Here is a 70097-nt window from a genome sequence, read left to right as displayed (position 1 = left end):
CAAATAAAATCAATCAATCAAGGGATACTACAGTGTGGAGTATTCTACACTATACTACACATTTATATAATCTCAGCAAAAAATGAAACGTCCTCTCACTGTCAACTGCATTTATTTTCAGCAAATTTAACATGTGTGAATATTTGTATGAACATAAGATTCAACAACTGAGACATAAACTGAACAAGTTCCACAGACATGTGACTAACAGAAATGGAATAATGTGTCCCTGAACAAAGGGGGGGTCAAAATCAAAAGTAACAGTCAGTATCTGGTGTGGCCACCAGCTGCATTAAATACTGCAGTGCATCTCTTCCTCATGGACTGCACCAGATTTGCCAGTTCTTGCTGTGAGATGTTACCCTACTCTTCTACCAAGGCACCTGCAAGTTCCCGGACATTTCTAGCGGGAATGGCTCTAGCCCTCACCCTCCGATCCAACAGGTCCCAGACGTGCTCAATGGGATTGAGATCCGGGCTCTTCACTGGCCATGGCAGAACACTGACATTCCTGTCTTGCAGGAAATCACGCACAGAACGAGCAGTATGGCTGGTGGCATTGTCATGCTGGAGGGTCATGTCAGAATGAGCCTGCAGGAAGGGTACCACATGAGGGAGGAGGATGTCTTCTCTATAACGCACAGCATTGAGATTGCCTGCAATGACAACAAGCTCAGTCCGATGATGCTGTGACACCGCCCCAGACCATGACGGACCCTCCACCTCCAAATCGATCCCGCTCCAGAGTACAGGCCTCGGTGTAACACTCATTCCTTCGATGATACACGCAAATCCGACCATCACCCCTGGTGAGACAAAACCGTGACTCGTCAGTGAAGAGGACTTTTTGCCAGTCCTGTCTGGTCCAGCAAAGGTGGGTTTGTGCCCATAGGCAACGTAGTTGCTGGTGATGTCTGGTGAGGACCTGCCTTACAACAGGCCTACCTCAGTCCAGCCTCTAAGCCTATTGCAGACAGTCTGAGCACTGATGGAGGGATTGTGCGTTCCTGGTGTAACTCGGGCAGTTGTTGTTGCCATCCTGTACCTGTCCCGCAGGTGTGATGTTCGTGATGTTCCTATGCAGGTGTTGTTACACGTGGCCTGCCACTGCAAGGACGATCAGCTGTCCGTCTGTCTCCCTGTAGCGCTGTCTTAGGCGTCTCACAGTACAGACATTGCAATCTATTGCCCTGGCCACATCTGCAGTACCTCATGCCTCCTTGCAGCATGCCTAAGGCACGTTCACGCAGATGAGCAGGGACCCTGTGCATCTTTCTTTTGGTGTTTTTCAGAGTCAGTAGAAAGGCCTCTAGTGTCCTAAGTTTTCATAACTGTGACCTTAATTGCCTACCTTCTGTAAGCTGTTAGTGTCTTAACGACCGTTCCACAGGTGCATGTTCATGAATTGTTTATGGTTCATTGAACATGCATGGGAAACAGTGTTTAAACACTTTACAATGAAGATCTGTGAAGTTATTCGGATTTTTACGAATTATCTTTGAAAGACAGGGTTCTGAAAAAGGGACGTTTCTTTTCTTTCCTGAGTTTACGAAGCACTACACGATCGAGGGGGAACCTCAGAGGAAATCCCTGCCATGAGGTCCCCAAGGACAGCACGTTAAAATAAAAACAAAGTTGACAAAGCTAACAGCTACCCGTAAACCTAGCTAGGAGTACAATTGATAAAAAAATCTAAAGTCAGCACTACTTGATCGAGGGATACTACAGTGTGATGTATATTATTCTACACAGTATACTACAAAATGCTATAGTAAGCACTACACGATCGAAGGTGTCAGAGAAAGCCCCTAAAAATTGTCAAGACTCCAGCCATCCAAGTCATAGACTGTTCTCTCTGCTACTGCACGGCAAGCAGTACTGGAGCACCAAGTCTAGGTCCAAAAGGCTCCTTAACAGCTTCTACCCCCAAGCCATAAGACTCCTGAACAGTTCATCAAAATGCTATTTGGACTATTTGCATTGACCCTCATTTGTACGCTGCTGCTACTCTCTGTTTATTATCTATGCATAGTCACTTTACCTCTACCTACATGTACATATTACCTCGACTAACCTGTACCCCTGCACATTGACTCTGTACCTGTACCCCTTGTATATTGCCTTGTTAGGGTAGGAACATGCACTGTATATATATAATACAGTATAATACAAAATTTAAAGTCACCACTAAACGAGCGAGGGATACTAAAATGTGTAGTACAGTATACTAGAACATTCTATAGTAAGTACTACATGATCGAGAGATACTACAGTGTGGAGTATGCGATTCTACAGTATACTACAGTTTACTGCAGAATTCTATAGTAGGTACTATAGTGTTCTATAGTAAACTGTAGTATTTTTTTATTTGGGCTGTATTGTTGTTCTGTTTGGATTACAATATTCACTCCCTCTCTTTCTCTCTCTAGCTGGTAGATCTGTCTCTGTTAGTGAAACAGGATATGACTCCAAAGACAGACCCCTTCAGCCATGTTGTGTCTGCCAGCTTCATACACTACCACAGCAATACAGAGGTAAGTTAACACACACGCTCCTCTGTTAGCCAGCTAACAGGAGTAGCAGCTAGCTAACTTGCTATTCCTACTGGCCGCTCAGTTAAAACATGTTTTCTCCCTTCCATCTCTCTACCTTCCCCCTCTCTCTGTCGCTATCTCTCTCCCAGGTAAAGAGAGATCCAGAATCTCCAGAGACCACGCCCCCCTCCACTCCTGGCTCATCCCACTCCTCTAAGCCCTCAAATGGAGGCTTGGGATTGGACAGTAAGACCAGGCAAAGGAAACGCAAGAAGGTCTGTTAAAATAGTTATTTTGTTTGTGTTGCACAGCTTGTGTATACCGTGTGTTAAAGTGTGTGTGTTTCAGAGCTCAGCAGTGAGTGGTGTGGAGCCTCCCAGTGGAGCCATTCAGCCCTGCCACATCAGAGAGGCCATCAGACGCTACAGTTACAGACACACGGTACACTCATCTCCCTTTCATTCCTCTTCCCTCCCCAACTTCCTATATGCACTGTAGGACTGTCCTCTCACAAAACAAACTGGTTGGAAGTAATCAATATAACAAACATGGTCCCTCTCTCCTCTTCCAGAGTGCTAATAGGGGGAATGGGATGGCGTTCCTGGCCTGCTAAAGGCAGAAGAGAAATGGTTCGACAGGCTGTTTTTTTATGATTTGAGATTCTTACCATAAAGACAGACAGCAAGTTATCTATTTCTGTTGAAGCCCAGACAACTTCCTGTCATGTGTCACTTACTCTGCGTTTACACAGGCAGCCCAATTCAGATATTTTTCAGATCTGGTTGGTTAGACCAATTAGTGAAAAAAATCTGAATTGGGCTGCCTTTGTAAATGCAGCCTTAGTGTCCGGTTCATTTTTTTTTTTGTTGTCCACATTCACTCACAATGATTATGCATCACTGGTTTATATAAAAAGTTGTCTTTAATAAAGCTATTTGATTAGACTGACTCGGTTATTCAACACCAACCACATTTCCATCCAGTTATGATGCCATACTGAATAAAAATAATCTTCATGACAGCTGTGATGGAAATACAGTCTGTTACAATTTTATAAATGCCGACAGAATTTGTTCGTTCAACATGGTGGGATCTTTTTGTCAGTACAATGATTTATGCGAGATATGGTGGCAAATAATATTAAAACCATAATGAAGTCATGTGAACAACATGGTGTGTGGTCCTCCCACTATGACTTGGGAAACCTTGCAGTTTATTAAGCTACAGCTGAAATAAGTTATGAACTTCACAGGGTGGTGAAAGTGCAGTGATCTTGATGCTCCATTCCAATAAATATTTAGGGTCTTATTCTGGTGACGATCGATGCTTGACTGCCGTTTCACAAATTAAAATATTCTCGTTCTTATCCACAACAATCTCATGTAGACTAGTGAGCTGTTGGCTAGAGCACACGTGTCAAGACCAGAGTAGGTACATTTGGTATTTAATGCAACAGTTTGTGACAAAACTATCAGAGTTGAAAATGCAATGGAAACATTAAAAAAATTCTGTACATGAAAACTTAAACAAAAAAAGTACATTGTGTGCACTGTCATCAAGCACTCTTTTTTTTATCCGCAACAAGTCCATTTGGGGGAAGAATTTGCATGAAAATCTCACCAATTGGATGGAAAGCTAGCTTTCTGTCAATATGGCATCTTCCAACACATATGTGAACTGTAGGAAAACAGATTATCATCCAATAGCCCTGAAAACACTGCTAAGAACAAGTTTCTCTGTACATTTCATAGGCCATGCTTTTTGAGGCACTTTGCTTTTACTGGTATTTCCAGAATTATCCACTAGGTTTGCTGCAGGTAGAAAATCCTAGGGGCAGACAAACACCACATACAGCAAACAGGTCTTAGGGAGAAATCAGATTTGTATTGATAATTTATTCCAATGAAAAGACACATTCACCAGAGGAAAGACCAACACGAGGCAACTACTGGGCATGCTCTAAGCACTGGACCATGACATCAATATGACATGAAGAGGCAGAGCTCCAATAGATCATTCACTTGTAAATATGTTTACCTATCAACACACAATTAGACAGCGAGACGAGGGTCACTATGATCCTGTGTTTGAGCAGACACTTTCTCCAGTATGTGTGCATTTGCTTAACATGTTTTTTAATATGTGTTAGTGATTTGTGTGTGTGTATAGAAAGCATGTATGGGGTTTCTAGTAGGGGTGTGTGTTAGTATTTAGCAGACAGCAGAGCTTCTTTCTCCAGCAGCAAGTCTCCATATCTCTGCTGAAGCTCCTTTTCTCTCTCCTGCTGTCTCTCCACGTCCTCCCTTAGAGCCTAAAGAGAAAATGAAGTCCAATAAACAGGCCGCAGTTTGTGTCAGCTGATAGTGTGTGTAAATATCTGGTGTTTGTGTGATATGGCGGGGTGTGTGAAAGTATGTGTACCTCTTGTCTGCGGGGTATCGCTGTGTCTTCTTGTTTCTTCAGCTCAGTGAAGGTGTGGAGCTCCGTAGCTGCCTGCTCAACCTGCTCCCACAGTTCACCATGCTGCTTCAGTAGACCTACAGCACGGGACTGGTACCCTCCTAGTAACACCTACACACATACAGACATATCCCTGCTAACACAATTCTTCACCATGCTGCTTCAGTAGGTCTACAGCACAGCAATGGTACCGTCTAGAAACATTTTGAGAGACATACAGAAAGAGTATAGGTCAGTGCTTATAGTCACCTTGAGACGACGCTCCAGACGAGCAGCGCGACGGGCCTCACACGTCATGTGGCCTCGGTTGATCTAGGAATACACACATCATAAACATGTGGTATACATCATGAGTTACCTATGGCCCAGCAGCTTCTAGTGTAAAAAGGACATGATAGCGTGTGTATGTGGTCTCACCTCTAGTTTCTTCTCCAGGGAGTCTATGCGGTCCTTCTTGGAGGCCAGGTTGGCCCTGGTGTAGCGGCTCTGGGCGGAGAGGTACAGCACCTGGCCGTAACACTCCTCCCACACCTGGCTGTAGGCCTCCATGGACAGGTCCCCATGACCCATACCTGCCTTCACCACCTCCATCTCCTGGCTCAGCAACTCACTGGCCTGCGGGGAGGGGAGAAGTCACAAGCACTATTATTTACACATCTCACACAAATGTCCACATTGCGTGGACAAAGTTACTCTACTCTGTAGGGATTTTATTTTATATAATATATATTTTTTAAACGTGTATCTGGATAGTCGAAAGGTCAATGCAATCCGGGGATGTCCCTACCCTATACCCAACCTTAACCGTACCATTTTAAATGTCAACTTCAATGGGGTAGGGATGGTCTCTAGGATCCCAGATAGCATGGACCATAGTGGAAATGCTATTCATTTTTACACTCTTGACCAATCAAAATGACCAAAAATGCACATGGCAGAGGTAAAATGCAGACAGACTGCTTTTCTCTGTAGTTTTGGCGAACAGCAACAGTGAAAGAAAATTATGAATTTAGAACAGATTCTGATCCAACAATGTTTTCTGGTGAGTATTTTGCATTGATCTCAGGTCTTGTAACTCTACCTACATGTACATATTACCTCAACTAACCGGTGCCCCCGCACATTGACTCTGTACCGGTACCCCCCTGTATATAGTTTGCTATTTTACTGCTGCTCTTTAGTTACTTGTTACTTTTATTTATTTTTCTTATCTGTATTTTTTTTAAACTGCATTGTTGGTTAGGGACTCGTAAGTAAGCATTTCACTGTAAGGTCTACAACTGTTGTATTCAGCGCATGTGACTAATCAAATTTGATTTGTAGAAACTCCATTATGTGGACGCCTGTAATTGCCATTCGAAGTGGGAAAAACAGCATACTGATGTCTGGGCAGACTGGAGGGCCAAATGGGCAGCTGTAACTCAATGCACCATTATAAAACCTACATTGATAACAAAGATATAAACACAACATGTAAAGTGTTGGTCCAATGTTTTGCTGAATTAAACATCCCAGAAATGTTCCATACACACAAAAAGCTTTATTTCTATGAAGCATATGAAGAAGCTGATTAAGCATGATCATTACATAGCTGCACCTTATGCTGGGGACAATAAAAGGTCACTTTCACACAATGCCACAGATGTCTCAAGTTTTGAGGGACTGTGCAATTGGCATGCTGACTGCAGAAATGTACAACAGAGCTGTTGCCAGATAATTTCATGTTCATTTCTCTACCATAAGCTGCCTCCAACATCATTTTAGATAATTTGACAACCGGCCTCACAACCGCAGACCACGTGTATGGCGCCGTGTGGGCAAGCGGTTTGCCGATGTCAACGTTGTGAACAGAGTGCCCCATGCTGGCGGTGGGGTTATGGTATGGGCAGGAATAAGCTACGAACAAAATTGCATTTTATCAATGGCAATTTGAATGCACAGCGATACCGTGACGAGATCCCAAGGCCCATTGTGGTGCCATTCTCCACCCCCCATCACCTCATGTTTCAGCATGATAATGCGTTGCTTCATGTCGCTAGGATTTTTATGCAATTGCTGGAAGCTGAAAATGCCCCAGTTCTTCCATGGCCTGCATTCTCACCAGACATGTCATCCATTGAGGATGTTTGGGATGCTCTGGATCGACAGCATGTTCCAGTTCCCGCCAATATCCAGCAACTCCATTGAAGAGGAGTGGCACAATATTCCACAGGCCACAATCAACAGCCTGATCAACTCTGTGAAGGAGAGTTGCATCACGCTGAATGAGGCAAACGGTGGTCACACCAGATACTGACCGGAGTCACAACCCTACCTTTTTTTCCCTTAAGGTATCTGTGACTAACAGATGCATATCTGTATTCCCAGTCATGTGAAATCCATAGAGTCGGGGCCAAATTTATTTATTTCAATTTACTGATTTCCTTACATGAAGAGTAACTCAGTAAAATCTTTGAAATTGTTGCATGTTGCATTTATATTTTTGTTCAGTATACATTCAAAAGATAGTGGTTTTATTATATTAAGAATTTCTAATGTCATGGTATATCCTTGTAGGTAACAATATCACAAGGATCATTTCAAATGTAATTTAGACAAATCTTTGTCATTGTTTTTTTTTAGGCCTTTTTAAAACAAATCTGAAAATGAACTCAAGTAAGTCAATACTAACGTCCGTTCGGATATTCGATTAACCGTACCCATCCCTAGTACTCCATCTAGACAGTGTCCATCTTTCCTATTCCTAGACAGTTTTCCTATTCATTTTAGGATTGAGGCATACTAAAACAAGACTAAAACACAGCAGATGGAGACCATGACATTGCAGGGGAAACAGGTTGGGAAACACTGGATAGTAGGGGTGTGTGTGTGTGTGTGTTTTACATGTGCCAGCTCCTCATTGCTGATTGGCTTGTAGGGGTGTCTGTCCAGGTGGGCGATGTGTTCTGCGTTGTTGGAGGTGGAGGCAGGCCCTCGTTGTTTGCTGCGCTGTGGTTGGATAAACAAAGTACTTTAGTTCTGCTCCAAACGCAGCCCTGTGTGTGTTTATGTATGTGTATACACCTACCTGTTGGTTGGCTGGTGGGTGGTGTAGACAGTCAAAGTGCAGCATAGTGATCATCTCCTTCTTGAGCATCTCCTCAGCCTGCTGCAGTTCTGACAGAGGATCTGTTCCCAACGGACGCAGGATAGACTCATTCACCTACACACACACACAATTCTGCATTAGTTTTGTCACTAATGCTGTAGCCGGGAAGGGGAGGTGATGCAGCACTTGAACTCTTGTGTGTGAGAGAGTCACACTGTGTGTGCTTACCTCTGATGGTCTAGGTAGAATCCTCTGTACAGCAGTGTGTCTCAGCTTCAGCTCTTTCTCCTGCTCTGCATCCCGGGCAGCCTGCAACACACACACAAAAGGGGATAGTTACAAAAGGGGATAGTCAAGAGTAGAGCTTTATATGAGTTGTATGCATGTGGGTCTGTGTGACCGAGTGTTACCTGTTTGCGTAGCTCTATCTCTGAGGCATCCTCCATGTATCCAGTCTCCGTCTCCATTTCCTCCAGTTCAGTCTCTGCGTTTTCTGGTAGAACGATCTCAAAGTCGTTCTTGGGGATCGGCAGCGACATCAGACCCAGCTTCAGCTGCTCCCTCGACTCTCGTTGCTACGCACATACACACAAAATAAAGTTACACACACAGAAAATAACGTTATACATACACAAAAACGAATTCGAAACAGTAGCCATTTCAATAGTAGTTTGTGTTACCAGATGTCTAGCGTAGGCAGGGTCTGCTAGTTGTTCCTCAGTATTGATGTTGAGTTTGTCTCGTAGAGGGGTGCGCCCAGGGGTTAATCCAGGGGTCACAGTACCCGGTCCTTTAGGGGTTAACGCTCCCTGGGGGGTCATACCGCCCTCAGACCCTGGACCCGGGGTTCTACAACAGCAATAGTGTGTGCCACTAGTCAGTACAGAATTAGGTGTGTGGGAGAATGGATGGCATGTTAATTTATTTTACCAGGTAAATTGACTGAGAACACATTCTCATTTACAGCAACGACCTGGGGAATAGTTACAGGGGAGAGAAGGGGGGATGAATGAACCAATTGGAAGCTGGGGATGATTAGGTGGCCATGAAGATATGAGGGCTAGATTGGGAATTTAAACAGGACACCATGGTTAACAACCCGACTCTTGTGATAAGTGCCATGGAATCTTTAGTGACCACAGGGAGTCAGGACACCCGTTTAACGTCCCATCCAAAAGACGGCACCCTACACAAGGCAATGTCCCATATCACTGCCCTGGAGCATTGAGATATTATTTTTAGACCAGAGGAAAGAGTGCCTCCTACTGGCCCTCCAACATCCAGGGACCGACCAGGACCAACCCTGCTTAGCTTCAGCGGCAAGCCACCAGTGGGATGCAAGGTGGTATGCTGCTGGCGTGTGTGTACCTGAAAGGTGTGGTCAGTACAGTATTCGGTGTCTGTACTGCCTGTCTTTGGGGTGTGACTCCTGAGAAGTCACTCTGGTGGAGAGGAGTGTTCAGACCTCCTTTCAGAGGAGTGTCTACGTTAGTTAGAGCCATCAGGTTCTGGGCCTCCTGCAGAGAGAGAGAGATGTTGTCAGAGGTATTGTATTGGCATTAATTTGATGTTATGATTCACATTGAATGGTAATATGTACCGTGGACAGCTTTCTTCATATACCCTGAGACAGAGAAAAAGGGAGAGTGACTGTGTGTACCTGTAGTATCTTGTCCTGCGCAGCAGGGGTCTTGGGGGTGCGTAGCCCAGTTGCCATGGCGCTGTTGGAAAGGCTGTATTCTGACAGTAGGGCTGAGGAGGCGGAGTTAGTGATCCCAGATTCCTCAGCGGTCTGACGAGCCACTTCACTGGCCTGACCCAGCTTAACCACCTCCTCCAGCTCCGCATCAGAGATCTACACACGCCAGACAGCGTCAGCCAGACAACATCAGACACGCAGTCAAACTTCACTGGCCTGACAAAACTTCAATACTTCCTGTAGCTATGCATCACTTTATCTTGGCCAGGTCGCAGTTGCAAATGAGAACTTGTTCTCAACTAGCCTACCTGGTTAAATAAAGGTGAAATAAAATAAATAAATAAAAATCAGAGATGCACACACACAGTCAGCGTTGTTACCTGTGGTGCAGGCAGCACCAGTTTGCTGCGTTTCTTGGTGAACTCCGCTACTCCGCTGGTCTGGAGGATGGCTGACGGAAGATCACTTTCCTTCTTCTTCTTGATCTTCTGTCTATCCCTCTTCCTCTCCCTCTCCTCCTTCTCACTGAGGACACACAAAGTCAGGCACACAGCTCTCTCCTCCTCACATTCAAACTGTCAAATTATCCCATCTATAAACGGCCCAATCAGATCATACTTGTGGCATTCGTCAAGTTGGGTGTGTGTGTGTGACTGACTTGCGTAGCTCTCCGTCCAGGTGTTGTTGTCGCAGGCGTTTGAAGTTTGGTTCCAGACCTTCGTAGAGCTCCATGCTGGTGTCATAGAAACCCTAGAATCATAATATAATAACACTTAGCCCCAATAATACACACCTCACACACACGTTGATGTATGTGTATGTAATGTGTTACCTGAGAAGGTTTCTTCTCAAAGGGAATCTCAGCATTGTAGTCCACTCCTCTCTTCTTCTTCCTCTTCTTCTGAGCGTCGATGCCTGCTGCCCTCAACTCCCTGCGCTTCTGTAGAGCAGCCAGTCGTCTGGGAGTGAGGAGAAAGAGAGGGCGTGTATGTTTGTCAGGGTTGAAAGTTTTCTTGATTTGGTGGTAGGCATTGAGGGGATTCGATTAAGATGGACCGGGTTGCAACGGGCTATGAACATGCAAAACCGGTGATGGACACACGTCCTGCTCAAATTGAACAGTAATCTGCGCCACTCGGTCATGTTGTCAACAAGGCAGAATGATGCATTGTTCAGAAACATATATCTCTATATATATAAATGTTTGAATTCTCAAACTATTTTTCATTGGGAAGGCAAAATAGTGTTATGAAAATAAATCACTTTGCATGTGAAAACAGAATCCTACTCATTACTCCACGTGCTTAACCTACATCACTTTTGTTTTGAGACAACGCTGCCACCAGCCAGAACGGGGCGCGGGGCTCACGCCTGAAGGCAGCCCAGTTCCAAAATGAATGCAATCACTTTTCACCCGGTGTAAACTACACCCACGAGGCACCAGGCCAGCTTAATCGAGTACCCTCACTCTGAGAGCAAATTCAGAAATGTCTGTCTGAAAGTTATGCTGAACGTTATGCAGTTCACAAATGACAAATCCTGCATTTGTTGTATTTACATGACACAGCTCTTATTTGAAACACACATTTGTGCTGGTGTGTAAAAGGTGTGTGCCTGTATATACCTGGCCTCCTCCAGCTGTTTCTCTCTGGCCTTCCTCTTGGCTTTCTTGCCCTGAGTGTTGGCCAGACGAGCTCTGGCCTCGGACAGCATCTCCAGCTCATCTATACACACAAACAGAAACACACAGTCAGGAATAGCTGGTTTGGTCTTATTTATTTAATTTTAATAAACCATGCAAGTTGACTGAACAGCAACGAGCCGAAGAAGCATTGCACCAATTCTTCCTTTGGCCGCCTCTCCTTCCAGTTCTCTGCTGCCAATGACTGGAACGAACTGCACAAATATCTGAAGCTGGAGACTCCTACCTCCCTCACTAACTTTAAGCACAAGCTGTCAGAGCAGCTCACAGATCACTGCACCTGTGCATAGCTCATCTGTAAATAGCCCATCCAATCTACCTCATCCCCATACTGTATTTATTTATCTTGGTCCTTTGCACCCCAGTATCTCAACTTGCACATTCATCTTCTGCACATCCTACCATTCCAGTGTTTAATTGCTATATTGTAATTACTTTGCCACCATGGCCTATTTATTTCCTTACCTCTCTTATCCTACCTCATTTGCACATGCTGTATATAGATTTTTCTACTGTATTATTGATTGTATGTTTGTTTGTCCCATGTGTAACTCTGTGTTGTTGTATGTGTCAAACTGCTTTGCTTTATCTTGGCCAGGTCGCAGTTGCAAATGAGAACTTGTTCTCAACTAGCCTACCTGGTTAAATAAAGGTTAAATAATAAATAAATAAACGTACCTTCGTCCATGTCCACAGGGTCAGGCCTAGCGGGCTTGGTTTCAGGGTTGGGGTCGATCTCTCCAGGCTTCAGTTTCCTGGGATCATCAGCTGTATCCTCCTCATTGTCCCTCTGGGCTGCTTTGTCTCTATACACATACACACACCAAGAAAATGCATAAGAACATGGACGCCAAGAGGTCTTCTCTGAACACAGAGAGAAAGTGTTTTTGCGTGGGTCTTACAGTAGAAACTCGTAGTGCTCCAGACACTGGGCAGCGGTGCGTCCTATGATAGGAGCAATGGTCCTCCACTGGGTGGGCATAAGCTTGGCCAGGTGGAGCAGCTTCTCCTCTTCTTCTCTGGACCACTCAGTTTTCTTAATGCTGGGATCCAGCCACTCATACCTACACACAAAAACAACACATTAGATACACACAGAACTGTATCCACACACACTCACAGACCCCACTCAGTCTTATTTGGGGCTCAGCTTATCATGCATGCCACACACACCGGTTTTAACGTCAGAGAGAGAGAGAGAAAGAGACAGACACACACACACACACACCAGCGGGCTTTGCACTGTTTGGCAGACTTGCGGTGCAGCAGGGAGGCAATACGAGACCACTGGTTCTTCCCATATTTCATCACCGCTGCCTTCAGTATCTCATCCTGGGAGAAAGAGGGAGGATGTAATATTTTATTGATTAATTAATTGTTCACTGATCCCCGAGTAAAATTCAGTTTCAACTGCAGACAACTATAATTTAAAGACGGCGTTAACTAGTAGATATTACTAGTTAGTTAATGCCAACTAGCTAACGTTACATTGAAGTTCAGCTAGTGAGCTATTACGACTAAGGTTAATGTTGTTAGCTAACTAGCTGACTAGCCAGCTAATGTTAGCTAAAGTGATGCAGTGAATTACATGCTGTCGAGTAGCTAATTCAGTGAATGCATTTACATGGTAGATCATTAACCTGGAGTTGACTTAGTTAACTAAAAAAAATAGTATTTTAGTTGGAAGCTAGTTAGCAGCAGACGTAAGTTACTAGCGTTAGCTACGCCAATTTACCTCGGTGTTTCGCCATACACCCCCCTTGATCATGATACGCGGCATCTTGGCTGTTGTGTTGCTACCCTTCAGGTAGTAACTATAAACAAATAACCAGATACCACAATTTAAAACAATAATACGAAAAGTTAGACATAAAATTGAACAAGGATTTAAAAACGTGTGTTTTCAACATCGACAAAAAATCAATATGGCGACCACCGGAAGTGCGCAAAGTATAGTCAAAGACTTGTATAACTTAACCAAGATAGACCACTGCCCGTCGTTTCACATGCAAACAAATTAGTATATTTTTTTTTTTAACAAGTCAGTCAAGCTAATTAAGAACAAATTAAGAACAAATTCTTATTTACAATGACGACCTACCTAAAGGGGGACGGAGGCTGGGATTAAAAATCAAAATACAGGACAAAACACATCATGACAAGAGACACCACAACACTACATAAGAGAGACATAAGACAACAACATAGCATGGCAGCAACGCATGACAACACAGCATAGTAGCAACACCACATGACAATAACATAGTAGCACAACAACATGGTGGCAGCACAAAACATGGTACAAACATTATTTGGCACTGACAACAGCACAAAGGCAAGAAGGTAGAGACTACAAAACAGTTGAAGTCGGAAGTTTACACACACTTAGGTTGGAGTCATTAAAACTCGTTTTTCAACCACTCCACAAATTTCTTGTTAACAAACTATAGTTTTGGCTTGTCGGTTAGGACATCTACTTTGTGCATGACACAAGTCATTTTTCCAACAATTGTTTACAGATTATTTCACTTATATTTCACTGTATCACAATTCCAGTGGGTGAGAAGTTTACATACACTAAGTTGCCTGTGCCTTTAAACAGCTTGGAAAATTCCAGAAAAGTATGTCATGGCTTCAGAAGCTTCTGATAGGCTAAATGACATCATTTGAGTCAATTGGAGGTGTACCCGTGGATGTATTTCAAGGCCGAACTTCAAACTCAGTGCTTCATCATGGGAAAATCAAAAGAAATCAGCCAAGACCTCAGAAAAGAATTGTAGACCTCCACAAGTCTGGTTTATCCTTGGGAGCAATTTCCAAATGCCAGAAGGTACCATGTTCATATGTACAAACAATAGTACACAATTATAAACACCATGGGACCGAGACCACACAGCTGTCATACCGCTCAGGAAAGAGGCGCGTTCTGTCTCCTAGAGAGGAATTTACTATGGTGCAAAAAGTGCAACACAATCCCAGAACAACAGCAAATGACCTTGTGAAGATGCTGGAGGAAACGAGTCCTATATCGACATAACCTGAAAGGCCGCTCAGCAAGGAAGAAGCCACTGCTCCAAAACCGTATAAAAAAAGCCAGACTCCAGTTTGCAACTGCACATGGGGACAAAGATTGTAATTTTTGTATTAATGTCCTCTGGTCTGATGAAACAAATAGAACTGTTTGTCCATAATGACCATCGTTATGTTTGGAGGAAAAAGGGGGATACCATCCCAACCGTGAACCACGGGGGTGGCAGCATCATGTTGTGGGGTGCTTTGCTGCAGGAGGGACTGGTGCACTTCACAAAATAGATGGCATCATGAGGGAGGAAAAGTATGTGGATATATTGAAGCAACATCTCAAGACATCAGTCAGGAAGTTAAAGCTTGGTTGCAAATGGGTCTTCCAAATGGACAATGACCCCAAGCATACTTCCAAAGTTGTGGGAAAATGGCTTAAGGACAACAAAGTCAAGGTATTGGAGAGGCCATCGCAAAGCCCTGACCTCAATCCTATAGAAAACTTGTGGGCAGAACTGAAAAAGTGTGTGTGAGCAAGGAGGCCTACAAACCTGACTCAGTTACACCAGCTCTGTCAGGAGGAATGGGCCAAAATTCACCCAACTTATTGTGGGAAGTTTGTGGAAGGATACTTGAACATTTGACCCAAGTTAAACAATTTAAAGGCAATGCTACCAAATACTAATTGAGTGTATGTATACTTCTGACCCACTGGGAATGTGATGAAAGAAATAAAAGCTGAAATAAAAAATAAATCATTCTCCTATTATTGTGACATTTCACATTCTTAAAATAAAGTGGTGATCCTAACTGACCTAAGACAGGAATTTTTACTCTGATTAAATGCCAGGAATTGTGAAAAACTGAGTTTAAATGTATTTGGCTGAGGCGTATGTAAACTTTCGACTTCAGCTGTACATCACGTGAAGCAGCCACAAAAGTCAGTAAGAGTGTCCATGATTTAGTCTTTGAATGAAGAGGTGGAGATAAAACTGTCCAGTTTTAGTGTTTTTTGCAGCTTGTTCCAGTCGCAGTGAAATGAAAAGAGTGACCCAGGGATATGTATGCTTTGGAGACCTTTAACAGAATGTGAATGGCAGAACGGGTGTTGTAACCATTTATTATTCTAATCTCTTTTCTGATATTTTCTTAAAACTGCATTGTTGGTTAAGGGCTTTTAATTAAGCATTTCACTATAAGGTCTACTACACCTGCTGTGTTCGGTGCATGTGACAAATACAATTTGATTTGTATGTGGAGGATGAGGGCTGCGGTAGGTATCTCAGATAGGGGGGAGTGAGGCCTAGGAGGGTGTTATAAATAAGCATCAAATAGTAGGTATTGCGACGATTATACAAAGATGACCAGTTTACACAGGAGTATAGAGTGCAGTGATGTGCCCTATAAGGAGCATTGGTAGAAAATCTGATGGCCGAATGGTAAATGGACTCCCGAGTGGCGCAGCGGTCTAAGGCACTGCATCTCAGTGCTATAGGCGTCACTACAGACCCTGATTCGATTCCAGGCTGTATCACAACCGGCCGTGATTGGGAGTCCCATAGTGTGGCGCACAACTGGCCCAGCATCATCCAGGTTAGGCCATCGTTGCATTTCGCTACTGTAACGAGTATTACCGAAGGTGGCCTTCCTTCCTGTTCGAGTGGCGCTCGGCGGTCGTCGTCGCCGGTCTACTAGCTGCCACCGATCCTTTTTTCCTTTTCGTTTGGTTTTGTCTAATTGATTTCACCTGTTTATTGTTTGGTTGTTAGGGTGGTGTTATTTAAGTTCGTTTAGCCCGTTTATGTTTGTGCGGGCTTGTTTCTCTGTTTGTATCTGAGGTTGCTATTTTCATTGGGGTTTTTCCACAGACTGGATTTATTTTCCAGTTTTGGACTTTATTCAAGTTGGAGTTTTACGCCAATGTTTTTGACGTTACCAGTTGTATTTCTGGTTGGACATTAAAAAGTGGTTTTCCCCGTTACCTTTGCTCTCTGCGCCTGACTCCTTACCTTTGTCCTCATCGAGTGTAACAGAAGCCCGCACCCTAAAATGGAGCCAGCAGGAGCAGCGACCACCCCTCTCCCCACGATGGAGGAGAGAGTCCTTCATCACACGTCCATCCTTCATCGCATCGGATCAGCTATGGATCTTATGATGGAGAGGATGGATCGTTGGGAGAGGAGTGGTCTCCCTACTAACCCACCTACCCTCCCTCCAGCAACTATACCATCTCCTCCAGCGGGACCCGGTACCAGCGCGTTGCGTATTACGCCTCCAAGCCAGTACGATGGAGCGGCGGCGGGGTGCCAGGGATTCCTGCTACAATTAGACCTGTACCTGGCCACCGTCCGACCAGCTCCCTCGGATGAGGAGAGCGTGAGTGTCCTCGTCTCCTGCCTGACGGGTAGAGCCCTAGAGTGGGCCAATGCGGTCTGGAACGGGGCCGACTCAGCGAGGGGCCACTACCCGGAGTTCACCCGCCGTTTTCGGGCCGTGTTCGATCACCCTCCAGATGGCCGAGCGGCGGGTGAGAGATTGTTCTATCTACGACAGGGGACGAGGAGCGCGCAGGACTTCGCGCTGGATTTCCGGACCTTGGCTGCTGGAGCAGGGTGGAACGACAGGGCCCTGATAGACCATTACAGGTGTAGCCTGAGAGAGGACGTCCGCAGAGAGCTGGCTTGTCGGGACACTACGCTAAGTTTGGATGAACTAATAGACATGTCTATCCGGTTAGACCATCTGCTAGCTGCTCGCGGACGTTCTGAAAGGGTCCTGTCCGTTCCATCTCCTGACCCTCCTGCTCCCATCCCGATGGAGCTAGGAGGGGCAGCATCTAGGGAGATCGGAGGAGGCTCCTCCTGTACTAGTTGTGGCCGAAGAGGGCACACTTCCGGTCGGTGCTGGAGGAGTTCATCTGGGAATCGAGAGGGCAGGCAGAACACTCCTCGGTCACCTCAGGTGAGTCAGCACCACACTCTCCCAGAGCTTCCTGTTGGTCACATGTTTTTGTTAATATGTTTCCTTAAATTTTTTCCCTCTCTCCAGCATAAGGCGCTAGTCGATTCAGGCGCAGCTGGGAATTTTATAGATCGCGGACTCGCTCAGAGGTTGAGGATTCCGTTAGTTAAGGTAGACCCCCCTTTTCCTGTGCACTCTTTAGATAGTCGACCGTTAGGGTCAGGGCTGGTCAGGGAGTCCACAATTCCTTTGGAGATGATTACGCAGGGGAATCATAAGGAACGGATTAGTCTGTTTCTTATCGATTCACCTGCGTTTCCGGTGGTGCTGGGGATTCCTTGGCTGGCTATTCACAATCCGACGATTTCGTGGAAACAGGGAGCTCTACAGGGGTGGTCTGATGAGTGTTCAGGCAGGTGTGTAGGAGTTTCCATCGGTGCGACCACGGTGGAGAGTCCAGACCAGGTTTCCACCGTGCGCATTCCCGCTGAGTATGCCGATTTGGCTATCGCTTTCAGTAAAAAGAAGGCGACCCAATTACCTCCCCATCGACAGGGGGATTGCGTGATAAACCTCCAGGTAAACGCTGCACTTCCCAGGAGTCATGTGTATCCTTTGTCCCAGGAGGAGACGTTGGCTATGGAGACATATGTTACGGAAGCTCTGGGACAGGGATTCATTCGGCCCTCCATGTCACCCGTCTCCTCGAGTTTCTTTTTTGTGAAGAAAAAGGATGGTGGGTTGCGTCCGTGTATTGATTATCGAGGTCTAAATTCCATCACGGTGGGTTTTAGTTACCCACTACCTCTCATCGCTACGGCGATGGAATCATTCCACGGAGCACGGTTCTTCACGAAACTGGATCTTAGGAGCGCGTATAATCTGGTGCGTATTCGGGAGGGAGATGAGTGGAAAACCGCGTTTAGTACTACATCGGGCCATTATGAGTACCTCGTCATGCCGTACGGGTTAAAGAATGCTCCAGCTGTCTTTCAATCCTTTGTTGACGAGATTCTCAGAGACCTGCACGGACAGGGTGTGGTGGTGTATATTGACGATATTTTGATCTACTCCGCTACACGCGCCGCGCATGTGTCTCTGGTGCGCAAGGTTCTTGGGCGACTGCTGGAGCATGACTTGTACGTGAAGGCGGAGAAATGTGAGTTTTCTAAACAAGCCGTTTCCTTCCTGGGTTACCGCATTTCCAGCTCGGGGGTGGATATAGGGGGTGACCGCGTAAAAGCCGTGCGTAATTGGCCGACTCCGACCACGGTAAAAGAGGTGCAGCGGTTCTTAGGGTTTGCCAATTACTACCGGAGGTTTATCCGGGGTTTTGGTCAGGTAGCAGCCCCTATTACCTCACTCCTGAAGGGGGGGCCGGTGCGTTTGCAGTGGTCGGCAGAGGCAGACAGGGCCTTCTGTAGGTTGAAGGTGCTGTTTACCGAGGCGCCAGTGTTGGCGCATCCGGACCCTTCTTTGGCGTTTATAGTAGAGGTGGACGCATCCGAGGCTGGGGTTGGAGCGGTGCTCTCACAGCGCTCGGGTGTGCCACCAAAACTCCGCCCTTGTGCTTTTTTTTCGAAAAAACTTGGGCCAGCGGAGCGGAATTATGATGTGGGGGATAGGGAGTTGTTGGCTATGGTTAAGGCCTTGAAGGTGTGGAGACACTGGCTTGAGGGGGCTAAGCACCCTTTCCTCATCTGGACTGACCACCGTAACCTGGAGTATATCCGATCAGCTAAGAGACTGAATCCGCGTCAGGCAAGGTGGGCCATGTATTTCACCAGATTTCGTTTTACTATCTCGTATCGACCAGGTTCCCTTAATACTAAGGCCGACGCGCTGTCTCGCCTCTATGACTCAGAGGAGCGGTCCATCGATCCTACTCCCATCATTCCGGCGGCCAAGTTGGTGGCACCGATAGTATGGGAGGTGGACGCGGACATCGAGCGGGCGTTAAGGGAGGAACCTGCGCCTCCACAGTGCCCGGAGGGGCGTAGGTATGTACCGCTCGCTGTTCGTGATCAATTGATTCGATGGGCTCATGGTATACTCTCGTCGGGTCACCCGGGTATTTCGAGGACAGTGCGAGGTCTTAGGGGGAAGTACTGGTGGCCCACCTTGGAGAGGGATGTGCGATTCTATGTCTCTTCCTGTTCGGTGTGCGCTCAGAGTAAGGCTCCTAGGCACCTGCCTCGAGGGAAGTTACAACCCCTCCCCGTTCCACAACGGCCGTGGTCCCATCTTTCGGTAGATTTTCTGACTGACTTACCTCCATCTCAGGGGAACACTACGATCCTGGTCGTTGTGGATCGGTTCTCTAAGTCCTGCCGTCTTATCCCGTTGCCCGGTCTCCCTACGGCCCTGCAGACTGCGGAGGCATTATTTACCCATGTCTTCCGGCACTACGGGGTGCCCGAGGATATTGTTTCTGATCGGGGTCCCCAGTTCACTTCCAGAGTATGGAAGGCGTTTATGGAGCATTTGGGGGTCTCGGTCAGCCTTACATCGGGGTATCACCCGGAGAGTAATGGGCAGGTGGAGAGAGTGAACCAGGAGGTGGGTAGGTTTCTGCGGTCGTATTGCCAGGACCGGCCAGGGGAGTGGTCAAGATACATCCCTTGGGCAGAAATTGCTCAGAACTCACTAAGCCACTCCTCTACCAACATGTCACCATTTGAGTGTGTGTTGGGGTATCAGCCGGTTCTGGCACCATGGCATCAGAGTCAGACCGAGGCTCCTGCGGTGGAGGAGTGGGTACAGCGCTCTAAGGAGACTTGGAGAGCCGTCCAGGAGTCTCTGCGTCAGGCGAGTAGACGGCAGAAGAAGAGCGCTGACCGTCACCGCAGTGAGGCCCCCGTGTTTGCACCGGGGGATAGGGTCTGGCTCTCGACCCGAAACCTGCCCCTCCGCTTGCCCTGCCGGAAGCTGGGTCCGCAGTGTGTAGGGCCATTTAAAGTCCTGAGGAGAATAAATGAGGTGTGTTACCGATTGTTACTTCCTTCTTATTATCGTATTAACCCCTCATTTCATGTGTCTCTCCTCAGGCCGGTGGTAGCTGGTCCCATGCAGGAAGGTGAGGTGCCGGAGGTCCCTCCACCCCCTCTGGATATAGAGGGGTCCCCGGCGTACAGGATAAGGTCTATTCTGGATTCCAGACGTCGGGTGGGGGGCCTGCAGTACCTCGTGGACTGGGAGGGGTACGGTCCGGAGGAGAGGTGCTGGGTCCCGGTGGGGGATATATTGGATCCATCTATGCTGAGAGAGTTCCATCGCCTCCATCCGGATCGCCCTGCGCCTCGGCCCCCGGGTCGTCCTCGAGGCCGGCGTCGGCGCGCTGCGGGAGCTGCGCGTCAGGAGGGGGGTACTGTAACGAGTATTACCGAAGGTGGCCTTCCTTCCTGTTCGAGTGGCGCTCGGCGGTCGTCGTCGCCGGTCTACTAGCTGCCACCGATCCTTTTTTCCTTTTCGTTTGGTTTTGTCTAATTGATTTCACCTGTTTATTGTTTGGTTGTTAGGGTGGTGTTATTTAAGTTCGTTTAGCCCGTTTATGTTTGTGCGGGCTTGTTTCTCTGTTTGTATCTGAGGTTGCTATTTTCATTGGGGTTTTTCCACAGACTGGATTTATTTTCCAGTTTTGGACTTTATTCAAGTTGGAGTTTTACGCCAATGTTTTTGACGTTACCAGTTGTATTTCTGGTTGGACATTAAAAAGTGGTTTTCCCCGTTACCTTTGCTCTCTGCGCCTGACTCCTTACCTTTGTCCTCATCGAGTGTAACAGCTACACTCGCAATAACATCTGCTAACCATGTAATAGAGAACAAACAGATTTGACTTGCCTAGTTAAAAAGGTTACATTTAAAAATACATTTAAAAAAAGTAAAGAACATCTTGCCACTCCAGAGTACCCTTACCTGCCGATCTATAAATTGTGTCTTGACAATTTCCTGTATTACCAAATGAGGAGAGTTACAAACCACACACCAGTCAGAGTTATACTTAAACTTCATCTTTAATTATATGAGCTTCACCATAGCCCTTTGACTCTCAGATCAATTCAGTGTCTATAATGAATTCTGAGAGTGCCTACAAAAGAATACCAAGATATTTTATAGCCAAGATACACTCCTCTCAATTTACATGACGAACCACAGATCTTAGGAAAACTTCACAAAGGGCCTTTTACTTGAGAAAGGAGTATCCCATAGCCAGATAGCATTAGCTATAAATTATCGTTCAGTTTGTTCTCTAAGACGAGGTTCTAATCTCGTTCCTGGTACTTCATAGTACCAAAACATTACTTCATCCAAGGCATAACTCAATTGTCAACTCTATATTCTCCCATCTCAAGTAAACCCCCTCTTCTCTCCACTCCTGGACAAGCTCACTGAGGGGAGTGACTTGCGCACAGACATTGTGGAGCCAAGAGATGATTGGTTCCCCCTTAATCACGCAATCCCTTCACATGGTTTAACAGATACCTTCACATATGAAGACAATGTTGCATTCTGACCTCTCCCATTCTGATATTCTGCATATTACCAGATCTGTAAAAGACAAGCCTGACCTCTCCCATCTCTGGGCCCCAAGTGACTTTTCCCTAGCTGAGAAGGGAAAAGTGCAACTGCCAACAGTATAGTCCAAAGGGAGACATTCTAATGACAAGTATCTCACATAAGCATATTATGTAAATAAAACATCTTATTTATCTATGTTACCCAACTAATTCTGATTCATCCTCCACAATAGTCATAGTGGGCAGAGTCAAGCACAAGATAGCAAGATCCTATTGGCGCATTCTAGCAGACATTTGCATATTTCCATTATGGATGCCTACTCTGAAGTGCGCATTAACTCAATTCGACATTGTATTGTCACAAATAGAACAATAAAATACACAGAACGAGACAGATATTTCACCGGATGTATGAATGTGAAGGTTGGCGCACTCGCAAACGCTTCACAATGTATTTCTTTGTAGGCTATAAGCCTCAATATAATTAAGCAATAAGGCAGGAGGGGGTGTGGTATATGGCCAATATACCACGGCTAAGGGCTGTTCTTAGGCACAAGGTATTGCCTGGACATAGCCCTTAGCCGTGGTATATTAACCATATACCACAAACCCCAGAGGTGCCTTATTGCCATTATAAACTGGTTACCAATGTAATTAGAGCAGTAAAAATAAATGTTTTGTCGTACCGTGGTATACATATACCACAGCTGTCAGCCGATCAGCATTCAGGGCTTGAACCACCCAGTTTAAAATTGAAATAATATAACCAAAATAAATGTATTTTGGCTCCCTGTCTGGCTCCTGACCTCTTTAGTGTTTATATGCTGTTTAATATGACATTTAGCTTATTTAAAATGATGACCACTTCATACATTCACCTTTTCATGTTTATTAAAATACTTAATTCAAATCCCATGGTTTGGTTTGAATAATTCAAAACCAAAAAGTAGGTCCAGGTAGTCACAAAAATAGATGGGTATTGGTTAAATTGGGGGGTTTCAATTCATTTGGAACGGCCGTTCTTTTCTCCTGTGAGTGCGGAGCGGTTTTTAACAGAGCGTTTGGAAAGGACATGGTGCAGTGCTCCATGAGCGGGATTTCCGACCGCTCAACTCCGCTCACATACTCTGTAACCAACTATAGACAATTTATACACATTCATCATTACTACCAACACACCAAGAGTGAGTTAGCTATATCGACAATTCTATTTTTAGTAACAGAGTGTTTTCCATACAAGGGTAGAATAGATGGATACTAGATTGAGTTATTCTTATTTGCTAACGTTAGTCAAAACTAGAGTGAAAAGACAAACACGTTTACTCTGCTGAAGGTAACTAACGTTACCAGTTTAGCAGTGACTACCAGGACTGTAAATTAGCTAACGTATGTTATTTACCTAGTCCAGCTAACATTACGTTACTTCTAATCAAGAATATTCTGCTTTGTTGTGAAGGTATCACATCACTTCTCATCTGTCGTCTAAAATCCGTTCAGCCTGAAAATCCTTCTAATAATCTTTGGTCACCATATACATCATTCTTGATAGCCGCAGACCACGGGCAGCATCTGGATAAAACCCTGGTAGGTAGAATGGTGAAAAATAACTAAATTTCGCGCTTGTTTGTAATTAACACCGCGAGACAGAACACCACACGGGCATGATAACAAACGTTAGTGGAAAAACAAACGTTTAAAAAAATGTGCAAGATAACATTTCTCAGATTACTATGTGTTGGTCGTTTGAAGTAAACAATGCCATGAACCAAATTCATGGGTACGCCCCATCTACCTGGTGAGTTCATGGGCACGTTCCATCTACCTACTGGAGGGGTTTCTGCATTCGCTGTGAATGCTGGCCTTTGTGGTTCACTATGAGCAGACGAATACACAGGAAGTTGAACTGGCCAGATTGGACCAGTTGGCCAGATAGGACCTTGTGCAGGTTGGAAACAGATGGTGGACAACGGGCCAAAAGTGCCAAGTTTGGGCGGCAGACATGAAGGAAAAAACATAACTGTTACCAACTTAAATGTAAATACTTATTGAAAATATCTGCAATCAGTCTTTAAACTGTCACAACAAATACTTCTCTTGCATTTTGTATCTTAGGTTTCTGGCTGTAATGGGTGCCAAGGACCTGAAGTCGACAGTGTGGCAGATGCTACCTTGCATTCTATCAAACAGTCTTGCCATCATTGCCGCCTGTGCAGGGGATGAGGCCTGTTTCAGGAACTTGTTTCTGATGACCATTCTTCACAGTAAGATTTGATATTAAATGTGTTACATTTGTTTTGTGTACTTTTAAGTAAATTCTTAAACGTGTTTAAGACCATGTGGAATTCAACTGTAACTCCATGTTCTTTCTTTGTGTATAGGAGCCATTCGGAAGAACCCTGCAACCCGGGATGCCACGGATGAAGGCGTCCAGATTCAGATCAGCCGTTACCTGAAAGGGGACTATGATTGTGTTGGCAGTGGACAGGGGAGAGGGATCCACTGCAGTGAAGGTCAACATCAAGTCTCGGACCACCCTGTGTCAAAGCCAGCCCCTTTCCCCAAGCCACAAGACTACTCCAACAACTGAACCCTGGACTGACTACTGCACCACACACTTACCATTTATTCATATTCTGTACACATCAAGAATGGTCCACCACCCAAAAGACATCCAGCCAACTTGACTTAACTGTGGGAAGTATTAGCATCAACATGGGCCAGTATCCCTGTGGAATGCTTTCGACACCTTGTAGAGTCCATGCCCCGACGAATTGAAGCTGCAACTCAATATTAGGAAGGTGTTCTTAATGTTTTGTACTCTACGTATATACTTTCATATAATAATTATATGCTGTAACTGCACTGTACTTATTCCACTCACTATACAAATGGGCAAACAATGTCCATAGCCTACTATGTCCCTATAGGCTTTAAAAAAAAATCTTATTTTCATTTACATATTTTGTTTTATCTGCATGCTTCTTGTACTTGATTTAGTATTTTCATTAGCATATATTTACAATGTTACTTATTTTATTACTATGACACCTGTGTCACCATTGCACTATGTGAGAAGCCTGCAAGTACATGACAAAAAAAATTAGATTTGACTGGATTTGATTTGTAGTTATTAGTGGATCCAGGCGACCAGGACTGCACTCGTTATCTGATATCCAGTATTTTGCACACATTTTATTTTACAGTAATTTTCCAAATGAACATGGCATCCAATGTACCTTGAATAATAAAAAGCAATAAATATTTATAAAAATAAGTGGCGATAGGGAGAAGGCATGCCCCTGGCATTATGTTGAAAAATCTTCTTGCCTCCCGCTAGCAGCAGTAGTGTCGCTAGTCGGGAGAAGGGCGGGTCATGGGTGGGTGGGCTGTGTGAGGAAAATGGCATGTGAACGGCAGGAGCACGGCTGCCGCTTGACAGGCGCCCGTGAATGGAGGTGACTGGAAAAAAAAGCTGTTGCACGGTGTGCGACCACTCTGGAGGGACCACTCCCGATTGCTCATTGCTAACTGGGTACTCACACGAATTCTCTCAGGATCCCTCCCCCTTGACCCATTTTCCTCAACTTTCTTCACTGCCTCAGCATATGACACCCTCTGCTCTACTCTAACCCTGGTAACCTCAACCTGCTTCTCTCACACCGGACATTTCTGATCTTCAGCCCCATGGGCATCCCTACAATTAGCACATACCGCTTCATTCCCCATTGCTACACCTTCCTTTGTCTCATGCCCTTCTGCACACTTCTCACACCTAAGAACCTCCCTCCTACACACTGCTGCCACATGCCCATAAGCTTGGCACCTGTAACAACTTAATGTATTTGGCACATAAGCTTGTACAGGATAACTGACATATCCTAACATCACTTTGTCTTCTGTTTCACCACTCACGCCACCATGTCTGCGCTGCACCAAACGACGAGCATCACAAACACCGGGAATCTTTCCCTTCAGTTGGTCCACTTTCACATTTACCGTTACCCCAGTAATCACAAGTCACATCGCTTGTCCCAATTGGTTTGGCCCAAAGCGCCTTCTCCCTCTGACCAGCAGAAATACAAACAGTCACAAGACTACTTTTGGTTACCTTCACCGATTCCACAGCACCAAACTCCTTTTTCACCCACCCTGAAACCACAAATGGATCAGCCAAAAGGCAGGGTCCATTTTCTCCAGAAATGTCACTCCTACTGTCACAGACTCATCTTTATCCTGACCATCGGTGCAAGCATCTGGCTCTGAGGACTTCACCGAAAGTGCCTCCTCCGATAAATTGCCCTCATTAACTTCCATTTCTCCTCCAGACCTCGATATGGCGTACGGCTCACTCTGCTCCTACTCTCTAACATTCTTCTTTGACAAAACAACTCTCTTTTTTCCACAATTTTACCCTACTCAAGCTCACCCTCTTCCTCCGTCTCTCTCTTTGACCTCCAAATGAATCATAGAGGGCAGAACAAGCAAGGAGTTGGGCAGAGCCAAGCACAAGCTAGTGAGATCCTAATGCATTCTAGCATTTATTAGCATATTTCTGTTAGGGAACGCCTACTCTGTGAAGTGTGAGTGTGCATTCTAGAAAACGTAGTCCACTTTGTTTGTTACAGATTCTTGTTGTGGAAACAGAAAACTGTATGGTGATCAAATCTTTTATCGAAATTTGCAGAATGTCGGCCAAAATCTATCTCGCTCCATCTTCTCTCACTACCGGACACTGGGCTTCCTCTCATCACAATATTTGGTAGTGAGTGGAAACGCCAATGCGATGCTTCACATTTATACATCTGGTTAAATATCTGACTCAATGTTCTATCTATGATTATACAGATGGTAGAGCTTCATACTGTATATAGTATATACTGTACAGTCATTGGCATAGAGTCACAGAATTACATGTGATTTATAGGATCTTCATTTAGTCTGACGTCTTGAAAAAAATACTCAGTTGTATATTTATATTATTCTGATGTGGCTCATGGAATATAATGCATTTTTATAATGTTGATTGTAACAATAGGAAACATTAAATGGTACAACACAGAAACTCAAGAGTTGAGGTGAGATTCATGCAGTCTGTCACACCTACACCCGCTCCCCCTCTCCAGCACACAACGTCGCTGGTCTACTAACCACCGGTCCAGGCACCATCATTACGCACATCTGCTCCCCATCATTACGCACACCTGGACTTCATCACCTTGATTACTCTCCCTTTACTTAGCCCTCAGTAGCCTCAGTCATCAGGCAGTATTGGTGTTGTTCACATTCAGTATGCTTCTCCCTTTTTGATTATTTGGCTTGTTCATGTTTATTAAACTCACCTTCTGCACCTGCTTCCTGACTCCAAGCGCATACGTTACAGAATAATGCCTCAATAATTATGGAACCAGCAGAAGATAAAGAGATCTACCAGACGGTCGGTGAATAGGAATACCTACTTTGCCAACACCGCGATCTGCTGACGCAACTGAGTGCGGCTATGGATGAGGTCGAGGTCCTCCACTGCCTCGACATCACCTGAGAGGTTTCACCTCCAACTAGCGGAGGGCCTCCAACCACGAGTCGTCTCAGCGAGCCAGCCGCCCAGCCTACCCAGCAGTCCGCCCAGGGAGGCGATGCTCGAATGTCCCTCCCGGATAAGTATGACGGGACTCCATCCAAATGCCGTGGCTACCTACTCCAGTGCTCCCTCTATTTTTCCCATCTCTCCTCGCCCTCCTCCTTTGGCCATCCTGCGGCAGAGCGTGAACCCATGGAGGTAGGGGCCACACACCTCTTTGTGGCAGAGCGGCGTCGCCGGAGACAGCTGGGGCTGTGTTCCTATTGCGTCCAGGAGGGGCACCAGCTTCAGCGGTGTCCGATGCATCCCAACCCAGGATGCACTGGGGCAGAGAGGCGGGCCCGTGATCACCTGTCTGTAATGAACACGAAGGGAGACAGAGAGCTGGTTTCAAGCGCAGGGCGCAGCAGGTGTTTATTGGTAAAGGACCACAGGAGGAGGCAGGTAGCTGGGTCCAGGGGCAGGCAGAAGGTCATACACAGGGGGTCCAAAAGGGCAACAGTACAGGCAGGGTAAAAGCTAGTAACGTAGTCCGGGAGATCAGGCAATAGGTAGATAACAGGAAATCTGATAGGCTAAAGTATAGGCAGGGAATAGGCAAAAGGTGTCGTTATTGAGGCAGGCAAAATCGTTGGCCCCGTGTTTTGGGAAGTAGATGTGGACATCCGCCAGGCTCTGGAGAATTAACCCACGCCTGCTACCTGCTGTCCTGAGTGCATCTACATCCCCACGGGGTTACGAGACCGACTGTTGACCTGGGCGCACACATGGCCTTGTGGACCCCGAGCCAGACCAAAGCCCCTGCGGTGGACGAGTGGTTCCAGCATGCAGAGGAAGTTTGGAACGCTGCCCACGTGAGGCTCCAGCGCGCTGTCCGCTACCAGAAGGAGCAGGTGGACCGCCACCGCAATGAGGCTCCCGTTTTCCATCCTGGTGATCGCGTCTGGCTCTACCAAGAACCTCTCGTTTCACCTGCCCTGCCGGAAGCTGAGCCCCCGGGTTTGTGGGGCCCTTCAAGGTCCTCCAGAGGGTCAACAAGGTAACATATTGGTTACAACTCCCCACCAACTACCGGATCTCACCCTCTTTTCATGTTTCCCTCCTCAGGCTGGTGGTTTCTGGTCCCCTGGCTGATGCCATCCCCTGTGACACCCCTCCGCCTCCCCTGGACATCGATGGGAACCCCGTGCTAATGGCCCCCTCTCCAACGCACAACATGGCAGGTCTACTAACTCTTTGATTCAACTAGGGTGAAAGTTAATCAACAATATATACAACTATAATAATAGTGTTATTAAAAATAGCATAAAATAAAAGTAAGAACAACATTCCATACAAATGTGATCCTTTATTGGTGTTGCTTTATATGGAGTGTGTGTGTGTGTTTGTGCGCCCGTGCATGTGCATGTGCGTGTCAGGTAGGTATAGTCTGATCTGGTGTATGTGACTGTGTGCGCCTGTGTATGTGTGGACAGCCAGGGGTGTGTGAGAAGCTTGGATGCAGAGAGGCGGAGGATGGATTTAAAATGCAGGGCTGAGCATATCAGACAGCGAGCCTGCGAGGTTAATATGCCTCCCCCTTGTGTTTGTCCAGCCCCAACAGGGTATCAGTGTCACGACTTCTGCCGAAGTCGTTGCCTCTCCTTGTCCGGGCGGTGTTCGGCGGTCGACTTCACCGGTCTTCTAGTCATCATCGATCCATTTTTCATTTTCCATTGGTTTTGTCTTGTCTTCCCACACACCTGTTGTCAATCCCATTCATTACCTGTTGTGTATTTAACCCTCTGTTTCCCTTCATGTGTTTGTCAGAGATTGTTCTTTGTCAAGTGTTGTGTGTTCTGTGTATAGGTGTGCTATGGGTCTTCATACCCAGATTTTTGTATTATAATTTTCCGTGAGTGTTATGGAGCTAATTACTGGGACTATTATTAAAGTACTCCATGCTACACTCTATTTTGACTCTCCTGCGCCTGACTTCCTCTGCCACCTATACACGCCATTGTGACAGAATCTCTGACCATAAAAATGAAGTCAGCAGGAGGAGGCACTTCACTAATGGAGGTTGAGGAACGCGTCCTGGAACACGCGGCGGAGATTGACAGTCTGTGCGCTGTCATGGATCGCATTGTCCAGAGTATGGACCGCTGGGAGAGACAGGGAGCGTGTCCAGTACCTCCACCACCCCCTGGAATTCCTTCGAACGTTTTTTCCCCTCCGGAACAGAACAGGATCCAGTTATCCCTACCCACGGGATACAATGGAGATACTGCCAGCTGCCAGGGTTTTCTCCTAAAACTGAACTTGTATCTGGCCACGGTCTCTCCAGTACCAACAGACCGTGAGAAAAGCTTCGCCCTCATCTCCTGCCTTACCGGGAAAGCCCTGGAGTGGGCCAACGCTGTGTGTGGAGAGGATAAGGCGTTGGACCATTTTGAGGAGCTCATCTGCCATTTCCGGAAGGTATTCGACCACCCATCCGAAGGCAGAGCAGCAGGTGAGCTCCTCTATCATCTGAGGCAGGGGAAGAGGAGTGCTCAGGAGTTCGCGTTGGAGTTTAGGACTTTGGCTGCCGGCGCTGGATGGAGCGACAGGGCCCTGATCGACCACTACCGTTGTAGTCTACGCGAGGACGTCCGTCGGGAGCTGGCCTGTAGAGACACCACCCTCAACTTCGACCAACTGGTGGATATGTCCATCAGGCTGGACAACATGCTGGCTACTCGGGGACGTCTAGATCGGGGTCTGGTTGTTCCATCCTCCCGCACTCTCTCTCCCGAACCTATGGAATTGGGAGGGATGGTGCGCAGGGAGACCGGAGGGGGTACCCGCTCGAGCACCATCTATGATCGCAGAGATCACACTGCTGATCGGTGCCGGGTTGGTTCCTCTGGGAATAGAGAAGGCAGGCAGGGCACTCTGGCATCACCCCAGGTGAGTAGGCACCATACTCATCCAGAGCCCTCTGCTGCACTTATGTTTGTCTCTGTCACCTTTCCGGATTTTTCCCTGCATTCCCAGTATAAGGCGCTAGTAGATTCAGGCGCGGCTGGGAATTTCATTAATAAAAATTTAGCTTATAGTTTAGGGATTCCTATTGTTTCTGTGGATATGCCTTTCCCTATTCATGCCTTAGATAGTCGACCAATAGGGTCAGGGTTTATCAGGGAGGTCACCGCACCTTTGTCTATGATAACGCAGGGGGGTCACAAGGAGAAGATTAGTCTTTTCCTTATTGATTCTCCTGCGTATTCTGTGGTGTTAGGCCTACCCTGGTTAACTACTCATAACCCCACTGTTTCTTGGCCACAGAGGGCTCTCACGGGGTGGTCGCGAGAGTGCTCAGGTAGGTGTGTAGGGGTTTCCGTTGGTGCTACTACGGTGGAAAGTCCAGACCAGGTTTCCACCGTGCGCATTCCCCCCGAATATGCCGATTTGGCACTCGCCTTCTGTAAAAAGAAGGCGACTCAATTACCACCCCATCGACAGGGGGATTGTGCGATAGATCTCCTGGTAGACGCTGCATATCCCAGGAGTCACGTGTATCCTCTGTCGCAAGCGGAGACAGTGGCTATGGATAATTATATCTCTGAATCCCTGCGTCAGGGGTTCATTAAGCCATCCATTTCACCCGCCTCTTCGAGTTTCTTTTTTGTGAAGAAGAAGGATGGCGGTTTACGCCCGTGCATTGATTATAGAGACCTTAATAAAATCACGGTAAAATATAGTTACCCGCTACCTTTGATAAATACAGTAATGGAGTCAATGCGCGGGGCCCGCTTCTTCACAAAATTGGATCTCAGGAGTGCGTACAATCTGGTGCGTATTAGGAGGGGTGATGAGTGGAAGACTGCATTTAGCACCACCTCAGGTCATTATGAGTACCTGGTCATGCCATATGGGTTGATGAATGCTCCATCAGTCTTCCAATCGTTTGTAGATGAGATCTTCAGGGACCTGAACGGGCAGGGTGTAGTGGTGTATATCGATGATATTTTGATATACTCTGCTACACGCGCTGAGCATGTGTCCTTGGTGCGCAAGGTGCTTGGTCGCCTGTTGGAGCATGATTTATATGTCAAGGCTGAGAAATGCTTGTTCTTCCAACAATCCATCTCCTTCCTAGGGCATCAGATTACCACTTCAGGAGTGGAGATGGAGAGCGACCGCATTACAGCCGTGCGTAATTGGCCGACTCCAACCACGGTAAAGGAGGTGCAGCGTTTTTTAGGGTTTGCCAATTACTACCGGAGATTTATCCGGGGTTTTGGTCAGGTTGCAGCTCCCATTACCTCACTGCTAAAGGGGGGTCCGGTGCGCTTGCAGTGGTCAGCCGAGGCGAATAGGGCTTTTGGTAAACTGAAGGCTCTGTTTACCTCGGCGCCTGTGTTGGCTCATCCGGATCCCTCTTTGCCATTCATAGTAGAGGTGGACGCATCCGAAGCTGGGATAGGAGCAGTGCTCTCTCAGCGTTCGGGTGTGCCACCGAAGCTTCGCCCCTGTGCTTTCTTTTCGAAGAAGCTCAGCCCGGCGGAGCGTAACTATGATGTGGGGGACCGAGAGCTGTTAGCTGTCGTAAAAGCCTTGAAGGTGTGGAGGCATTGGCTTGAGGGGGCTAATCACCCTTTTCTCATCTGGACTGACCACCGCAATCTGGAGTACATCCGGCAGGCGAAGAGACTAAATCCTCGCCAGGCAAGGTGGGCCATGTTTTTCACTCGTTTTGTGTTTACACTTACTTACAGACCAGGCTCCCAGAACGTCAAGGCAGACGCATTGTCTCGGCTGTATGACACAGAGGAGCGACCCATGGATCCCACTCCCATACTCCCAGAGTCGTGTTTGGTGGCGCCAGTAGTGTGGGAGCTGGACGCGGACATTGAGCGGGCGTCACGTGCAGAGCCCTCTCCTCCTGAGTGTCCAGCTGGTCGTCTGTACGTTCCGTCTGCTGTCCGCGACCGATTGATCTATTGGGCTCACACATCACCCTCCTCTGGTCATCCTGGGATAGGTCGGACGATGCGCTGTCTTGATGGGAGGTACTGGTGGCCCACTTTAGCTAAGGACGTGAGGATTTATGTTTCCTCCTGTTCGGTGTGCGCCCAGTGCAAGGCTCCTAGACACCTGCCTAGAGGTAAGCTTTTACCTTTACCCGTTCCTCAACGGCCGTGGTCGCACCTGTCAGTGGATTTTGTGACTGATCTTCCACCTTCACAGGGTTACACCACGATCCTGGTCGTTGTGGATCGGTTCTCTAAGTCCTGTCGTCTTCTCCCTTTGCCCGGTCTCCCTACGGCCTTACAAACTGCGGAGGCTTTGTTTACACATGTTTTCCGGCATTATGGGGTGCCTGAGGATATAGTGTCTGATCGAGGTCCCCAGTTCACGTCAAGGGTCTGGAAGGCGTTCATGGAACGTCTGGGGATCTCGGTTAGTCTTACCTCAGGTTTTCACCCCGAGAGTAATGGGCAGGTGGAGAGAGTTAACCAGGATGTGGGCAGGTTTCTGCGGTCCTATTGCCAGGACCGGCCAGGGGAGTGGGCGAAGTTCGTGCCCTGGGCAGAGATAGCCCAGAACTCGCTACGTCACTCCTCCACTAACCTTACCCCTTTTCAATGTGTATTAGGGTATCAGCCGGTTCTGGCTCCTTGGCATCAGAGTCAGACCGAAGCTCCTGCGGTGGACAATTGGTTTCGGCACGCTGAGGAAACTTGGGAGGCAGCCCACGTCCACCTTCAGCGTGCCATAAGGCGCCAGAAAATTGGCGCAGACCGTCGCCGCAGTGAGGCCCCGGTGTTCGTACCAGGGGACAGGGTCTGGCTCTCGACCCGAAACCTGCCCCTCCGCCTGCTCTGCCGGAAGCTGTGTCCGCGGTTTGTGGGGCCGTTTAAAGTCCTGAGGAGAGTGAACGAGGTATGTTATAGATTACAACTGCCCATTAATTACCGTATTAACCCCTCGTTCCATGTGTCTCTCCTCAGGCCGGTGGTGGCTGGCCCGCTCCAGGAGGCTGAAGTGCGTGAAGTTCCTCCGCCTCCTCTAGACATCGAGGGGGTCCCGGCGTACGCTATTCGATCCATTTTGGATTCGAGACGTCGGGCGAGGGGCCTTCAGTACCTCGTGGACTGGGAGGGGTACGGGCCGGAGGAGAGATGCTGGGTTCCGGTGGAGGACGTTTTAGATCCTTCTATGTTAAAAGAATTCCACCGCCTCCATCCGGATCGCCCTGCACCTCGCCCTCCGGGTCGTCCCCGAGGCCGGTGTCGACGCGCTGCTGGAGCCGCGCGTCAGGGGGGGGGTAATGTCACGACTTCTGCCGAAGTCGTTGCCTCTCCTTGTCCGGGCGGTGTTCGGCGGTCGACTTCACCGGTCTTCTAGTCATCATCGATCCATTTTTCATTTTCCATTGGTTTTGTCTTGTCTTCCCACACACCTGTTGTCAATCCCATTCATTACCTGTTGTGTATTTAACCCTCTGTTTCCCTTCATGTGTTTGTCAGAGATTGTTCTTTGTCAAGTGTTGTGTGTTCTGTGTATAGGTGTGCTATGGGTCTTCATACCCAGATTTTTGTATTATAATTTTCCGTGAGTGTTATGGAGCTAATTACTGGGACTATTATTAAAGTACTCCATGCTACACTCTATTTTGACTCTCCTGCGCCTGACTTCCTCTGCCACCTATACACGCCATTGTGACAATCAGCCCAATTGCAGCGCATGGAGCATTATTCCTAGAGACCAGACAGCTGTAGCCAGAGCACAGACCCACAGAGGCCAGAGTTATCCCCGGGTCCTGGGCTGCAATAGTGGGAGGGGTTTCCTTCCTGCATTATGACTGCATCATCCAAGCTCTCCAGCATCAACAGGGTTCTGACACACACACACACACAAACAAGGAAAACACTTTGATTGATGCATGCACGCACAAAAACATGCCTACACACACCCACACGCAACTCTCCTTGTTCTTGAAGACAAACTTATTCAGCTTGAGGTCTCTGAGCACCAGTCCGTTGTCATGGCAATGTGCCACGGCCAGCACCAGCTGTCGGGACAGGCATCGGGTTCCATTTGCTGGTAGCCGCCGGCACCGGGCTCGGAGCAGCGCCTCTGGGTTCCCATAGGAACGTGGGAAGAACAAGTAAGCATGGGGATCCTCGACAACCACATCACACAGCTCGATGATGTTGGGTGGGGGGTGGGGGGCAGGCAGTAGCATGAACACAGAACCTACCGTGAGACAGGAAGCACCTAGAACACAGAAACACTGTTGAGAGGTCATACAGATTCTACAATATTAGCCTATATTATAGATGGAACACCTGGAATACAGGAATACTGTTGAGGCCCTATATGAAACCAGTAGGACAAGATCTGCATTATGGTGTTAGCACAGCCTACAAACAAACACAGGCCTATTGTACATGAGCATCAACTGTCCTGTTTCTGTTGAGCTTGGTGGCACATGCAGCAAGAAGAGGAGATGAGGGGGAAAGGCTGGAGTTTGGAGACAAGGAGAGAAGACACATGATGGTGCTCCCTTACCCCCTTTCATCTCTTTTCCATCTCAATAGTTGGCTTCCTCTTCTAGTTTTCCAAAATAAATACCTTTGTATTTTAATCCACCGACCTTGCACACCAGCTCGTTTATATCGGCTACTCTGCTAGTGTGTCGTGGAACATACCTTCCACGTTGTTCATTATTTTCCATAGAATGCATAGCTCCTCGTTGATTATCCCTTACATAGATCCATCGCTCTATCTCTTTCTCACACACAAGGCAGCAAATGCAAGTTTGTTGAAGTTTTATTTTTTGTACATTATGCACGTGATAATGAACATAGCGATACATTGAGTTAACCTACTTTGACAATAACACTGAACACACACATTACCATGGCAACATGCTGAGAGGAATACACACACAGCACAAAAGCCCAACACAGCAACACACTACAACACAGACACTTCCCCTAACCTCTGACTCCTAACACCTGTGTAGATCTGAGAGAACTGAATGTGTCCTTATACCTATCCAATTTCTTCCAGATCATTAGTGTCTAGCGGGCTAGGGGACGTATCTACGGCGTAGTACATAAGGGTCCAGGGGTTAAGGGAAGTGTGTAGAGGCTAGTGGAAGTGTGTAGGGGCTAGGAGGATTGTCTAGGGGTGAGGGGAGAAGTGTGTAGGGAGTAGTGTCGTGATATGAGGGAGGGACAAAAGGAGAGGAAAGTAAAGGGTTCAAACATATATACATATTTTCATAGGAGAATAATCAATAGAAATACGTTTATAACAGAGGACTCCGATTTGACAAGAATTATTAACACACCGTTATATGACCATGATACAGTCCCACAGAACAAGTGTTCATTCCCTTTGGTTTCTCTCTCTCGCTCAGACACATGCGTACACACACACACAAACATACACACACAACAAGCACTGGCACAGATATATTGGCTTCAATGTGATACATTGGACGCACACACGACCTTTACATACACTATCTGTATAGCCCTACACTTTAAAACATGAACCTGTACAGGGTCCAATCAAGGGAAGATATTCAGTGGACAAGTTAGGAAGGTGTGTCATACACTGTAAAAAAATTGTACTGATTCACATTAAAAACATGAGTGTAAGAGTACCCTACTTAACTAAAAGATCAAGTTGTATAAACATGTATACTATAATGTATCTAATAATTTGTCAACTGTTTTTTCAACTCCTGGGTAACTGGTACTTGTAAAGTTGAAACAGCTAACGTATTTGACAGTGTGAGAGTCTGAGGGGAGATATGGTAAGACATGATGAACTACAGAGTCATGGAGTTCTTTACACTGAACACATCAAACACATAGAGACCTGTCTCCCTAACCCTATATCTCTCCTCCATCCCTGTCATCTCTCCATCCTCTCTCCCTACCCATATCTTTCTCTACCCCCCCCCCCCCCCCCCCCCCAACCCACCCCTCTTTTCTCTTTATTTGAGATCTCCAGCATCTCCCTGGATGGTCTTCTTGATACGGAGCAGCATGGTGGTGAGCCATTGGTCCAGACGAGAGATGGAGTCAAACTCTTTAACAGCTTCAGTAAACGCCTCGCAGTTCTGCTCCTCATGGGCATCCAGCAACTTCTACAGAGAGACAGAGAGGGGGGAGGGAGATAGGTGTGGGCTTGTGAAGAAGGAAGCTATGCTGTTAAACAAGCAATGTGAAGTCCGTTAACACACACACACACACACAAAGGCGTTCATCATGTCTACCTTCAGCAGCTTGCACTCTCTGGAGTCTGCAAAAGCAGGAAACATCTCCTCATACTTCTCTATGGCCAGCTGTAAAAACACACACACACTTGTAATCACTAATAATTGACAGGTACTTTCTCGGTTCAGTTGGATTATCTGAATGATATATGTCTACTCTGTGTGTCTTGTTTTAAAACAGACAACTACTACCATTAATAATGATAATAATACCTTTGCGTTGAGTTCGTCCACAATGAAGTGACAGAGGGAGGCTTTAAAGAAGTACTCTTTGGCATTATACTTCAGCAGGGGGTTGTCCATAGTATTGGTGGCCACCTGATACACACACACCATTACATCACTCAGAGAGCGCTGATCACATTTCAGGGCTTTAAAATGCATGCAAAGCAGACACAAACACACATACACACCTGCTCGTAGATCTCAATGGCTTTCGGATACTGCTCCAGCTGAGCGCTGTAGTGGCCCACCTTCAGCAGACACTTGTTAGCAGAACTGAGAGAGAGAGAGAGAGAGAGAGAGAGAGAGAGAGAGAGAGAGAGAGAGAGAGAGAGAGAGAGAGAGAGAGAGAGAGAGAGAGAGAGAGAGAGAGAGAGAGAGAGAGAGAGAGAGAGAGAGAGAGAGAGAGAGAGAGAGAGAGAGAGAGAGAGAGAGAGAGAGAGAGAGAGAGAGAGAGAGAGAGAGAGAGAGAGAGAGAGAGAGAGAGAGAGAGAGAGAGAGAGAGAGATAAGGAACAGCATAGGTCCTAGTATAGAGCTCTGGGGAACCCCTCATGACGACTCCCACTGAACCCTAATCTCTGTTATAAATAGTACTAGAGTAGTATAATACCAAAGCATTTGAGTACAGTATAGTAGTAGTAGAGTGTATCATAACTGAATAGTATAGTATTCATTTATACTACAGAACACTGGATACTCACCTGTTGGACTCCTCCCCTTTATAATAATCGGCTGCCTGCTCATAGTGGGCGATTGCCTGGGCAACAGGAGACACACACGTAAAGTATTGTTCATAAGGAGTTAGATGTGAGTGAGTGAGTGAGTGAGTGAGTGTGTGTGTGTGTGTGTTCCGTACCTTCTCTATGTCCACCAGCTCAGACTCGTACACCTCTGCGATGGTGATGTGATGTTTGGCTGCGATAGTAAACCTACCCTGTAATACACATGTGGACAACACTGATACATAATCATTCGAATAAACACTGTATCAGCCTTCATATCGGGTGGTATCAGCCAATGATGGCTAGAAAACAAAGCCCCCTCACACACAGTACATGGACTATTGCACATAGAAATGGGTGAAGCAGGTTAAGATGACAGTGGTATGGTTAGCGGTCACAGGTTAGGAATTAGAGGTCAGGGCTCAAGGGTTGGACCAGGCTTACCATGTCAGTGTAAATATCGATGGCTGCATTTATACAGTTGATAGCCTCTACAGGAGAGATGGGGAGAGGGAGGAGTGAAAGAAGGGGAGAGAGAAAAAGAAAGGGTGGCAGAGAGATAGAGAAAGAGAGAGCAGGGAGTAAGACAGGTTAGGTTTTCCTACCAGAGAGATTGAAAAAGAAAGAACACAGACAGAAACATACAGTACCTACTAGTAGGGACTACTATTAGGGAGGCTTTGCCCTATGGGGAGGCAGATAGCCTAGTGGTTAGAGTGTTGGGCCAATAACGGAAAGGTTGCAAGATCAAATCCCTGAGCTGACAAGGTCAAACTCTATTGTTCTGCCCCTGAATTAAGGCAGTTAACCCACTGTTCCTAGGCTGTCAATGAAAATAATAATTTGTTCTTAACTGACTAGTTGAATAAAAGTCAAATAAATAAATAGTCTAGTATGTGTGTTCCTACCCTGAGGATCAGCCTTCTTGTAAGCGTTCCCTGCGTCGACGAAGCTGGTGGCTGAGTCCAGTTTATTCTGCAGCTGCATGTGGAGCCGGGCCCCCTGGCAGAACGCATTACCAGCAGCTACACACACACAAACACATAATGATCATATCTATGGAACGTATGTAGTATTTCAGCTGTATGTATGTGTGAGTGACCCACCGGTCCAGTTCTTGGCCATCTTGAACATGTTGGCTGCTCTGGCGTACATCTCACATGCATCTTCTACTTTGTGGTGACTTCCCCTGAAATTCACACAAACATTTAACAACACTGTAAGGTATATGAGTTCTAGACCTGGACACCATCAGAAAATGTGTTTTTGTCTAGTGGGTCTCATTCAGGAGGATGCAAACTGAACGTTGTCTACTGAAGAAAATCTATACTGAACAAAAATATAAATGCAACACGCAACAATTTCAAAGATTTTTACTGAGTTACACTTCATAGAAGAAAATCAATCAATTGAAATAAATTCATTAGGTTCTAATCCATGGATTTCACATGACTGGGCAGGGGCGCAGCCATGGGTGGGCCTGATAGGGCATAGTCCCACCCACTTGGGCGCTAGGTCCACCCACTGGGGAGCCAGGCCCAGCCAATCAGAATGAGTTTTTCCTCACAAAATAACTTTATTAGAGACAGAAATACTCCTCAGCACCCCCCTTCCCCTCCTCAGATGATCCCGCAGGTGAAGAAGCCGTATGTGGAGGTCCTGGGCTGGCGTGGTTACACATTGTGAGGCCGGTTGGATGTACTGCCAAATTCTCTAAAATGACGTACGGTAGAGAAATTAACATTACATTCTCTGACAACAGCTCTTATGGACATTCCTGCAGTAAGCATGCCAATTGCACAATCCCTTAAAACTTGGGACATCTGTGGCATCGTGTTGTGTGACAAAACTGCACATTTTAGAGTGGCTTTTATTGTCCCCAGCACAAGGTGCACCGGTGTAATGATCATGCTCTTTAATCTGCTTCTTGACATGCCACACTGGTCAGGTGGATGGATTATCTTGGGAAATGAGAAATTAAATTGTAACGGCTCTCTTTCGGTGAGTGAGTTGACCAAGGCGCAGCGGGTTGTGAATACATAATGAACTTTATTTAACAAGACGAAACTAAACACACGAAGAACACTTGAATAATTTTACAAAACAACAAAACGAACTAGACAGACCTAAACTATGAACTTACATGAAACGAGGAACACATAAACAGGAACGACCGAACGAGACGAGACAGTACTGTGTGGTGCAACAAACACAGACACAGTGACAATCACCCACAAACAAACAGTGAGAACACCCTACCTTAATATGACTCTCAATTAGAGGAAAACGCAAAACACCTGCCTCTAATCAAGAGCCATACCAGGCAACCCAAAACCAACATAGAAACGGAAAACATAGACTGCCCACCCAAAACTCACGCCCTGACCATCACACACAAAAAAAACACCAGAAAACAGGTCAGGAACGTGACAGAACCCCCCCCTCAAGATGCGAACGCCGGGCGCACCAGCACAAAGTCCAGGGGAGGGTCTGGGTGGGCATCTGACCACGGTGGTGGCTCAGGCTCCGGACGCTGTCCCCACACCACCATAGTCACTCCCAGCTTCTGTATCCCCCTCCCAATGACCACCCTCCAACTAAAACCACCTAAATGAAGGGGCAGCACCGGGATAAGGGACTCGGGCAGCACCGGGCTGAGGGACTCTGGCAGGTCCGGGCTGAGGGACTCTGGCAGGTCCGGGCTGAGGGACTCTGGCAGGTCCGGGCTGAGGGACTCTGGCAGGTCCGGGCTGAGGGACTCTGGCAGGTCCGGGCTGAGGGACTCTGGCAGGTCCGGGCTGAGGGACTCTGGCAGGTCCGGGCTGAGGGACTCTGGCAGCTCATGACTGAGTGGCAGCTCATGACTGTAGGGCAGCTCATGACTGTAGGGCAGCTCATGACTGTAAGGCAGCTCATGACTGTAGGGCAGCTCATGACCGTAGGGCAGCTCATGACCGTAGGGCAGCTCATGACCGTAGGGCAGCTCATGACCGTAGGGCAGCTCATGACCGGAGGGCAGCTCATGACCGGAGGGCAGCTCATGACCGGAGGGCGTCTCTGGCGGCTCCTGACTGGCTGGCGGCTCTGGCGGCTCCTGACTGGCTGGCGGCTCTGGCGGCTCCTGAATGGCTGGCGGCTCTGGCGGCTCCTGACAGACGGACGGCTCTAGCGGCTCCTGGCAGACGGACGGCTCAGACGGCGCCGGGCAGACGGACGGCTCAGACGGCGCCGGGCAGACGGACGGCTCAGACGGCGCCGGGCAGACGGACGGCTCAGACGGCGCCGGGCAGACGGACGGCTCAGACGGCGCCGGGCAGACGGACGGCTCAGACGGCGCCGGGCAGACGGACGGCTCAGACGGCGCCGGGCAGACGGACGGCTCAGACGGCGCCGGGCAGACGGACGGCTCAGACGGCGCCGGGCAGACGGACGGCTCAGACGGCGCCGGGCAGACGGACGGCTCAGACGGCGCTGGGCAGACAGACGGCGCTGGGCAGACAGACGGCGCTGGGCAGACAGACGGCTCAGACGGCGCTGGGCAGACAGACGGCTCAGACGGCGCTGGGCAGACAGACGGCTCAGACGGCGCTGGGCAGACAGACGGCTCAGACGGCGCTGGGCAGACAGACGGCTCAGACGGCGCTGGGCAGACAGACGGCTCAGACGGCGCTGGGCAGACAGACGGCGCTGGGCAGACGGACGGCTCAGACGGCGCTGGGCAGACAGACGGCTCAGACGGCGCTGGGCAGACAGACGGCTCAGACGGCGCTGGGCAGACAGACGGCTCAGACGGCGCTGGGCAGACAGACGGCTCAGACGGCGCTGGGCAGACGGACGGCTCAGACGGCGCTGGGCAGACGGACGGCTCAGACGGCGCTGGGCAGACGGACGGCTCAGACGGCGCTGGGCAGACGGACGGCTCAGACGGCGCTGGGCAGACAGACGGCTCAGACGGCGCTGGGCAGACAGACGGCTCAGACGGCGCTGGGCAGACAGACGGCTCAGACGGCGCTGGGCAGACAGACGGCTCAGACGGCGCTGGGCAGACAGACGGCTCAGACGGCGCTGGGCAGACAGACGGCTCAGACGGCGCTGGGCAGACAGACGGCTCAGACGGCGCTGGGCAGACAGACGGCTCAGACGGCGCTGGGCAGACAGACGGCTCAGACGGCGCTGGGCAGACAGACGGCTCAGACGGCGCTGGGCAGACAGACGGCTCAGACGGCGCTGGGCAGACAGACGGCTCAGACGGCGCTGGGCAGACAGACGGCTCAGACGGCGCTGGGCAGACAGACGGCTCAGACGGCGCTGGGCAGACAGACGGCTCAGACGGCGCTGGGCAGACAGACGGCTCAGACGGCGCTGGGCAGACAGACGGCTCAGACGGCGCTGGGCAGACAGACGGCTCAGACGGCGCTGGGCAGACAGACGGCTCAGACGGCGCTGGGCAGACAGACGGCTCAGACGACGCTGGGCAGACAGACGGCTCAGACGGCGCTGGGCAGACAGACGGCTCAGACGGAGCTGGGCAGACAGGCAGTGCAGAAGGCGTTGGGCAGACAGGCAGTGCAGAAGGCGTTGGGCAGACGGCCGACTCTGCCCTGCTGAGGCGCACAGTAGGCCTGGTGCGTGGTGCCGGAACTGGAGGTACCGGGATGACGGCACGCACTTCAAGGCTAGTGCGGGGAGCAGGGACAGGGCACACTGACCTCTTGAAGCGCACTATAGGCCTGGTGCGTGGTACCGGAACTGGAGGTACCGGGCTGAGGGCACGCACCTCAGGGCGAGTGCGGGGAGAAGGAACAGTGCGTACAGGGCTCTGGAGACGCACAGATGGCTTAGTGTGTGGTGCCGAAACTGGAGGCACTGGGCTGGAGACACGCACCATAGGGAGAGTGCGTGGAGGAGGAACAGGGCTCTTAAAACGCACTGGAAGCCTGGTGCGTGGTGTAGGCACTGGTGGTACTGGGCTGGGGCAAGGAGGTAGCGCCGGAAATACCGGACCGTGTAGGCGTACTGGCTCCCTTGAGCACTGAGCCTGCCCAACCTTACCTGGTTGCATGCTCCCCGTAGCCCGTCCAGTGCGGGGAGGTGGAATAACCCGCACTGGGCTGTGTTGGCGAACCGGGGACACCATGCGTAAGGCTGGTGCCATGTAAGCCGGCCCAAGGAGACGTACTGGTGGCCAGATATGTAGGGCCGGCTTCATGACATTTGGCTCAATGCCCAATCTAGCCCTACCAGTGCGGGGAGGTGGAATAACCCGCACTGGGCTATGCACCCGTACAGGAGACACCGTGCGCTCTACTGCGTAACATGGTGTCTGCCCGTACTCCCGCTCTCCACGGTTAGCCTGGGAAGTGGGCGCAAGTCTCCTACCTGCCCTCGGCCCACTACCTCTTAGCCCCCCCCCAAGAAATGTTTGGGTGGTACTCACGGGCTTTTCGGGCTTCCGTGCTAGACGCGTCCCCTCATAACTCCGGTTCCCTTCTCCGGTTGCCTCTGCTCTCCTCAGTGCCTCCAGCTGTTCCCATGGGAGGCGATCCCTTCCAGCCAGGATCTCCTCCCATGTGTAGCAACCTTTCCCGTCCAAAACATCCTCCCAAGTCCATTCCTCCTTCTTGCGCTGCTGCTGTCGTTGCTGTCCGTTAACCCGCTGCTTGATCTGGGTTTGGTGGGTGATTCTGTAACGGCTCTCTTTCGGTGAGTGAGTTGACCAAGGCGCAGCGGGTTGTGAATACATAATGAACTTTATTTAACAAGACGAAACTAAACACACGAAGAACACTTGAATAATTTTACAAAACAACAAAACGAACTAGACAGACCTAAACTATGAACTTACATGAAACGAGGAACACATAAACGACCGAGACGAGACAGTACCATGTGGTGCAACAAACACAGACACAGTGACAATCACCCACAAACAAACAGTGAGAACACCCTACCTTAATATGACTCTCAATTAGAGGAAAACGCAAAACACCTGCCTCTAATCAAGAGCCATACCAGGCAACCCAAAACCAACATAGAAACGGAAAACATAGACTGCCCACCCAAAACTCACGCCCTGACCATCACACACATAAAAAACACCAGAAAACAGGTCAGGAACGTGACATAAATGCTCACTCAACAGGGATGTAAACTAATTTGTGCACAAAATTTGAGAGAAATACGCTTTCTGTGGGTATAGAAAATGTCTGTGATCTTTTATGAAAAATGGGACCAAGACCTTACATGTTGCGTTTATATTTTTGTTCAGTATATTGAATATCTCATGAATAGAGCTGGCCTACTCTACATGTCAGAGAGCGATGTCTGTTCTGCAGAATATATTATGGGCCGCTACCAATAAGCACCCTGCTGTTTTCGGTAATAAGCAACAACCCGGGCCGGGTGGCGCAGCGGCTACAGATCCGGGTTCGATACCGGGCTGTGTCGCAGCAACCAGGATATCCCTGTCCCGCGCACGCACGCTGATATGGTCGCCAGGAGTAGGTGTTTCCTCCCACACATTGGTGCGGCTGGCTTCCGGGTTAAAAGAGCAGTGTGTCAAGAAGCAGTGCGGCTTTGCGGGTCGTGTTTCGGAGGACGCATGGCTCTCGACCTTCGCCTCTCCCGAGTCCGTAAGGGAGTTGCAGCGATAGGACAAGACCGTAACTACCAATTAGGGCTAAAAAAGAAAGAAAAAAGAAGCAACAACCCCGGTGGTTAAATGGTACATGTTGTCAGATGACCTGAGCACAGAACATCTTTTCCCCGAGGCCTTACTGCGACAAACAGGACCCCCCCCCCCCCCCCCCCCCCCCACACTACTGCAAAATTAGACTTATAATCCATTTATATTAATATAGGCCTAACCATCATACAGCTAACCAATACACTCGCGATGTGTTGTGTCCAATGTCAAGAAAAATCGACACATCCCTTGCCGTGATGCAGCAGTAGTGAATCTGCGCTCTTGTACTGACTCGGTAGGCTACATGAGAACCAGGGCATCTCATCTCACCCGAACATCCCTCCCAAGAACGAGCCGGATGATTTGACCTTCTTGTCTGCTTCGGCCATCAGCTGCATGGCCTCCTTCTCTTTTCCGGAGGTATCCATTGCTGTTTGGGCTGTGTGTGTGTCGTCGACAAGGTAAAAACAAATATTACGCAGAAACCGTTCAGCTGGGAATGGATTCCGAGAGATGGTGCTGATGAGAGTCCTCCTCGGTTGTATGACTTTATCTATTGATTCCCTCATGGTGCATTACCGCCACCTATCGATCTGGAGAAAATTAACAAGTTTGACTCCAGCACGACTTATTTGTAAGAATCATTCTGCATTTATATATATTTTTTCTACCATAACAAGTGCACTATATAGCTTTTCATACAAGACTGAAAACAAAACTCTGCAAAGTATGTTTTATGCATTTGAGACTTGAGAGGTTCTTCTGAGAAATCCTGCAGCGAAGCGATGCGGAAGTTGCGTCAAATGGCTCCAAAGTTGAAAACATAAACAGAGCCATCAACAGAAACGGTCGTTTTGTTAACTACTATTGTTTGCTAGCTATTACATTTTCAATATAGCTCATTATTAAAGCAGCGTAACCAAAGAATATCGATTAATCTTTCAAGTTTGTCTTCAGAGAAGTCACGTTCGCTTCCCCAACAAGAAACTCGGGTGAGCAGCAACGTTCGTCTTCCAATGACTAGCTAACGACGACGACGACGACGACACACACACCCCCATCATTAACATACCTCACATCAGTGCCAGGTAAAACACACACAGTCATGGTCTCTCTCTGACTCAGCTATTCGAAATATGTGTTTGTCCCTAACTGTGTCTGTTTCAGGTTGTATAATTATGAGCCATTGACAGCCCTGAGAACCCTGAGTGTGTTTGGTCGGTTGGTGTGTGTACCGTGGTCTGTGTCAGCAACATCACACTCACCCTACCACACGGCAAGTTCACCATGCCCACCAAGGTACAACACACACATTCACTTTCACCACAGTCGACATTGGATTGAACCCCAGGCTGTGTGTTTCCTCAGTGCGTGCAGCCAGGTGTCGTAGTCGTTCCTTCATTCCCAACAGGAGCTCCCCTCTCACCCTCACTGGACTGGCATAATATCAAGTAACTACGCTATTATTTATCATGCTTATACTGTATAGGTCTATACAATTCAATTTAGAGCTCCAGAGGTTTCTTGGGTGTATGGGCTAGGGGTCAGTGTCTAGGGAGTATGGACTAGGGGAAAGAGTTTAGGGGAGGCTGAGGCTGTGTATGCAAACTCTTATTTCCCATGGTGGTCCAGGAGATGATTGGAGGAGAGCAGAGGGAGGCGGGGCGGATCCCTCCGGACGGTGGAGTGTCACCTGACCTCTGTGACAGTGCTGTCCCTGGAGACACTGTTACTATCACGGGAACTGTCCAAGTCTGCCAGGATGACGGTACACGCACAGTTAACACCCTAGAGACGATTATCTAAGTTACATAACAATGAAATCCCGATCAAAATCGGTCAGTTTAAGCTAGAGATGTTTTTTTTGCATTGGATGCGTCTCAATCCCCCACATCTGCTGTGAAAGGAGATAGTGGTGTTTGTCAGACCATGAGACATCTCGGTCGTCTCACGAAAAAGTCTGTAGCGTCTGAACAGTTTGACCTAAGAACTATTACATTTGTATTTGCCAAGGAGCAGCTACTCTTCCTGGGGTCCGAACACAAAGCACCCACATTACAGATAACAGGGAACTATGTTTGTACTGAATGAGCTAAAGATAACAGTACATCATATAACACCCCTACACCACCACATATCCACAACACAAAATGTTCAATATCACCATACAACAATATCACAGTGTGCGCGTATGCATGTGTCTGTACCTTTGTGTGTGTCTCCTCACAGACCCCATTGTTCCATAAGGTGTATTTTTACCTGCATTTTAAATCTGATTCTACTGCTTGCATCAGTTACCTGATGTGGAATAGAGTTCCATGTAGTCATGGCTCTATGTAGTACTGTATGCCTCCCATAGTCTGTTCTGGACTTGGGGACTGTAAAGAGACCTCTGGTGGCATGTCTTGAGCCCTGCAAAATGACCTCCAGCAGGCCACAAATGTGCATGTGTCAGCATATGGTCTCACAAGGGGTCTGAGGATCTCATCTCGGTACCTAATGGCAGTCAGGCTACCTCTGGCGAGCACATGGAGGGCTGTGCGGCCCCACAAAGAAATGCCACCCCACACCATGACTGACCCATCGCCAAACCGGTCATGCTGGAGGATGTTGCAGGCAGCAGAACGTTCTCCACGGCGTCTCCAGACTCTGTCACGTCTGTCACATGTGCTCATGTGCTCAGTGTGAACCTGCTTTCATCTGTGAAGAGCACAGGGCGCCAGTGGCGAATTTGCCAATCTTGGTGTTCTCTGGCAAATGCCAAACGTCCTGCACGGTGTTGGGCTGTAAGCACAACCCCCACCAGTGGACGTCGGGCCCTCATACCACCCTCATGGAGTCTGTTTCTGACCGTTTGAGCAGACACATGCACATTTGTGGCCTGCTGGAGGTCATTTTGCAGGGCGCTGGCAGTGCACCTCCTTGCACAAAGGCGGAGGTAGCGGTCCTGCTGCTGGGTTGTTGCCCTCCTACGGCCTCCTCCACGTCTCCTGATGTACTGGCCTGTCTCCTGGTAGCGCCTGCATGCTCTGGACACTACGCTGACAGACACAGCAAACCTTTTTGCCACAGTTCGCATTGATGTGCCATCCTGGATGAACTGCACTACCTGAGCCACTTGTGTGGGTTGTAGACTCCGTCTCATGCTACCACGAGAGTGAGAGCACCGCCAGCATTCAAAAGTGACCAAAACATCAGCCAGGAAGCATAGGAACTGAGAAGTGGTCTGTGGTCACCACCTGCAGAATCACTCCTGTTTTGGGGGGTGTCTTGCTAATTGCCTATAATTTCCACCTTTTGTCTATTCCATTTGCACAACAGCATGTGAAATTTATTGTCAATCAGTGTTGCTTCCTAAGTGGACAGTTTGATTTCACAGAAGTGTGATTGACTTGGAGTTACATTGTGTTGTTTAAGTGTTCCCTTTATTTTTTTGAGCAGTGTATATTGAGGAATATTTCATTTTCTCTGGTCATAGGAGTAACATCATGAATTTGTGCATAAGGCAGATATAATGCAGTGCGACTCGAGTTTCACAATCAGCTGGAAGACTGTGTCCCTTTTTGGTCAATGTCAGTGGAGGAAAGGGAGAGCGGAGGGCTGTTGAGAGGCAGACCCTCAGTCTGCTGCTCTCCCTCTGCTAAGACTGACCATCAGATGCAGGCACCATCAGCCCAGTAAAATAAAAAGCAAATTATTTAAATGTATGCTCACTCAGCTGTGCCTCAGAAGTAATACAACAATGGATCTATGATCATATAGCCTACCTCAATTTTTTAAATATAATTTAAAAAAATATCCTGAACAACAATGCATTGGCAGGACAATTTTTATTTTTTAAACGTATTTTACTAGGCAATTCATGTGAAGAACAAATTCTTATTTACAATGACGGCCTAGGAACAGTGGGTTAACTGCCTTGTTCAGGGGCAGAACAACAGATTTTTACCTTGTCAGCTCAGGGATTTGATCTTGCAACCTTTCGGTTACTGGCCCAACACTAACCACTAGGCTACCTGCCGCCCCAATTCAAGCAAAGCCAGTATACGGTGATAATGTAGTGGGCCTATAGCTTACTGCACAAACCTCATTGCTACAGTACTGTTTTTAATTGGTTAACATTATTTGAATGAGAATTCAGTCCACTTGACAATTCAACAGAATTCAGTATTCTTCATGCTGATTATTTGTACAACTTTAGACAGATAGCAATACAAATAGATTAAAACAATATGAAATGTAACACTGATACAGATGATGTGCATGTGGTGGTTTCAAATAATAATGGTACTACAGATAGTTCGATCTGTCCATGCTTTTCCTAGAAAATGTCCCTAAAGCAGGCATTTCTCCTCGCTGGTCTGCAGATACATGACTATATGATGTGGCTGTCACATGTGATGTACATTGCACTAGAACAACAAATAGCTGTATCAGATAGACATTTTCAGGAAAAGCAGCTCATAGCATGCCAATAAAATGTCTATCATTGCATTGGTTCGATATTGACATCTAGCTATATAATTAAGATAGCTTCTCTGCAAGCAAGAAGTACTCTTACAAGTACAGATTTTTACAAAACTTTTGTCACAGGTTAGTCGCTAAAAACAGATTCGACACAAGCAAATGTAGTTTTGATTCACCAGTTGCAAAATATTATTGGATTTTCTCACATCAAGTTACATGTTTGCAAGTGTTGTGTGAATAAATACATCACTACCTGCTTGCTAGTGTTGTTGCATTTGTCAAAAGTTACATGTTTGCAAAACTTTTTTGCAAGTACAAAACTGATTAGACAGGCGCAACTCATATTTTACATGCTTGTACACTTATTACATTAATTTACCTGTATACTCGAGGCTGTGTGTGGTAAAATAAATCGGCTACAAATATTACGAACACTTTAGTAAAATAAAGTAGCTCCTAATAGACTCCTTACAGCTGCGCAGAGGCGCTGTTTGTTCAGCTGTGACGCAAATTTATTTTGGTCTAGTATCTCGCTTAGTGCGCATGAGTGAAATAGTTAACATTTGCACAGAAAAGGAGGCAGGGTACAAGATGAAATTCTGAACCATCAAGCTAGTTGGTTACACGTCCTGCATACTCGGATTTATAATTACCCAAACTATCACAGCGAGAACTGTTCTTTTGAAGTGACATCCACCAACACGACGTAAAACTCGCGGAATACGGCAGAAGACATGGATTTATCGGCTAGAGTTGCTGGCTGGATAAGAAGTAAACTGGGGAAAAATATGAACTGTCGAGAAGGTATTAAACAGCAGGATATATGTAAAGGAGTAGATGAGGTTAGTTTAAGTCGCGTCTTGTTCGCGGTTTTCAATGTTTTTCTTGTCGGTTTGTAAAAATAACTTGGTGTGTGCGTGAGGGCACCTAGTTAATTTAATGCGATGAGAAGTGTGTGTTGGTCAACTGCGTCATGAGGGCAGCAGACAGGTGTATGTGCGAGGGCAGAGTTTAAGAGACAAAGACTCAAAACAGAATACTCTGTCCCCCAGCTACACACAATCTGAAACACACCCCACATGTCACGAATATCCCAATCATGTCGACCCCAGAGGTTACCGGACACGCGCTGAAGGGTTCCACCGAAAGCGTCACCTGATACTATCGCAGGAGAGGATGCAGGGTAACGAAAAGGGCTTTAGTTTATATCCGAAGGACTTCTCGGCTGAGGTTGTGCCCGGTGAGGTCTGGTGTGCCTCTAGGCGGGAGAGGTATATGTAATGGAAGACCGGACAACAGCACACCTGGAGAGGACCTGAGGGAAACCACCCGATCCTGGCCAGGGGCTGTTCAGGTTTAAATAATTGGTAGGTGTTGTGGAAATGTGGTAAGACAAGTGGTAGTCTTACTCTTGGCAGATTCATTGTTGTCTGTGAAAGAAGTTGCCCTGATGAAGGCAAAATTATACCATATTAGATTATACTTTTAGGGCTGGTTTCCCATGCTGTCACTTTACTGTCAAGGCATGAATTAAGACAGACAGAACCACACATTCTCTAGTCAGATCAACAATGCACAATCTTGCACTGAATGTTGCTAAACATGTTCTCTAAATTTTGTGTGTGTGTTCCAGTATGAAAATCCGAGGACGATCCCCAACCTGCTGTGTGTATGTTGAATCGCGCTGGCTCCGGTCCTGGGAGTCCTGATCACTGAGCAACATTTTCACCTCTCTCTGGGACTGTTCACTTTGGCTGGATTTACTGATGTGGTATGCACACCTGCCTGCACACACACACACTTTGTAAATACTTTGATTTTAAATAAAAACAATAACCATACACCACTATACACACACTACACCCTCTGGTAACCCTGTGTGTTGTCTCTGTAGCTGGGTGGTTATATAGCCAGTAACTGGGCCAGTAGAAAGTCTGCGTTAGACAGCGCTCTCGACCCATTGGCTGATAAGATCCTCATCAGCGTTTTTTACATCAGTCTCCCCTACGCTCAGCTCATCCCAGGTCTGTGTGTTTGTGTGTGTTGAAATGTAAGTCCTTCCTTGCTGCAATATTCAAATAAATCTTAGTGCTAATAATCCCAATCAAATTTTAGCAGATGTTAATGCGAGAGTAGCGAAATGCTTGTGCTTCTAGTTCCGACAATGCAGTAATAACCAACGAGTAACCTAACAATTCCACAACTACCTTATACACACAGTGTAAAGGAATGAAAGAATATGTACATAAAAATATATGAATGAGTGATGGTACAGAACGGCATAGGCAAGATGCAGTAGATGGTATCGAGTACAGTATATACATATGAGATGAGTAATGTAGGGTATGTAAACATTATATGAAGTGGCATTATTTAAAGTGGCTAGTGATACATTTTTACATACATTATTAAAGTGGCTGGAGTTGAGTCAGTGTGTTGGCAGCAGCCACTCAATGTTAGTGGTGGCTGTTTAACAGTGATGGCCTTGAGATAGAAGCTGTTTTTCAGTCTCTTGGTCCCTGCTTGGATGCACCTGTACTGACCTCGCATTCTGGATGATAGCGGGGTGAACAGGCAGTGGCTCGGGTGGTTGTTGTCCTTGATGATCTTTATGGCCTTCCTGTGACATCGGGTGGTGTAGGTGTCCTGGAGGGAAGGTAGTTTACCCCCGGTGATGCGTTGTGCAGACCTCACTACCCTCTGGAGAGCCTTACAGTTGTGGGCGGAGCAGTTGCCGTACCAGGCGGTGATACAGCCCGACAGGATGCTCTTGATTGTGCATCTGTAGAAGTTTGTGAGTGCTTTTGGTGACAAGCCAAATTTCTTCAGCCTCCTGAGGTTGAAGAGGCGCTGCTGCGCCTTCTTCATCACGCTGTCTGTGGGTGGACCAATTCAGTTTGTCCGTGATGTGTACCCCGAGGAACTTAACTTACTACCATCTCCACTACTGTCCCGTTGATGTGGATAGGGGGGTGCTCCCTCTGCTGTTTCCTGAAGTCCACGATCATCTTCTTTGTTTTGTTGACGTTGAGTGTGAGGTTATTTTCCTGACACCACACTCCGAGGGCCCTCACCTCCTCCCTGTAGGCCGTCTCGTCGTTGTTGGTAATCAAGCCTACCACTGTAGTGTCGTCTGCAAACTTGATGATTGAGTTGGTGGCGTGGGTGAACAGGGAGTACAGGAGAGGGCTCGGAACGCACCCTTGTGGGGCCCCAGTGTTGAGGAAGTCCAGGACCCAGTTGCACAGGGCGGGGTCGAGACCCAGGGTCTCGAGCTTGATGACGAGTTTGGAGGGTACTATGGTGTTAAATGCTGAGCTGTAGTCGATGAACAGCATTCTCACATAGGTATTCCTCTTGTCCAGATGGGTTAGGGCAGTGTGGTTGCGATTGCGTCGTCTGTGGACCTATTGGGGCGGTAAACAAATTGGAGTGGGTCTAGGGTGTCAGGTAGGGTGGAGGTGATATGGTCCTTGACTAGTCTCTCAAAGCACTTCATGATGACGGAAGTGAGTGCTACGGGGCGGTAGTCGTTTAGCTCAGTTACCTTAGCTTTCTTGGGAACAGGAACAATGGTGGCCCTCTTGAAGCATGTGGGAATAGCAGACTGGGATAAGGATTGATTGAATATGTCCGTAAACACACCAGCCAGCTGGTCTGCGCATACTCTGAGGACGCGGCTGGGGATGCCGTCTGGGCCTGCAGCCTCGCGAGGGTTAACGCGTTTAAATGTTTTACTCACATCTGCTGCAGTGAAGGAGAGTCTACAGGTTTTGGTAGCGGGCCGTGTCAGTGGCACTGTATTGTCCTCAAAGCGAGCAAAGAAGTTGTTTAGTCTGTCTGGCAGCAAGACATCCTGGTCCGCGACGGAGTTGGTTTTCTTTTTGTAATCCGTGATTGACTGTAGACCCTGCCACATACATCTCGTGTCTGAGCAGTTGAATTGCGACTCTACTTTGTCTCTATACTGACGCTGAGCTTGTTTGATTGCCTTGCGGAGGGAATAGCCACACTGTTTGTATTCGGTCATGTTTCTGGGACACCTTGCCCTGATTTAAAAGCAGTGGTTCACGTGAATGCTGCCATCAATCCATGGTTTCTGGTTGGGGAATGTTTTAATAAGAGCTGTGGGTACAACATCACCGATGCACTTGCTAATAAACTCGCTCACCAAATCAGCGTATTGGTCAATGTTGTTTGACGCAATGCGGAACATATCCCAGTCTACGTGATCGAAGCAATCTTGAAGCGTGGAATCAGATTGGTCGGACCAGTGTTGAACAGACCTGAGCGCGGGCGCTTCCTGTCTTAGTTTCTGTCTATAGGCTGGGAGCAACAAAATGGAGTCGTGGTCAGCTTTTCCGAAAGGAGGGCGGGGGAGGGCCTTATATGCGTTGTGGAAGTTAGAATAACAATGATCCAGGGTTTTACCAGCCCTGGTTGCACAATTGATATGCTCATAGAATTTAAGGAGTCTTGTTTTCAGATTAGCCTTGTTAAAATCCCCAGCTACAATGAATGCAGCCTCGGGATATGTGGTTTCCAGTTTACATAGAGTCAAATGAAGTTTGTTCAGGGCCATCGATGTGTCTGCTTGGGGGGGAATATATGCGGATGTGATTATAATTGAAGCGAATTCTCTTGGTAGATAATGCTGTCGACATTTGATTGTGAGGAATTCTAGATCAGGTGAACAGAATGACTTGAGTTCCTGTATGTTGTTATGATCACACCACGTCTCGTTAATCATAAGGCATACCCCCCCCCCCCCTCCCTTTTTCTTACCAGAAAGATGCTTGTTTCTGTCGGCGCGATGCGTGAAGAAACCAGGTGGCTGTACTGACTCAGATAGCGTGTCTCGAGTGAGCCATGTTTCCATGAAGCAAAGAACGTTAGTCTCTTATGTCTCTCTGGAATGCTACCCTTGCCCGGATTTCATCTACCTTGTTGTCAAGAGACTGGACATTGGCGAGTAGTATGCTCGGGAGCGGTGTGCGATGTGCCCGTCTCTGGAGCCTGACCAGAAGACCGCTTCGTCTGCCCCTTTTACGGCGTCGTGGTTTTGGTTCGCGGGCTGGGATCCGATTCATTGTCCTGGGTGGTAGGCAAAACAGAGGATCCGCTTCGGGAAAGTCGTATTCCTGGTCGTAATGTTGGTGAGTTGACGTTGCTCTTATATCCAATAGTTCCTCCCGACTGTATGTAATAAAACCTAAGATTACCTGGAGTAACAATGTAAGAAAAAACACGTAAAAAAACAAAATACTGCATCATTTCCTAGGAACGCGAAGCGAGGCGGCCATCTCTGTCGGCGCCGGAATCGATGTCCACACAATCGGCGTAGAGGGAGAGAACCAAATAATTTGTTGTTCATTTTGTGCTCTTCTGACTGTGTGTGTTCTCACCTCCCCTGACAGCGTTGGTGATTATCAGAGACGTCGATCTGATTGCTGCTGTTTCCTACGTCAGATACAAGACTGTCTCCCCTCCTGTAAGTCATACACACATAGCAGGCTGGTTCAGGCCTGTCATGGACACTAGTCCATTGGTCAGAATACATGAACAAGGAGATGGATGTGTGTCCAGTACTGTTATGTTTAGATCTGTGGCGTTTCTCTGTTTATACTACATCTCGCTCTCTCTGTCTCTTTGTCTGTGTGTGTACGTTTTTAAACCCCTGCTACAGCGCAGCTCAAACCCACCACCCTCAGTAAGGTAAGTCTCTGTACCTCACACACACCAGTGTTTCCCCTATATGCATTTAAATCGTGGCCGCCACTGAAAATGTAGGAAGAAAAATACACACGTGCGTCATACACAAGTTAAACAACAGTCCTCATTCATTTGTCTAGTTGGTTAGTCATATGTTGTGTGCTTATGTGCATGCAGGTGAACCCAGCGATCCAGCTCTTCCTGGTAGCAGCATCGTTGGCCTCATCTGTCTTTCACTTCAGACAGTCCGCTCCTGCAGACCCTACGGTAATACACACACCATAGCCAGTCTGTTTCTGCAGACTACACACTGGAAATCTTAATGGTACATTGTTTCTGTTGTGTGTGTTGGTAATACTGCTTTTGTGTGTGCAGGTATATCACACAGGTAACGACGACTGTGTCAGGCTACAGCTACTGTCACTACGGCATAAAGACTCTTGCGGTGCTCAACAGCACTAAGTAATCATGGCAACTCAACAGCGCAAACTGAACTCCGCAACACCAAGTAACTGTTGCAACGTAACACGCTTGCTGCACCCACCGGTCTGCCAGAGGACTCAAGTTGAACACACCCATACTTGTGTAAAAACTCCAAAATGAACTCTTGTGAGTGTGTATTTATTAACCCTGTATTGCCATGGGAACCATCCTGGCAGATTGACAGTTTTGTATCTGAATGTGATTAAATCATGAACCTGCTCTGATAGCCTCTCGCCATGTGTGTCAGTCAACTCCTTGTTTAGATTGCTAGTATGGTCTGTAAAGAGGATCAGGATTCTGCAAGAGTGTGTGGCGGGAAATGTAAGCGTGTGTGTAATGCGGAAACAAAGCTTTCCAAGGTTTTCAACATTACAACCAATTGTACCAAAAAGGTTTATGTGTCAAAGCTGTTAGTGACACCTGCTGGTCTACTGAAGTCACCAGCTGTTTTATCAGATTGACTATTGATATTTTGCCATTAGTTCAGTCTCCTCGTTTGGTGACTTTGTCAATACAGCAGAGTTAGTCAAACCCTAATCTCGTAAACCGAGACTTCAGTGAGATGAGATTTGGATGCGCAAGGCTAGTAAAACCCCAACACCAGTAATATTGGAAAGAAACATGATTTAATGAGGCTTCAAATTACATCAGGTGGTGATAGTCATTTTGGACAGTCATGAGTATTTTACATCCAATTCGTAGTGCTTTGGAAACTATCGAAAAGCAGTGAGAATTACTCCGATTTACTAATGATTAAATTCATTTATCCAGGTGTTACATGGCTGGTGCCTTCAAACCCAATTTGCGTGTATCGGCTTCTTCAGATTCTGGAGGTGAATTCAGGTCTTCTGACGAGGGATCTGTTAACCTCTGCCAGCGAACAACATCCTGCAGACAAAACACAAGGTTCAACCTTTACCTCTGAACTCAGATAAAGGAGAGGAGAGGTTGAGAATTAGTCGACAAGGAGGAAAGGCCAGAGTAGGTTAATTATCCATGGTTACCTGCCAGGGCCATCGCCAGGTGTAGCTCATCTCTCATGAGCTCCAGAACATCACTGACACCCTGCTCCCCCTACAAACACACATTTTGACATTTTAGTTATTTAGCAGCAGGTAAAACAACCACATATGGTCCTTGCATTATCTGCACACACACACAGTGGTACCTGGCAGGCGAGCCCCCAGAGTACAGGCCGTCCGAGGAAGACAGCAGTAGCCCCCAGAGCTAAGGCCTTCAGGACGTCTGTCCCTCTTCTCACCCCTCCGTCAAGGTACACCTCACACCTCCCTGCTACTGCTGACACCACCTCAGACAGCACATCCAGCTACACACATAACATATGTCACAGGTCAAGAAGTGAAATATTACTGAAGAGTGTGTGTTGGGCTCCCTCACCGTAGCTGGGACCCCGTCTAGCTGCCTTGCTCCGTGGTTAGATACCAGGATCCCATCTACACCGTGGATAAGTGCTTCTAACGCATCTTCAGCTGGAGGGAAGAAGGGTAGATATAGATGTATAGATATGTTACTACTTCTCTGCCGTGAAACTTAAACCTGCCTTATCATTATGTGGCGTGTACTGTGTGTTGTGTGTCACCTCTCAGGACACCTTTGACGACCACAGGGAGGTGTGTGTTTTTCTTCAGCCAAGCAATGTGTTCCCAGCAAAGAGTAGGGTCGATAGCCTGAGCGACATAGACAGCCAGCCCACTGTCCTCACCGTAACCCTCAGCACTGGAGAAGGCCAGCTCTGCCGAACCAAAGTTAGTCATCCTACACACACACACACACACAAACACTAAAATAAGAGGTAAGCTTAAACAATATGTTATTTGATGAAGCATGTGTATGTTTCTGTGTATATGGTGTGGTGATGTGTATTTTTGGTTCCTACTTCAGGTGAGGGGGAAGTTTAAAGCGGTTGCGCACGTCGTCTCGTCTCTTTCCGAGGTAGGGCGTATCCACGGTAACAAAGATGGCCTTATACCCCGCCTCTTCAGCCCGGCGCACCAATGACAGGGTGAGGTCGCGGTCCTTATAGATGTACAGCTGTACGGATTATATATATAGGTCATAGATGTTCACCAGACCGGTGATGTAAACTGTGATGTAATCAAAACCTATATCTAGCAGTACTCCACCTGCATCCAGAGCAGGCCGTCGCCAGCTGATGACCTCACTTCCTCTATGGTAGAGGTGGCCCAGGAACTCAGCATCATCCCTGTCCCTGCTGCTCTGGTTGCTAGGAGATGGAGCTTTATTACACACATACAGTATACACAAGAGGCTGGAAGTGTGTGTGTGTGTGTGCGCGCACACACACCTCTGGCGGTGGCCGTCTCTCCGTCAGGGTGGGCCATCCTCTGCATTGCGGTTGCCCCGACACACACAGGCATGCTGATTCGCTGACCTAAAACACTAACACTCAGATCCACGCTGGACACATCCCTCAGTACCCTAGGGAACAAACGCCACCTATACACACAGAAGTGATCTGGTGAAACAAGTGCTGTGTCAGACGTTGAACAGGACTTTGAGTTGAAGTGTGGTGGTGAGTCAATTATTAAACTACTGTGGTGGTTTCTAGGATATTGTCTGCCTAAAACAGCTGGAAAAAACAGTGAACAGCACTGAAACACCCTAAAAACACTAACTCACCTCACTAACATTCTATGAGATGATGATGGAGAACATAATCTGTGCAGATCTTAAGTAAACGGTGTGTGTGATGCAGTGAGCTGCTGTATTCTACACTAGTGTTGTATGAAGCCTTGTTGTCTGGTTGCAATGTTACAACTAGGTTTGATTCTCCACATTGCAATAGTTGTTATAGGACAGAACGTGCGTGTTCATGTTACCTGGAGAAAACAGCAGTGTGTGTCTGTGTATGTGTAACCTAACGTAGCAGGCATAAAAAGTTCCCACTTCCGTTTTTCAGGGGAAACAAAAGTTGGGCTGAAAATACTGTATCCCTGAAAACCGGATGTTAGCGTTTTCTGGAGACTCCGCATAGGCAAGTGTATGTGCTAGTTACCTGGAGAAAGCAGCAGTGTTATCTGCCAAGGTCTCTTGCTGGTCGGCTCCAGAGCAGTAGTAGTCAAACACAGCTTTTGGTAGAACTCTCTTGGCCATAGACTCATAGTCAGCCACACACACTAACTTCTCAGACATGACTACACACACAGACTAACACACAAATGCACACTTTGATCCACACACGCAATAACACATACAGGCTGACTAACTCTAACACGACTTGATCCACACACACATAGTCTTCTCTGACTGCTGTCACACACAGGCACCCCCAAGTCTCTCCTCTCTGATCATCTGACCACCAGCAATCATTAACCCCAGGTTTACACAGCCCTGCTTCCCACACACACACACACAAATTTAAGCAACCCTGACCCTTCACCCCACAACTGTTATATATGATAACACTGTCCACACAGCACAGACAGGAGATGGGAACCATAACTAGACAGTAAAGAGGCCTTTGTATAAAAATGTTTATTTTGGTGATTAAATTATCCATTATCAAGGATGGCGGGGCCTCCTCACATGGCAACAACACTCAGTCATTATCATAGTCATCCATCAATAATAGAATCATAACTAGATCAAACGGTATGTGTGCATGTGGCAGTCTTAATAGAAAACTATTTCAAATCGAAGAAAATAAAGTTTATATTGTGATAATCATAGAATATTGGAGAATGTTATAAAAAAAAAATGGATGAAAACAAAAGTGAAACCTTCCAGACCCCCCCCCCCCATACACACATGTAAAAACACATGACCATCATTAGCCAAATCACTCTTTTTGTTCAGCATAAATTGTTGTCTTTGTCATCCTGTCTGAAGGGAACATTTCCCTTGGAACCGGTTCAGGGAACAGAACAGAAAATAACTACATTTTCCAAGGAACAGAATCAGAACCCCCCGAAGCATAGCTGTAACCTACTGACGTTACAAGCGTGATTCAGAAGATAGGGAAAGAGATTTTTAATTAGAGAAGAATGGATTAACTTTTTCAATGCTAGTTAGGATACTATAGTTATCACATTTCACATTGTATTTATTAACTACAAAAAGGTAAGATGTATTTTTAATTCTGGTGCCGCTCTGCACACACAAGCTCATTAGCTACCTATAGCTAGTTCTGGTTCAATGTTAAGACATCTCTGAAGTTCAAAGACATTCAAAGTTCCTCAAAAAAAGCCGCTCCTCCGTAGGTATAATTCTGTGGGCCTAATTCAGATAATGCATGTCATAACAAGATGCCTAGCGCTTTAAGCCAAGCTTCCTCCTCCACCCGCAAAATTTCAGCTGCATGTAAACAACTCACTGAGCTATAGCTTGCCTGCTCCATATTAAGCTTCTCTATCTGCACTGCATGATTGGTGAAGTAATTTAATGTTTATTTATTTTTTTACAATTTCATAGGTTTAAAAAGGAACAATATAAACTGTTACTTTTATTTGGTTCGAACCGGTTCAGAACTTTATTTTGCTGGTCGGAAAACAGTGGAATGTAACGAAAAAAATAATGGTTCTGTTCAGAACGAAATGATTCGAAAATAATTTAGGTTCCAACCACTGGTTAGGAGGTACGTTTTGCCTGTCCTCTCCTCTGTCTCAGTGTCTCTGGCTCCTCCTCGTTAGACCCCTCACCCTCATCTGCCTCCGACGCTTGCCTCTTCTCCGCCATACTCACACACACTCCTGCTCGAAACAAACACACGCTGTAGAGCACTAATAACACACTGTCTTTGTGTATGTGCAAACGTGCTTTGTTCTGTGGGATCATCCTCTCACCTGCTCTCTCCTCTTTCCGCTTCTGTCGGGAAGGACAGAGGCAATCTGCAACCAGGACCAGCACCTACACACACACACACACACACAGAGAGAGAGAGAATGAGAGAGACAAGAGTTTAAAGCAGCTCTGTTGAGTGGAGGGGAGAGTTGAGACAGGATCAGAGAAGTTAGACAGGGTCAAACTATAATAAAGACAACTATAGTTAATAATCTAGTTTAGAATGAAGGTAGTTTAAATTAGTTAAGAGGTTAATGTCAGTGTAGGCAGGAGTTGAGTTGAGTTCCAAACTTTAAGTAGAATGCAGCTGGTTACACAAGAGTAGCTGAGTGCATCCCACACATCTGTCCTTCTGCTGCTTCTCCAGTCTCCTCTACCAAGTCCTTAAATAGCAACCATCCTCCCACTCTTACATAAGATCACATTTCACTGCAGAGAAACTCATCGAAGTGTGTGTGTTTGTGTGTCTACATACTCTAGCAGGCTGTAAGAGAGACGACTTGGCATCTTTCTCAGAACAATGACATACTCAACATGTTCAGTACCCTTCAAAAGCATTTGTGTGACATACAAATTGTGTTTTGTGTTTAATGGTTTAGTAGTAATACAATAATATAGTGAAATTATTATTAGTGTGTAACTCACCAGTCCCATCAGCAGCCCAGTGACAAGTGTTGCCATGGCAAAGGAGAGGTAGGAGCCCCACACCGGCATGCCCAAATCCCCTGTCAGATACCCATGAGTCCACTACACACGCACACACACACGATTCTGAGTGAGTGTGTATCCTTTAAAATATTTTCTGTGTGTGTGTGTGTGTGTGTGTGAGTGTGAGAGAGAGATTTGGTCTTACCCGGATCCACAGTGAAAGCCTGAAGAGTCCGGCCATGCAGCTCATCCTGGAGGGAGGAGATCCACAAAGTCAGAGGTAAGGTCAGAATATATTTACAGAAGAGAAGACAAATTCCACATTTATGTATAATATAGAGTACCAGTCAAAAGTTGACAAAAGTTGATCTACTCATTCCAGGGTTTTTCTTTATATTTACTATTTTCTACAATAATAGTGAAGACATCAAAACAATGAAATAACACATGTAGTAACCATGTAGAAATAACACATGTAGTAACCAAAAAAGTGTTAACAAATCAAAATATATTTTATATTTGAGATTCTTCAAAGTAGCCTCCCTTTGCCTTGATGAAAGCTTTGGACACTCTTGGCATTATCTCAACCAGCTTCATGAGGTAGTCACCTGGAATGCATTTTAATTAACAGGTGTGCCTTAATAAAAGTCAATTTGTGGAATTTCTTTCCTTCTTAATGCGTTTGAGCCAATCAGTTGTGTTTTGACAAAGTAGGGGTGGTATACAGAAGATAGCCCTATTTGGTAAAAGACCAAGTCCATATTATGGCAAGAACAGCTCAAATAAGCAAAGGGAAACGACAGTCCTTCATTACTTTAAAACATGAAGGTCAGTCAATCTGGGAAATGTTGAGAATTTTGAAAGTTTCTTCAAGTGCAGTCGCAAAAACCATTTAGCGCTATGATGAAACTGGCTCTCATGAGGACGGCCACAGGAAAGGAAGACCCAGAGTTACCTCTGCTGCAAAGGATAAGTTCATTAGAGTTATCTGCACCTCAGAGTGCAGCCCAAATAAATGCTTCACAGAGTTCAAGTAACAGACAGGGTTGGGGAGTAACGGATTACATGTAATCTGTTACGCTACCAGCAAAAATATTCAAATCAGATTATAGATACTTTTGAAAAACTAGATGATTACTTTTAAATTCGGAAAAAAATGTTTGTGAAAATAAATCTAAGACACTTCTCTGTTATCTCAATGACATTCAAATCAGCATGGAAAAAAGGCACAAGTTTAAGTTTGTTCCACCTGAGTGAGCCTGACCACAAGTCAGAGACCGCTGTGATGACACACCAAATGTGTTTGCTGGATTGCAGGAAAAGAGCAGGGATAGGCTTTTGTAGGCTACAGTCCAAGCTATATCTTCCAATGGTGCGACTGCTGTCGGCATCCAAATATGATCCAACTTGAATAAACACTTGGAGGTAAAGATGACAGTAATGATGTAGTCTACAAAGATACCGATATCACTTATTATTGATATCTACATAGCGCATTGATGTGAATCACACTGCTGCTCTCTCATTTAGCTATTTGCGGTTGTTGTGGATGGCTGTTCATAAATCTAAATGTGTATTTCAACCCAATAATGGTTGAATTCAAGAAGTTTAAGCTGCCTATTAATCATTGTTTTTGAAACCAGTGGACAGCCAGTGAAAGAAGCACACTTGCAACAGCTGCATAGTGCAGATCCCAGCCTATGGAATAAAAGTGGGGCTTTTATTGCTCAATCTAACTTAATGGACACATGCTCAAACTTGCACACTTTTGATAGACTTAAAAGGGGCAATCTGTAGTTGCTACATCCATTTCTGGATTTATAAATTATATCCATTGACTCTTGAAGAATACTGTTGTGAAGTCGGAAGTTTACATAGTTAGGTTCGAGTCATTAAAACTTGTTTTTCAACCACTTCACAAATTTCTTGTCAACAAACTATAGTTTTGGCAAGTCGGTTAGGAAATCTACTTTGTGCATGATACATTTTTCCAACAATTGTTAACAGACAGATTATTTCACTTATAATTCACTGTATAACAATTCCAGTGGGTCAGAAGTTTACAAACACTAAGTTGACTGTGCCTTTAAACAGCTTAGAAAATTCCAGAAAATGATGTCATAGCTTTAGAAGCTTCTGATAGGCTAATTTACATAATTTGAGTCAATTGGAGGTGTGGGATGTATTTCAAGGCCTACCTTCAAATTCAGTGCCTCTTTGCTTGACATCATGGGAAAATCAAAAGAAATCAGCGAAGACCTCAAGAAATTGTAGACCTCCACAAGTCTGGTTCATCCTTAGGAGCAATTTCCAAACGCCTGAAGGTACCACGTTCATCTGTACAAACAATAGTACGCAAGTATAAACACCATGGGACCACGCAGTCATCATACCGCTCAGGAAGAAGACACGTTCTGTCTCCTAGAGATGAATGTACTTTGGTCCGAAAAGTGCAAATCATTCCCAGTACAACAGCAAATGACCTTGTGAAGATGCTAGAGGAAACGGGTAAAAAGTATCTATATCCACAGTAAAATGAGTTCTATATCGACATAACCTGAAAGGCCGCTCAACAAGGAAGAAGCCACTGCTCCAAAGCCGCCATAAAAAAGCCAGACTACGGTTTGCAACTGCACATGGGGACAAAGATTGTACTTTTTGGAGAAATGTCCTCTGGTCTGATGAAACAAAAATAGAACTGTTTGGCCATAATGACCATTGTTATGTTGTTTGGAGGAAAAATGGGGATGCTTGCAAGCCGAAGAACACCATCCCAACAGTGAAGCATGGGGGTGGCAGCATCATGTTGTGGGGGTGCTTTGCTGCAGGAGGGACTGGTGCACTTCACAAAATAGATGGCATCATGAGGGAGGAAAAGTATGTGGATATATTGAAGCAACATCAGTCAGGAAGTTAAAGCTTGGTCGCAAATGGGTCTTCCAAATGGACAATGACCCCAAGCATACTTCGAAAGTTGTGGCAAAATGGCTTAAGGACAACAAAGTCAAGGTATTGCAATGGCCATCACAAAGCCCTGACCTCAATCCCATAGAACATTTGTGAGCAGAACTGAAAAAGCATGTGCGAGCAAGGAGGCCTACAAACCTGCCTCAGTTACACCAGCTCTGTCAGGAGGAATGGGCCAAAATTCACCCAACTTATTGTGGGAAGCTTGTGGAAGGCTACCTGAAACATTTGACCCAAGTTGAACAATTTAAAGGCAATGCTATCAAATACTAATTGAGTGTATGTAAACTTCTGACCCACTGGGAATGTGATGAAAGAAATAAAAGCTGAAATAAATTATTCTCTCTACTATTATTCTGACATTTCACATTATTAAAATAAAGTGGTGATCCTACCTGACCTAAGACAGGGAATTCTTACTAGGATTAAATGTCAGGAATTGTGAAAAACTGAGTTTATATGTATTTGGCTAAGGTGTATGTAAACTTCCGACTTCAACTGTATAACTTATAAATCCTTCATGAGCTTTGTTCAACTGTCATACTCCATCAGAACCCAAAATATAAACTTGTTTTATCCCAGTGTTTGTAAACATTGTAAATGTAAACCAACCCTTAAAGTACATTTTAACATCCATATATGGCCAGCTATGTAAACTTTAACATTGATTCATCCTGCAATAGATGTCATTCAATTGGTAACACACATTTTTGTCTTCTAATGCCTCTTAAGGGGAAATAAATCTAAAAGTAACGGAATGTAATTAGATTACGTTACTGAGTTTGGGTAATCCAAAAGTTATGTTACTGATTACAATTTTGGACAGGTAACTAGTAACTGTAACAGATTACATTTAGATAGTAACCTACCCAACCCTGGTAACAGACACATCTCAACATCAACTGTTCAGAGGAGACTGATTGAATCAGGCCTTCATGGTCAAATTTCTGCAAAGAAACCACTACTAAAGGATACCAATAATAAGAAGAGAAGACCAAGAAACGGGCCAAGAAACACGAGGATTGGACATTAGACCGGTGGAAATCTGTCCTTTGGTCTGAGTCCAAATTTGAGATGTTTGGTTCCAACCGCCGTGTCTTTGTGAGACGCAGAGTAGGTGAACGGATGATCTCTGCATGTGTGGTTCCCACCGTGAAACATAGAGGTGTGGGGGTGCTTTGCTGGTGACACTGTCTGTGATTTATTTCAAATTCAAGGCACACTTAACCAGCATGGCTACCACAGCATTCTGCAGCGATAACCCATCCCATCTGGTTTGCACTTAGTGGGACTATCATATGTTTTTCAACAGGAAAATTACCCAAAGCACACCTCCAGGCTGTGTAAGGGCTATTTTACCAAGAAGGAAAGTGATGGTGTGCTGCATCAGATGACCTGGCCTCCACAATCACCCGACCTTAACCCAAATGAGATGGTTGAGTCGGACCGTAGAGTGAAGGATAAGCAGCCAACAAGCGCTCAGCATATGTGGGAACTCCTTCAAGACAGTTGGAAAAGCTTTCCTCATGATGCTGGTTGAGAGAATGCCAAGATTGTGCAAAGTTGTCATCAAGGCAAAGGGTGGCTACTTTGAATAATCTCAAATATAAAATATATTTTGATATGTTTAACACTGTTTTGGTTTCTACATAATTCCATATGTGTTATTTCATAGTTTTGATATCTTCACTATTATTCTACAATGTAGAAAATAGTTTTGTTTTTTTAAATAGTAAAAACCCTGGAATGAGTTGGTGTGTCCAAACTTTTGACTGGTATTGTATATGGTGTGTATATTTACAGAGGAGAAGTAGGAGACTTCCATGAAGGCAGTGGTTCCACCTCCTCCCACCTTCTGTTAGAGACATATGCATGGAACTCCTCCGCCTCACGGACAGACACATACCTCCTCACGCTACCCTCCTTTACACTGTAGAATACACACACAGATAAATACTGTATACAGAGTTAAAGGTTAGAGGTCATGGATCAAAGGACAGGGTCAGAGGTTAACTGAGATACTAACTGGAAAATGGTTGGCAGTGTGGTAACCAAAAACCGTCCACTGAGACCTGAAAGAAAAGAAACACACACACACACACACACACACACACGAGAGAAAGGAGAGATGGGTGGTTAGAAGGAGACTCAGTATGGCATTGAATCTCACACAGCGGGGAAAAGACAATATTGAGGACAGTAAGAGCCAACAGGATCAACTTCATAATATTCCCATACCAGGCTGTTCAGTGACGTCCACTTCTCCTACAGAAACCCCCATGGCTGCTGCCAGGCTGGAGAATCTCTCCCACTGCTCCTTCAGCTGGGCACATGCCGGGCACCAGGGAGCAACACTATACACACACACACATTTATCTATGGACATTATGGACATTCTACAGGTGGGTGGTGTTCAGGGCACAAGTCAGGTGTTCTAAAAACCAAATCTGACCAAATATGAATCAATCATAGACGTCTATGATTCACTATTTGGACAGCAAAGTATAGTTCAGTACAGTAGAGCAGGGGTTGGGGTTCTCAAATGTTTTCACCCAGGCCCCCCTTCCAGCATTTCGTTCAGAACTGAAAATTAACCTGGTTTCAACGTCCAGAAAATACTTATTTTCAACGTCAGGAAAATACGTTGGAATGATCTATATAGGTTGAATATAGCATAGTTTCACATGCAATGTTCCATCAGCTTCAACATGAAACAGCTGAATTATTGGAATAGAATACGCTCACTCTGGACCTAGACAAAACGTTTTACTCTAAAATCTTATTCGGCACTTAATAGCTTCAATTATATATCTCCTCCTTCCCCCCTCCCGTTTTCTTCTTCCGCCTAACATGCATACATAAGATCATCACTCCGACTTCGTACTGTACTCACAACTTTATCATCCACTCGCCATCCATAGTGACCGTCCAGTTAGCATCTGTTATTGTCAGGACGCCTGTCTCTGCTACAGCAGAACTTGCGATGGAGCTAACTAATATTATTGAGAGGAGGGGTTGGAAAAGCTGACTACATGATAATTTACATGAAGGTGAATTTGTTTGACATAACAGTTTACAGGAACGTTTTGTTTTCAGCTGCGCCATGTTGCTGTTCCGAAACGAAAACTGTCTAGAACGCTAAACACGGAAGTAACAGAAACAGGGATTTTTTTTAAGGTCGACCGGCGCATCTAACAACCTGAAGTGTGTGCGTGTGTCAATGTTGTGTGTGTTTGTGTGTGCGTGTGTTTTTTAAGGTGGTCTGCTATACCACAGACAGATCGATCTAAAAGTAGTGAAAATTTATTTATTGGTGTCTCTATTCTGAAAGGGAAAAAAGCAATGACCACACACATGGAAAATTGTGAAATTAAATTTAGGTCTCCCTCTGTTGGTTAATGGGAATCTGAATGAGAAGGCCTTAATACAAATTGGTATGGTTTGTAACTTTATAATTTCTATGAGCAAAAAGTTACAGTGTCTGCCTGTCTGTCCCCAAACAAAAAATAATGTTTACATTTGGGAAGTGCTAGTTGTTTTTAAATATATTTTTGAAAGATATGTATAAAATACACTGATCTGTACAGTATGTAATGTATAGTAATGCACACGCAATGGGCATGTAAATTATGATAGAACACATATCAAAACAATGTGAACATGACAGAGAGAGGGATATGCTTGAGTTGTTTTATTCACTGTCACCAAATAATTTTTTTAATTCTGAAATGTTCTTTAATTTATTTTTTTTAATATTTAAAACATACAATATACTTGCAGTGAAGCCTCTCAACAACTACATCACATTAGTCATCTAACAGACTCCCTCGAGGGCGACACACAGAAACAACCAGGGTCAATGCCCTGCTCAAGGGCACGTCGACAGATCTCCCACAAGATCAAAAACGGGGACACGAACCAGCAATCCATCAGCCACCGGCCCAAGCTCCCAAACGCCAGTCCACCAGCACTCCAAGATCCCCCCCCACAGTTCCCCAAGAGCTGCCCCTCAACCATCCGAGACCCCCCGAGAAAAATTTATAAATTAAATAATTCCATTCCCCACCCGCCCCCCCATGCACCAACAACCAACAAAATGAACAAAAGAGAAAAAAGGAAAACAGAAAACAACAATGCAAAAAACAAAAGACATCAAGGACAACTAAAATCATAACAGTAAGGACAACTGAATTTGTTTGAGTGCATGTATGGCAATATTTACATGTGTGTGTGTGTATGTGCACATATGTGCATTTGAATGAGAGTGTGTGTATATGCATGTGTACAAACACCTGCACGGCATCCGCCTTAGGCAATGTTCTGAAATATTCTTATTTTTTTGTCTTTTAAAATGCTGAAAAATTCATTTATGGATGTGGGAAAATCCACTCTGGACAAATGTCCTGCGGGACAAAAATAAAATTATTTATATCACTGCTACTTTAGCCATGTGTTATACTAAGTAAAAGAACAGCTAATAAAATGTATGTACTTGGAAGGATTGTACAGAAACATACCTCATTAGGGTAGAGTGCCAACACAATCAAATTAAACAGCCATTGGTGCCATGAGGTCTGAGTGTGTGGGAGGTAGTTGGCCAGGGAGTGGCCTAGGCATCTGAGTTGGAGCTGTTGTGATGGTCGAATCAGAGTGCATTTTGTAGAGCATCTGCCCAATGTACTTGCTGTTATTGGAAGAAGACTAACCAGGTGAAAGCTATGATCCCTTATTGATGTCACCTGTTAAATCTACTTCCATCCGTGTAGATGGAGAGGAGACAGGTTAAAGGATTGTTAAGCCTTGAGATAATTGAGACATGGATGGCGCCGACAGAGATGGCCGCCTCGCTTCGCGTTCCTTGGAAATTATGCAGTATTTTGTTTTTTTATGTGTTATTTCTTACATCGGTACCCCAGGTAATCTTAGGTTTCATTACATACAGTCGGGAGGAACTACTGAATATACGATTAACGTCAACTCACCATCGTTATAACCAGGAATATGACTTTCCCGAAACGGATCCAGTGTTTTGCCTTCCACCCAATACAATGGATCTGATCCCAGCCGGGGACCCTATGCGACGCCGTAAAAGGGGCAAACGTAGCGGTCTCTTGGTCAGGCTTCGGAGACGGGCACATCGCGCTCCACTCCCTAGCATACTACTCGCCAATGTCCAGTCTCTTGACAATAAGGTTGATGAAATCCGAGCACGGGTAGCATTCCAGAGAGACATCAGGGATTGCAACGTGCTCTGCTTCACGGAAACATGGCTAACTCAAGAGACGCTAACGGAGTCGGTGCAGCCAGCTGGTTTCTTCATGCATCGCGCCGACAGAAACAAACATCTTTCTGGTAAGAAGAGGGGCGGGGGGGTATGCCTTATGATTAACGAGACGTGGTGTGATCATCATAACAACACACAGGAACTCAAGTCATTCTGTTCACCTGATCTAGAACTCCTCACAATCAAATGTCGACCGCATTATCTACCAAGGGAATTCTCTTCGATCATAATCACAGCCGTATATATTCCCCCCCAAGCAGACACATCGATGGCCCTGAACGAACTTTATCTGACTCTTTGTAAACTGGAAACCACACACCCTGAGGCTGCATTCATCGTAGCTGGGGATTTTAACAAGGCTAATCTAAAAACAAAACTCCCTAAATTCTATCAGCATATCGATTGTGCTACCAGGGCTGGAAAAACCCTAGATCATTGTTATACTAATTTCCACGATGCATATAAGGCCCTCCTCCGCCCCCCTTTCGGAAAAGCTGACCACGACTCCATTTTGTTGATTCCAGCCTACAAACAGAAACTAAAACAACAAGCTCCCGCGCTCAGGTCTGTTCAACGCTGGTCCGACCAATCTGATTCCACGCTTCAAGACTGCTTCGATCACGCGGATTGGAATATGTTCCGCATTGCGTCCAACAACAATATTGACGAATATGCTGATTCGGTGAGCGAGTTCATTAGGAAGTGCATTGACGATGTCGTACCCACAGCAACGATTAAAACATTCCCAAACCAGAAACCGTGGATTGACGGCAGCATTCGCGTGAAACGGAAAGCACGAACCACTGCTTTTAACCAGGGCAAGGTGACCGGAAGCATGACCGAATACAAACAGTGTAGCTATTCTCTCCGCAAGGCAATCAAACAGGCTAAGTCCCAGTACAGAGACAGAATCGAGTCGCAATTCAACAGCTCAGACACAAGAGGTATGTGGCAGGGTCTACAGTCAATCACGGATTACAAAAAGAAAACCTGCCCCGTCGCGGACTAGGATGTCTTGCTCCCAGACAGGCTAAACAACTTTTTTGCCCGCTTTGAGGACAATACAGTGCCACTGACACGGCCCCCTACCAAAACCTGCGGGCTCTCCTTCACTGCAGCCGAGGTGAGTAAAACATTTAAACGTGTTAACCCTCGCAAGGCTGCAGGCCCAGACGGCATTCCCAGCCGCGTCCTCAGAGCATGCGCAGACCAGCTGGCTGGTGTGTTTACGGACATATTCAATCAATCCTTATCCCAGT

At 46.5% G+C, this 70097-nt stretch overlaps 5 protein-coding genes and 1 pseudogene across 6 annotated transcripts in view; 2 read left to right on the top strand and 4 right to left on the bottom strand.

Moving 5' to 3' along the window:
- The window catches only part of supt3h (SPT3 homolog, SAGA and STAGA complex component), an 11447-nt gene extending 7969 nt beyond the window's left edge, over positions 1 to 3478 (top strand). The window contains exons 9-12 of the mRNA XM_055865086.1: positions 2430 to 2534; positions 2684 to 2809; positions 2883 to 2975; positions 3106 to 3478. Of these exons, the coding sequence (XP_055721061.1) occupies positions 2430 to 2534; positions 2684 to 2809; positions 2883 to 2975; positions 3106 to 3147 (366 nt within the window). The 3' untranslated portion in view covers positions 3148 to 3478. The remainder of the gene's footprint in view (positions 1 to 2429; positions 2535 to 2683; positions 2810 to 2882; positions 2976 to 3105) is intronic.
- Positions 3479 to 3961: 483 nt separating this feature from the next.
- Positions 3962 to 13428, bottom strand: LOC129813000 (cell division cycle 5-like protein). The gene is made up of 19 exons (XM_055865085.1): positions 13219 to 13428; positions 12712 to 12815; positions 12386 to 12547; positions 12162 to 12289; positions 11406 to 11505; positions 10614 to 10740; positions 10440 to 10531; positions 10162 to 10306; positions 9743 to 9937; positions 9451 to 9599; positions 8763 to 8931; positions 8493 to 8657; positions 8311 to 8391; positions 8062 to 8196; positions 7878 to 7982; positions 5412 to 5609; positions 5244 to 5306; positions 4956 to 5105; positions 3962 to 4845 (listed from the first exon to the last, which is right to left on the bottom strand). Exons 1-19 carry the CDS (start codon positions 13261 to 13263, stop codon positions 4738 to 4740), a joined length of 2421 nt encoding a protein of 806 aa, XP_055721060.1. The 5' UTR covers positions 13264 to 13428; the 3' UTR covers positions 3962 to 4737.
- Positions 13429 to 35347: 21919 nt separating this feature from the next.
- On the bottom strand, positions 35348 to 45016 carry LOC129812997 (beta-soluble NSF attachment protein-like). Of its 2 annotated transcripts, XM_055865083.1 has the most exons (10): positions 44787 to 45016; positions 38878 to 38960; positions 38680 to 38796; positions 38216 to 38262; positions 37906 to 37983; positions 37751 to 37806; positions 37239 to 37323; positions 37039 to 37143; positions 36826 to 36894; positions 35348 to 36696 (listed from the first exon to the last, which is right to left on the bottom strand). In XM_055865083.1, exons 1-10 carry the CDS (start codon positions 44882 to 44884, stop codon positions 36544 to 36546), a joined length of 891 nt encoding a protein of 296 aa, XP_055721058.1. In that variant the 5' UTR covers positions 44885 to 45016; the 3' UTR covers positions 35348 to 36543. The 2 variants fall into 2 exon arrangements, with proteins under 2 accessions (XP_055721058.1, XP_055721059.1); XM_055865084.1 differs by lacking the exons at positions 38216 to 38262; positions 38878 to 38960; positions 44787 to 45016 and having other exon boundaries at positions 38680 to 38787.
- Positions 44987 to 55344, top strand: LOC129812998 (cardiolipin synthase (CMP-forming)-like; annotated as a pseudogene).
- A 381-nt stretch (positions 55345 to 55725) lies between these two features.
- Positions 55726 to 58449, bottom strand: hao1 (hydroxyacid oxidase (glycolate oxidase) 1). The gene is made up of 9 exons (XM_055865081.1): positions 58156 to 58449; positions 57445 to 57596; positions 57263 to 57363; positions 57016 to 57170; positions 56719 to 56894; positions 56517 to 56608; positions 56287 to 56445; positions 56123 to 56192; positions 55726 to 56006 (listed from the first exon to the last, which is right to left on the bottom strand). The coding sequence occupies exons 1-9, from the start codon at positions 58290 to 58292 to the stop codon at positions 55939 to 55941; spliced, it is 1110 nt and encodes a 369-aa protein (XP_055721056.1). The 5' UTR covers positions 58293 to 58449; the 3' UTR covers positions 55726 to 55938.
- Positions 58450 to 58618: 169 nt separating this feature from the next.
- Positions 58619 to 66717, bottom strand: LOC129812995 (thioredoxin-related transmembrane protein 1-like). Its single transcript, XM_055865082.1, has 8 exons — positions 66448 to 66717; positions 65793 to 65908; positions 65581 to 65626; positions 65356 to 65484; positions 60793 to 60838; positions 60585 to 60686; positions 59942 to 60005; positions 58619 to 59848 (listed from the first exon to the last, which is right to left on the bottom strand). The coding sequence occupies exons 1-8, from the start codon at positions 66657 to 66659 to the stop codon at positions 59727 to 59729; spliced, it is 837 nt and encodes a 278-aa protein (XP_055721057.1). The 5' UTR covers positions 66660 to 66717; the 3' UTR covers positions 58619 to 59726.
- Between the last annotated feature and the right edge of the window lie 3380 nt (positions 66718 to 70097).

This window comes from Salvelinus fontinalis, chromosome 16 (assembly GCF_029448725.1).
Source record: "Salvelinus fontinalis isolate EN_2023a chromosome 16, ASM2944872v1, whole genome shotgun sequence".
Classification (NCBI taxonomy): Eukaryota; Metazoa; Chordata; class Actinopteri; order Salmoniformes; family Salmonidae; genus Salvelinus; species Salvelinus fontinalis.
This window is presented reverse-complemented; position numbering and strand designations above follow the sequence as displayed.

Excerpts from the sequence above, each read along its gene's own strand:
- LOC129813000 (XM_055865085.1), bottom strand. The coding sequence starts at position 13,263 with ATGCCGCGTATCATGATCAAGGGGGGTGTATGGCGAAACACCGAG. Across the intron at positions 5,106-5,243 it reads GTCTGGAGCGTCGTCTCAAG|GTGTTACTAGGAGGGTACCA; the intron begins GTGACTATAAGC and ends GTATGTGTGTAG. Across the intron at positions 4,846-4,955 it reads CGATACCCCGCAGACAAGAG|GCTCTAAGGGAGGACGTGGA; the intron begins GTACACATACTT and ends TTTTCTCTTTAG.
- LOC129812997 (XM_055865083.1), bottom strand. The coding sequence starts at position 44,884 with ATGGATACCTCCGGAAAAGAGAAGGAGGCCATGCAGCTGATGGCCGAA. Across the intron at positions 37,984-38,215 it reads TCGATATTTACACTGACATG|GGTAGGTTTACTATCGCAGC; the intron begins GTAAGCCTGGTC and ends TGTGTATTACAG. Across the intron at positions 37,324-37,750 it reads AAAGGGGAGGAGTCCAACAG|TTCTGCTAACAAGTGTCTGC; the intron begins GTGAGTATCCAG and ends TCTCTCTCTCAG.
- hao1 (XM_055865081.1), bottom strand. The coding sequence starts at position 58,292 with ATGTCTGAGAAGTTAGTGTGTGTGGCTGACTATGAGTCTATGGCCAAG. Across the intron at positions 57,364-57,444 it reads AGAGACGGCCACCGCCAGAG|CAACCAGAGCAGCAGGGACA; the intron begins GTGTGTGTGCGC and ends TCCATCTCCTAG. Across the intron at positions 57,171-57,262 it reads ACGGCCTGCTCTGGATGCAG|CTGTACATCTATAAGGACCG; the intron begins GTGGAGTACTGC and ends TAATCCGTACAG.
- LOC129812995 (XM_055865082.1), bottom strand. The coding sequence starts at position 66,659 with ATGGCGCAGCTGAAAACAAAACGTTCCTGTAAACTGTTATGTCAAACA. Across the intron at positions 65,485-65,580 it reads ACACTGCCAACCATTTTCCA|TGTAAAGGAGGGTAGCGTGA; the intron begins GTTAGTATCTCA and ends TGTATTCTACAG. Across the intron at positions 60,006-60,584 it reads CTGGGCTGCTGATGGGACTG|GTGCTGGTCCTGGTTGCAGA; the intron begins GTGAGTTACACA and ends GTGTGTGTGTAG.